The sequence below is a fragment of the Bolinopsis microptera genome, chromosome 5, assembly GCF_026151205.1.
Source record: "Bolinopsis microptera isolate Bmic1 chromosome 5, MBARI_Bmic_1.0, whole genome shotgun sequence".
Lineage (NCBI taxonomy): Eukaryota > Metazoa > Ctenophora > Tentaculata > Lobata > Bolinopsidae > Bolinopsis > Bolinopsis microptera.
The window spans coordinates 1,428,094-1,500,182 of NC_087076.1; the positions used below are offsets into that span (position 1 = coordinate 1,428,094).

General features: G+C 37.9%; 1 protein-coding gene and 1 long non-coding RNA gene across 2 annotated transcripts; both read left to right on the forward strand.

Annotated features, from left to right (window-relative positions):
- The first annotated feature begins 3,971 nt into the window (after positions 1 to 3,971).
- On the forward strand, positions 3,972 to 47,967 carry LOC134815783 (calcium-binding and coiled-coil domain-containing protein 1-A-like). The gene is made up of 17 exons (XM_063824372.1): positions 3,972 to 3,990; positions 36,894 to 37,036; positions 37,169 to 37,265; positions 37,375 to 37,643; positions 38,106 to 38,269; positions 39,347 to 39,532; positions 39,782 to 39,848; positions 40,140 to 40,315; positions 40,487 to 40,553; positions 40,952 to 41,098; positions 41,204 to 41,377; positions 41,486 to 41,578; positions 41,691 to 41,828; positions 42,395 to 42,562; positions 42,699 to 42,852; positions 42,974 to 43,073; positions 47,244 to 47,967. Exons 2-17 carry the CDS (start codon positions 36,902 to 36,904, stop codon positions 47,347 to 47,349), a joined length of 2,241 nt encoding a protein of 746 aa, XP_063680442.1. The 5' UTR covers positions 3,972 to 3,990; positions 36,894 to 36,901; the 3' UTR covers positions 47,350 to 47,967.
- Positions 47,968 to 64,843: 16,876 nt separating this feature from the next.
- On the forward strand, positions 64,844 to 68,498 carry LOC134815741 (uncharacterized). Its single transcript, XR_010160288.1, has 2 exons — positions 64,844 to 65,081; positions 68,097 to 68,498. It is a non-coding gene; the product is annotated as an uncharacterized LOC134815741 (long non-coding RNA).
- The last annotated feature ends 3,591 nt before the right edge of the window (positions 68,499 to 72,089 follow it).

The following is a 72,089-nucleotide window of genomic DNA, read 5'->3' on the forward strand; positions in this document are numbered from 1 at the left end:
AGATACACAAAATGCTTGATAACTTCGTCATTTCTAATCCGTTTTGCCTCATGTTTTCGGATCATATGCAACATTTGATAATCTACCGTCTCTGAAAAAATTAGGCGTTCAGCATGTTCAGAGAAAACAATATAGGTGTTTTAATATTGAATGGGCGTGGTCTAAAATATTCGAATTTTCAAATTTTGACGACGGAATCCTCGAACCAGTAAGTACAGTATGCCATCTGCAAAGCAACAGCTCTCAAATATAAAACACGGCGGAGGTATAAGACCCAACGTTTGCACACTGACTTTTGGCCCACCCTGTAGATTTAACGGTTAAATTATTTTTTAAAGGGGGGACCCTTAACCCATGTAGCTATGACACCTCACAGCAAGTAGACCAAAGTGGCTCTTGCTTGTGAACAGTGCATCAACTACCCGCCGAGGTGGTGGGTTGGGAGTCCCCCCTGCACTGGGATCATTTCGTCTGTAAAATTGTATACAGTACAAACACTATGGTAAACTATCTACAAAATTTACATAAACAAATCTAGGAGACCCTAGGATATCTGATCTTAAGTTCGTGCTAGTTATATATATGAAATATATTTTTGTCTGCTTTAATTGATACTATTAATAAAATTGTTGTTTTCTTGAGATTGTTGTTATCTTGATTACAAAATAGTCGACCACACTGCTTCCATTGTATTTGTGACAGATCATTTTTCCAGTGGTGTCCCCGAGGGTACGTCCATTACGGTGTGTGCAAAAGCTTCCAGACACGCGCATTCCTTGCCCCGTTAGTTACCTGTCCTTCCAAAACCAAACTAGCAGTCAAGGACAAAAAGTCATACACCAAATGGGCATTATATGTTATGAATTTTTTTACATCTTTTTATTCTGTAAAAATGTGCTAAAATTAAATTTCTTGTTTCATTGAAAATTTATTGTTTCATTGATTAAGAATTTTCAGTTGGTTATTAATAACCATGTCAAGAAAGCAGATTTCATGCATGGTAGGTGCATAACAAGAGAGGATATAGTCTGGGAGTTTTCCAGTTCTTGCATTTGCATCGCCACACATGATAACTTCTCCCTTATGACGTAGTCTAATACAGAGGGTGTCAAGAGCATATCCTCTAAAATCATCTAATTTGTTTAATTTTAACTAAAAGGGAGGGGGCACCAACAAGAGGGCGCTTTTTTGGCGGGGGGGGGGGGGGGCTCCAACAGGCAACGTTACGCCACTGTGATGCTCCAATTATAGTGTTATTCAATAAAACTAGTAAAGCACTAGTATAAAGAATGAACAACTTACAATGATGAAACAGTATTACATGGAATAACCTAAAGGGGATGTTGTTAGGTAACAAGATATATAAAATAGGCGGACACCCTGAAGCTGATGTCAAAGAATGTCCTTTCAAATAATAATAACAAATATCAAAGAGACAATTCGATTTCATTTTTACCATAACACAGTACATAATACGCTGGACAGTTATGAGCTGTATGTTTCACAAAATATGATGTGCGCAATAAAATTAATTAAAATTAAAATTTTGGCTCTTTTAATTAACAAATGTGACATGTAACTGTAAAATAACAATTAAATAGAAAAAATTAAAATTTCTCAACAACAAACAACGTGTGGCTGTGTGCGCAGCGTGGTGTACCTTCTGAACTATATTTGAAAATATATAATGCTCTTTTTGAATCACATCTCAGTTATGGTATAAGTGTTTGGGGTGTTGTCCTCAAAGAACGGTCCAATGATAGTCTTTTCATCACACAGAAGCACTGTATAAGGATCCTTTTTGGCGACCTTGACTCATATTTAAATAAATAATCAACATGTGCACGTACTAGACCATACGGTATAGTATGCAAAAACTAGACCGTAAACACTTTGAAAAGGAGCATACAAAACCCATTTTTAATAGATTAAAAATTCTTACAACTCAAAACTTGTACAAATATAACTGTATCTTAAAATTTTCTAAGATTATCAAGTACCACTGCCCATACTCCCTTTATGAGGCTATAAACATTTCAAATCGTGCAACAAGTCTAACGGTTATTCTTCTAAATAAATCAAATACCTTTTTGTTTAATGCAGCCAAGCTTTGGAACGCTGTTCATAAAAAATTTTAACTTCAAGCAATTGCTTAGAAACGTCCATTAACTTGATAAAATTGAGAACCAAAGCACTATTAATACAAGCACAGGCAGCTGACTTAAAAGATTCTTGGAATCCAAACAATTTTAAATTGCAGTAATTAAATCTAATTGCAGCGGCACACACTTACTATTACTATCATGATTGTACTATAGACAGAAAATCACTCAAATCTATTTTGGGCGCTTTTAACCATTTGTTGTAATGTTTTTAGATACTAAATAATATCTAAATTTATAAAAAAATTTATCGGAACGAATTAATTGATATTTAATAATTTATTCGGTAGTTTTTATCTGATATTGATATTGATATTGATTATATTGATATTGTTATTATTGAACGAAGCTAACTCTAGACATAGCTAATATTACTTCTTTTAACAAAGGGACTTGGAGTATAAACGACCAAGTTCGCATAAATTCCTATCCAACCAAGAACTCAGGAGGCAAAGGTGGGTGCGTAAACTTTTGGTCTGCACTCTCCGATCCTGTATCACTCTGGATTCTTCTCGACGTATCTTTGTAAAAGGTATATACCTTCTAGTCAATCTCTTGCTACTCCAAGTCCCCTAAGATATTTGATCTAAAGTTCGTGCTAGTTATATATATATGAAATATATTTTTGTCTGCTTTAAGGAAGCAGTTCTAACGAACTCTTCTCAAACACAAGGATATATCTTGTGAACTCGGCTAGTATATATGAAACATTTGTCATGGAGTTGTAGAGGGAGTTATGTGCCTCGCCGAGCTAAAGTAGTGGATGACCTTGCTGTACGGCAAGTTAAACAAGGATCTGAAACTACTAGGTTCCATACAGACTCAACTCTGCACCCGTGTCAATAAGTTCATTATATGCAAGCCTCTTGATTTAATTGATATTACTAAATAAAATTGTTGTTTTCTTGAAATTGTTGTTTTTTTGTATATACTATATGGTTGAAATTTTTTTTAAATAATTTTTTTAAACTAATGAAAGAAAAAAAATGTCTTACCACATCGCAATACCTCTCTTTTCTTTTCCTGGCGATGAGGTCTGCCACTCTATTTAGAAACCGCTTACATTCTTTGGACATGCCTCCAGTTGTGAGAAATACGGCTGGGGTGAAAGTGGCCTTCTCTACATTCAACACTCTCTCCAAGTACTCATCCTTCTTCTCCTTTTCGTTCTCTTCGTATACTTCTTGAAGAGTTTTGGTCCTGTTTGATAAGCAATTGGGGTGTGAAACCCTTATGTCAAGAAAGGTCTTATGGTTGAAATTGAAATTGAAACTAGAATTTATTTATGAATATAACATTATGTATTAATTGTTTTGTGGTAAAAAAAATGTTGTCTTCCTTTAAAATTTTGTCCTTCTTTATACTTGTTGTCAAACTTTTTGGAATGCTGGGTTTCGTTTTAATAATGCGTGGCTTTTGGAGCTGAGCAGCAGTTATCGACATTAAAAAGTGCTTAATTTGACGAAATTCATCGATTTTTGTCGTATTATTCCGTTATATATTAGGTTTCTGGAATGACATAGTTTTCATTTCTGAAAATTATACTTAAGAAAAACAACATTTTAAAGAAAACAAATATAAAAAATTGTATAAAATACTTGCAGATAGATTTTTAAAACTTTTGGGAAAAACTTGGTGGATATTGGAGACCATATAATAATGAAAATGATGCAAAAGGTATTGTTTTGATGTTTGAGTGTAACATAATGTTTAATTGATATATGATTGAATTCCATCAATTGAATTGGAAATATAAATATTTAAATTGCATGGAGTAGTCAAACAGTTGCTCTAATACTTACAGCGCTGCTATATAACAAATAATTTGAGTTCAGGGAAAGTATGTCGTAATTCCCTCAAAAGGGTGTCGTAAGTTTACACGTTGCTTTAACAGCTGATTGTTTTGACTTTTGCTTGCTGTTTGTTTTAACTTTTGCTGAGTATGGGTGACAACAACAAGAGTAACAAGAGAGCCTCATCTATCACCAATATGTCTCGGATTCCTTCCCCTGCGGACAAAAAGGCAAAGTCCCGAATCAAGAACAACACTCCAGGACCAGAGGCGAAGGGAAAGGATGTATCTTGTGAAACTATTGTTGTAGACAGTGATGTAACACCCCCAAAGTTTGACAGTTCACACAGGGACAAGTCGAAATGTCCATGTAGTAAGTCAATATCGTCATGGAAGATTGACTGTGTAAAGTGCAAGCAATATTGGCACATAGACTGTCTAACTATGAATGGACTCAACCAGAAAAATGTCAACAGCATGACCAATTGGCACTGCCCTTTTTGTTTGGTTTCACCAATCCCCACATTCGAAACTGCTGAAGATGTGTGTTATGTGTGTAGGAACACTCTGACACTTCAAAAATCTAACAGTCAGTGTGAGACAGCTATTGCCACAGAGAAGCTTAATACCATCACAGCTTTTGGTGAAAAGCTTGCAAAGGTTGACTTTGACAGTCTAAACGACAGCATTGCTGCCATCCAGAACCTTGACCTCCATATCAAGCACCTACTGGTAAGTGACAAGGGCACTGCTCCAGCATGGGTTGAAGTGATGGAAGGAGATCTAAAGCAGCTGAAAACTTCAGTTGACTCTACACTCGGAAAGGTTTCTGAGTCTGATAGTGGCCTAACAGAACAGATTAAAGTGTTGAACAAGCAACTGCAGGACTTTTCTACTCCTCAAGTAAGTGCTCAATCTTCCTCCAAGACCAACGATCTCATGGAAAAAATAGAGAAGAATCTCCAGGAGCTAAATTCCAAGCAGTCTCTGGAGACGAATCAGGAGCTAACAGCCATTAGACAGTCTTTGAACACTCTTGAGCGAAATTCTTTGGCTTCTTCTGACCATTTAAACGTCCAAATTACCAGTTCTTCACTTGCCCCTGGCCCAGACCTAATAGCTAATGAGCATCTCCAATCAAAAGAAGAACCAGTTGTAGGCGCTATAGAAGAGTTTATTACCACAGAAGAGCAGGAAACTCTCCTCCTTGCCTGCCAATCACTTGACGAGGATTTTGTTGTGGAGGGAGCTCGTGCTGTGTATTCTTTGGGAGAACCATACAAGTATAATGGCTCCAAGTCATCCAATGGCCAACTAGCTTCAACTAGCTTCTCCAATCTAGTGGACAAAATCAATGGTGCATTCTGTAGTGGTGAAAAACCGAAGATCAATAGCCTGCTGATCAATCGCTTCAAAGAGGATGGCTCCCTACCGAAACACTCGGATGATGAAACTACCATCCACCCTGAATCCGAAATTTTCACTGTTTCTATTGGAGGCCAGTGCAACATCAAATTCTTTGATAAGAAGACGGATCATATGGCTCATGACCATACATGTGTGCCAAGATCCATGTATCGCATGACTCGACGCAGCCAAGAGTTCTACAGCCACTGTATCGAGGATGGGGCAATAACTGGTGGGGTGAGATACAGCCTAACTTTTCGTTCAGTTAGCTTTAGAAACAGGAACTCTACATGTATCATCGGAGACTCGCATACTGGTGGTCTCAAATTCGGGCTGAACCCCAAAAAATCATTTGGGCAGTTACTCCAGTAGCAGGGAATGGTTGAGTGTGCACTTCGATGTATACGATTTCTGACAACACAGGTTTGTTTGTTAGATCATTCTTAACCAAAATCGTTTAGGTACGCAATTTGTGTCGCTAGACATAACCCTACAGGGCAGATTTTCTAAATTACCCTCAGTCGCGTATACGAGATTTTTGTATTTCAGCTCCTGAAGGTCATAGAGGTTTCAATTTTAGCTTAAAATTACCGCAATGGACATATTTATATACAAGTTATGAAGCAACATAAGGTCTCCAGTGCTTTGTTTTATAGATATTGACAAAAAACTGTTTTTTGGCTCAGCGAACTAAAAATGGGACTGAATTTTGGTAACTTGAACTAGGAAGATCGTAGAGACTTGAATTTTAGCTTAAAATGAGCGCAAACATCACATTTATATACAACTTATAAAGCAATATAAGCCCTTTAATGCTTATTTGTTAAGATATTGACAAAAATCGGTCATTTTGGCTACAATACACGCGTGAGGAAAAATACCAAATTGGGCAACAACTTTGGTCTTTTTTTGACCAGTTTTGTGCTCAAGTTATTAAAATGTGCTTTGATGTTGTAGATCGGGTGTTTTCTTCCAATATGGGTTTCGGTATAAATCCGGAAGCACCCGGTTCATGGGTGATAGGGGTTAAAAACCCTAAAATGTCAGGCGATGGGCGAGACAATTGTCTGAATTTGGTTATAAAAACACTTGCACTCTTTGCTAGGGTTTGCTTTTTTATAAGTTCTTGAAGGTACATCCGGCATGATGTAAAGTCTATATCAAAGCATTTTAATGTGGTCTTAACAAGTTGCAAGATATTCAAGTTCACTAATAAAACAGAGATTGTAGGATATTCTTCTTTTACATATTGAGTAATTTTGGCTACACATGTGAGGAAAGATACCAAATTGGTTTACCAAACGAAGATTGTAGGTTATCTATTATTCTTTACATGATTATTGACGCAACTTCATAGTCAAACTTGTATTATTTTAAATATTTAATATTTATCCACACTCTCCATAAGAATATTATTGGGAGTCATTTTGTGGTTAAAATTCGATTAAATCAGTATTTCCAAGCAAAACACTGCCCCAAATTTCTCCTCCGAATATGGTCCGCTAGTTCGAAATTTTAGCACTTATAAACGTTATTGTTAGTTAGAGATTACATTAGTGTAATACCACTGAGACCAGATGTATACTGTATAGTAATCTATTCATATAAAGCGAAGAATGTGCATCTGAATGAAGATCAAGAGAAAAGAATATGAAGAGATATCAGCAGCTGACAGAAGAGATTGCAAGCTCCAGACAGTAGCAGTTCGAGTTCGAGTTCGAGGCATTTACAACTGCAGCCTCCAAACCTTTATGAACCACCTGAACGTAAACACTAAAGAGAAAAAGGCCTGCATGAAGATCGCTGAAATTAGCTTGACGGCATCATACACCATCTATCTGTCCAGAAACACCATTATATGGACATATGATTGGGAGTTAGTTCAGAGGCTAGTAATTGCATAGTAGGAGCGTATAGTGTTTGTAGAATGTAATTATTTTTACAAACTACCGTTCAAAACTTATAGATCAAGTGATTGCCTACCCACAATTATAGTACAACGTCGTGGGGTCAGTTGATATTGTTGCTAAAAATCAGGAGCAAGCGTCTTGAAACAGGATACCATGAATCTGTATAAGTTTCAAGTAGTTTCATTCTACGTTTAATATTATTATTGGGTCGTTTACGTTAAAGTTATATTTGGCCATTTTATAGCCTCCCCTCAAAAAGCCCACAATTACTCAATATGTAAAAGAATAATATCCTACAATCTCTGTTTTATTAGTGAACTTGAATATCTTGCAACTTGTTAAGACCACATTAAAATGCTTTGATATAGACTTTACATCATGCCGGATGTACCTTATAGAAATCATATATCTAAAAGACAGGGTGAGAATCCTTGTCAGGTTTTACTGGTTCTTCCAGGGCTCATGTCTGTCCGCATTGCACTTTGTGGCGAGGCAGCATTAGTGTCTATAAAAGAATCTTGTGCCTAGCGAGGGGACTCGCAATGCCATGGTGGGCCTTGAATACGCCAGCTTCTCTGGTTACTATAGAGCCGACAGCGCTAGTGGGCCCCCTTATGTACCAGGACTCTACCGGCAACGATCGACTAACGCCCTAGATATAAGCAAAGATTGGCGCGCAGTCATAAACAAATAAACAGCGGGTGCGCGCACAGAACTGCTTCCCGCTAGCACCAATAACACTCACCTGACTCCCATGTGACACTAACCTCACGCCGCGGTGCGGTAATTCGATCATGACAAGCCAAACCGGATTAAGTTAGTTAGTTAATATAGCCGTTCTGCTTGCCAGTCTCTACATTAATTAGCCCGCTGGGTTTTGCTGTCCCCCTGTTTGCAAATTTGCCGCCCCCTCGGAGAGTGTAATGGGAGTATCGCTACAATGTGGGAGTGTAATGGGAGTATCGCTACAATGTGGGAGTGTAATGGGAGTATCGCTACAATATGGGAGTGTAATGGGAGTATCGCTACAATGTGGGAGTGTAATGGGAGTATCGCTACAATATGGGAGTGTAATGGGAGTATCGCTACATTGTGGGAGTGTAATGGGAGTATCGCTACATTGTGGGAGTGTTATGGGAGTAATGTATAGTATAAGTTACCACACCAAACGTGTGTAATGTGTGTAATGGCATAAATGGACCCTGGATCAGAACCTGTATTTCCTGTGTCGTACATTATGATCCCTGCTCCTGTTATTTCTGGACTGAGTGAGAGTCCACCTCACGTGACGTCACAAACCCTCACGTTTTAGCTCAGCCACCAAAAGGCAGATAGTATCAATACAGTTCCACCTAACACACTATCCAAACGTTAGCACACCCGCAACCGTCATTAGCAACCTACGTCTCACCAAGTCTCAAGAGCCAGCATTACTCAGCACGGGCGTCATCCTTTCATGGTATGGTGTTGAGCGGCCAGGGTAACCACCCAGAACTTCCCTAGGGACCAAGTTAGTAAATCTTCGGAGGTGCAACCCCGATTCGGCTGATACCTTAGCAGGTATTATCATCCAGTGGCCCTCAGGGAAGGGCTTAATGCAGATGGATGGACTCCAGTAGGACGCTCCCCAAGTGGAGGGTCGCCACCTCTATATGACGGTGGTCAGTGGGTGTCGCGACAAAAAAAAAAAAAAAAAAAAAAAATATATCTAAAAGAGAATGATGTAGAGGGGGATGATTAGTAGTTAGAAATCGGATCGATGTAGCAGAAAAAAAGCAAACCCTAGAAAGAGTGCAAGTGTTTTTATAACCAAATTCAGACAATTGTCTCGCCCATCGCCTGACATTTTAGGGTTTTTAACCCCTATCACCCATGAACCGGGTGCTTCCGGATTTATACCGAAACCCATATTGGAAGAAAACACCCGATCTACAACATCAAAGCACATTTTAATAACTTGAGCACAAAACTGGTCAAAAAAAGACCAAAGTTGTTGCCCAATTTGGTATTTTTCCTCACGCGTGTATTGTAGCCAAAATGACCGATTTTTGTCAATATCTTAACAAATAAGCATTAAAGGGCTTATATTGCTTTATAAGTTGTATATAAATGTGATGTTTGCGCTCATTTTAAGCTAAAATTCAAGTCTCTACGATCTTCCTAGTTCAAGTTACCAAAATTCAGTCCCATTTTTGGTACGCTGAGCCAAAAAACAGTTTTTTGTCAATATCTATAAAACAAAGCACTGGAGACCTTATGTTGCTTCATAACTTGTATATAAATATGTCCATTGCGGTAATTTTAAGCTAAAATTGAAGTCTCTATGACCTTCAGGAGCTGAAATACAAAAATCTCGTATACGCGACTGAGAGTAATTTAGAAAATTTGCCCTGTAGGGTTATGTCTAGCGACACAAATTGCGTACCTAAACGATTTTGGTTAAGAATGATCTAACAAACAAACCTGTGTTGTCAGAAATCGTATACATCGAAGTGCACACTCAACTATTCCCTGCTACTAGAGTAAGTGGCTCCCCGGAAAACAGTATTTTGCTCCGGTAGTGGGGGATATAAATCCTACAGTTTCATGTGGATACAGGAATGTTCTCTTGATGTGTGGTATAAATGATATCAGGAAACCTGAGATCAAAAATACCGCTGATATAAAGAACAATGTTTTTAAACCATTTGTTCAGAAAGTAGAAATGATCCAAGCGCTTAACCCCAAAGCAAATATATTTGTGTGTCCGCTGCTGCCAACCAAACTCGTTGAGCTAAATCGTAAAGTTGCACATTATAATGAATTAATTTTTAAGGAGCTGCTCCATTCCAACTTTGGTGTGACTTTGGTACCTGGTTTTGACATGTTCTGTGATGAGGCTGGGCTCCTAAGCCAGCAATTCTCTAGGAACATTGGACGAAACCAGAGACCGGACTATTTACACCTCAATTGGAGTGGTACAGCAAAACTGGGGGTTCTTATACGTAATACAATACTTTTAAGGATGAATGGAGGGACTGATAGAAGGAAGAAGAGATCGGATAAAGTTGACAATCGCTTATACTCCCAGACGATGGGTGGTTCCTCTCCTGCTGCTGCTGCGACTCAACATGGGGAAGGTTACGTACCGTACCCATGAATAAATTGACCAAAGAGGTATGCCCTGTCTGTACAAAATTCATTTCCATTGGCCAATTCATTGCTGAATGTTGTAGGTGTGACTGTGCTATGCACCATAAATGCTATACTAAATCCAGTACAAACAAAATATATGAAGATTTTTACTGTCCTAACTGTGTACACTGAGCAAGTACTCGTTACAATCCGTTTATATATGAAGATACTGACTCTGAAAATATTAGTACTGACATTGATGAAACACTTGTAAACATCAACCGATTACTCAATAACTGTAACCCATATAGTGTTAAAGAATTTAATAAAACATTTTGCAACCAAATGAACGAGTACTCATCATTATTATTTCAAAATATCGATGGTAATAAATCTAACTTTGATACTCTGGCAATAGAACTACAGAGATATATGAAATTTTCGATCATTGCTTTAGCAGAAACAAATGAAGGCCCCGAATTAAGTGACCTTTACCAACTGACTGGATACAATAGTTTCTACCAAAACACTTTGCAAGATAAAAGAAAAGGCACTGGAGTCGCTCTTTATGTATGTGATACCCTCAGTGCTACAGTAAATGGCAATTTGTCCCATATATCTGAAAACCTAGAAACTCTATTTGTTACGATAAGCAGCAAGAATACTCCGGTCACTGTTGGTGTAGTGTATCGCCCTCCAAGTGGTGATGTAAATGTTGCATTATTAGAACTCTCAGCAATTCTCGATAATTTGCCGAAATGCAGTTACCTGGCAGGTGATTTCAACATTGATCTACATAATAAGGATAATGCGATTGTAAAACGTTATGAGGAAGTCCTGTTCAGTAGAGGATTTTTTCCCCTAATATCTCTGCCAACTCATGAGAAGCCAGGTTGTAAAGTATCGTGTATTGACAATATTATAACTAACGATGTAGAGAGTATAATAGCCTCAGGCACACTTACTGATCGTATATCCCACCACTCACCAGTCTTTCAAATATTTGAAAAGAGTATGGGATCCACTAAGAGTAACCTAAAATATAAACAATATTACGACTACTGTAAGTCTAATGTTACCTCTTTTGTAAAGGACTTGGAACATGAATTAGAGAATAAAGTAATTGACAACTTCACGGTATTTCATGATGTTTTCAAAAGTAGTATCGATAAAACGTGTAAGTTGGCAACCCCTAAGTCTTCCAAAAGAACTACACAAAATAACCCATGGATCACACCTGGGCTTATAGCCAAAATCAAGCATCAGCACCAACTCTATGACAATTGGGCTAAAGTTAGAAAGAAAAAATGTAAACTCGGTGAAACTGATTATAAAGGTGGAACATGTCAATGCTTGAAATGTTGTGAAAAACGTTCTAGATACAAAACTTATAAGGATTATAGAAGGATGGTTAAAAAAGATCGCAAAGATGTTCAAACTAAGTATTTCATGGGAAAATTTGCAGACACAAACGGTAATAGTAAGAAGACATGGGAACTGATTAATCAAATACGGGGCAAACAGAAACGGCAAATAAAACCACTGTTTACTATAAACAATGAGAAGATAACCAATCGTAGAGTAATAGCCAATGAATTTAATAAGTATTTTGTTTCTCTAGCGTCTAATTTAAACGGGGCATATAATGAAATTGGAGAACTAACTATTAACAATCTTCCTAGTTTTTATGACTACCTGCCTAGAGCAAACACGTCCAGTATTTTCATTAATGACTGTACAGCTGACGAGGTTAGAATGATTATATCTGAACTGAAGAATGGGAAGTCATCCGACATCCCAATACATTTAGTTAAAGAATCGTCTAAAGTGATCTGTCCTATACTATCTTTATTATACAGTGAATGCATGAGGAATGGAGTATTCCCAGATGATTTAAAGACTGGGAGAATCAGTCCGATCTATAAGAAGGATAATGAGGAATTGCTGGAAAACTATAGGCCAGTATCAACTTTAGCTGTTTTTGGTAAGATATTTGAAAAAATTATTTACAACAGACTATATAGCTTCTTTCAGTCCCAGAAAATGATTTACGAGAACCAGTACGGATTTAGAAAAAATCACTCCACAAGCCATGCCCTCAACTCCTCAGTGAATTACATAGAATCCTGTCTTAGCAAAAAACTGCATGTACTTGGAATATTTATTGATCTATCTAAAGCGTTTGACACGATCTCACATGAAAAACTACTTAATAAACTAGACAACTATGGAATACGTGGAAACGCCAATAGACTCATCGCTAGTTATCTCTCTAATAGATATCAATATGTCTCTGTACTGGGCGAAGAGTCTGACAAGCTGCCTGTTCTCTTTGGAGTTCCCCAAGGCTCTTGTCTCGGACCCTTGCTATTTATAATATATGTTAACGACTTATTTAGAACAACTGATCTGGGCAAGTTCATACTATTTGCAGATGACACAAACATATTCGTAGTAGATGAATGTAGAAAAAAACTGTATGCAAGAGCAAACGAAATTCTCCGTTTGTTACACCAGTACATGAAATGCAATCTATTACATATAAATATAAAGAAATGCTGCTACATTCACTTCAATCCGTCACGTACAGCTACTGATAATGAGGCAGATAACGAATCAGAATATATACTAACTCTAAATAATACGGTAATAAAGCAAGTTAAAGAGACCAAGTTTTTAGGTGTGATTATTGACGAAAAGCTAAAATGGGATGTTCAAATAAGAGCCCTCAACTCGAAACTTAGGTGTGAGATCGGAAGACTCAGTAGAATACGACACGTTATCCCGAAAAAACACCATAAAGAATTGTACCACACGTTATTTGAGTCACACCTAAGATTTGGAATATCGGTATGGGGTGGGTCGAGTAATAATATGCTTCAACCTATCTTCATCACTCAGAAAAAATGTATCAGAATACTATTTGGTGACCTTGAAGCATATCTAGATAAATTTAGAACATGTGCCAGAACACGTTGTATAGATGAACAAATCCTAGGAAGAGAATTCTTTGAAAAAGAGCATACAAAGCCGTTGTTTAACAAGAACGGCCTTCTTACCGTCCACAACCTGTACAAATACACATGTCTATTAGAACTGTTCAAAATTGTCAGATTAGAATCTCCAATCTCACTCCTATCTTTACTCCACAGATCACCATCACAAAGACGTTCAGACCAGTTCATCACCCCGAACCCATCCTCCTCTTTCATTTATCAATCAACAAAAATGTGGAACGACTGTCGAAAAATTGACAGTTTGATAAGCTTTACTAAGTCAACGAACTTAGTTAAAGTAACACTGAAAAGTGAGCTACTCAAGATACAGTCCAGGTACGAAGAATTAGAATGGACAGAATTAAACTTTGATAAGAATGAGCTTGTATTTTAAAACAGAGTCCTTTGACTTTATTATTTTGAAATTGAAGAATCGTCTGGCCATAACTCATTTCGTTCGCATTACAGATTCACATTCACTTTCATTTTCACTATCACGCACAGTACAGGGTCATACCTCAATACCAAATTATTATAGGGCACAAGAACAAATTTGTTTACAATTATCAAAATTTGTTGAGCCCAGCAGCTTACTTCCTATCCTCTCTTCCCCCGTCGTCTGGAGCGTGTGATTTTTGTTGATATCCGAGCTCTTGTTTTTATCTTTTGGTTAACTTTCTGTGATTGGACTCGGTATTTTCGTCCCCGCCGAGTGGGACGATGCTTGCTCGCCAGTTAAGCTATACTTTAGATGACACTAATTTCTACAAACCACAAAATATTAAATATAAAATGTGTCCAGTATGGCGCAAATGCATAATTTGATAATTTCTCGACGCTGTCGTCGGGGTGAGAGTTATCTGAACCAACTGCATGCCCCTACGATTGCGTCACCACTGGTGAGCAAGCATTTGTTTGTTGTTTAGTTGTGTTGGAAGGGAACATTACTTGATTAATTCATCCATTAGGATTTTAATAACGATGAGCTAAGATATACCGTTCATCTTAGACTATTGGATCAATCTTATTATATGATTAGATTTTATAAACGAACCTGGCATACAAAAGATTGTAATGCGGAGGTTGGCTGGCTCTTCTATAATAAATACGACACTCCAACTTATAGAATGCTTGCTAGAGATAAAACAAAATATTATCAGACTATACATGCAGCATGAGTAACTGGTGGATAAGCCTTCGGTAAAAACGGATCCGGAAAAGTCAATGCGGCACTCGGGTCCTTGGTATTGTCGTCGGTATATTGTCCATTATTTACGTTCTGCTTTCATAGTTCAAACAATAGTGAGCTCTAAATATACAGCTTTAAACCGATTAAGTATGAATGAATGAAATACCTGACAATCCGCACTCCTATAATTCAAAAGCATGAGTAACTCGTAGTGATGTACGATTTCTAGAAAGTTTAAATTAAATTTGGCGCTCACAGGTCCTCGTGATCATGTGATCGCCGCATAATGTTCTGTAAATGCGCAGGGCACCTTCAAGCTTAAATTATTCACCATACTGAGGCAGTCAACCAACGCGCGGCTTTATTTTTATGATATGATATGTTTTGATTGTTATTAATAAATACCAACATTTAAATTTGTTTTACTAACCAGAGCTCTTTCGCTTGCAGTAGCGTGCGACCGCCGAAGGCGGCAAAGAGTATATTCTACTTGTGAATTGTGAAACAAGCGCGTCACGCAGTACGCGTATACATATGGATATGCTATGCTATGTGAAGTCAAACGGTTAAATTAAAATCATGTCATAGCTTGAGGCGCGCAATATCTCTCGCGAAAACACATTAAATTTAATTATTGATACGTACAAGGACGTTTACAAGGAAAGAAAAAATTTTTTAAGGAAAGAAAAATTTTATTTACCACAAAACAATCAATACATAATGTTATATTCATAAATAAATTCAAATTTCAATTTCAAACACATATACAGTACGCCGCGCACACAGCCACAATTTTCAATTGTTCAGAAATTTGTAGGTCAGCTGTAGGCGCCGCGCACAGGATCTATTTAATTGTTATCTTACAATTACATGTCGCATTTCTTAATTACTAGAGCCAAAATTTCAGAAGCAAAATAATTTAAAACATATTTCTGTCGTTCACGCAGTACAGGCCGTGAGCACTGTGATCTAATTAATAGATCGAATAATAATAATGGAGAAATTCCAAAAACCGCGCGCTCGTTATTTGTGATTAAATTGAGTGCGCGCCTCTGTGAGCAGCAGTACCGCTCAAGCATGAAGTACTAAGCGGTACGCAGTTCTGCGTGAGGCGTAGACATTTGTAGCACACGTTTCATTCAACTAATCAATTATGTGACATGTAATTATATTAAAGCAAAAAGAATATTAATTTTAGTAATAATTGACGTAAACATATGTGCTTAAATAACATTTATAATCTAGCGAGTTACCAATAATATAATACTATTTGTTTGTATTATTGATTATATATGTTTACACTAGCCTATATTATGATGGAGATATACATTATATAATTGCTCCAATATTCAACACTGCTAAACAACAAATACCTACTCGCCCATCGATGAAGCAGTCGCCAAAACAAAGCTCAAAGTTAATATACCTTCGTACTTCGTTTTGGAAACTGTAGAATGCCAGTAAATAATTAGTGTTTCAATCGTGTATTCGATGGGCAAGCACTCGGCACTCGAGGCCGAGACAAACGGCACCGGCCCCGCCCTGCAACCATGAAGTAATGTAAGCAGTAAGGCGAGGCGGTGGTGTGCGCCGTTTATACGGCCCACAGCACGAGACATTTTGAGCTCCAAGACTTAAGACTATGAAAGTCCCGAGTTAAACGTAGCGACTTACCATCGTCAGCCGTCAAAAATTTAGAATTTGTATGTTATAAACTCTACATCTGATATCAGTATAACATGTAATTTAGTTTGTTATTGGCTAAATTTTTAACTCGATTAAGCGATGCAGACGGATGAACTAGGCTCCTCCTCCGTCAAAAACACAATGAGAGGGGATGAGAGAAGGTTTACAAAAATAAATTTATATTACAGTGAAATAATGTCAGATCAGCGTTTAGTTGCTAAAAAGTCACAGTTCTAAATCCAAGTAGAAAATCCCTCACCATGAATATATTATGATTAAAATATTTAAACTAAAAAAGTCATGGTGTCGTTCTAAAGGTGAATGCATAACGTTCAAGCTAATAGCTAACACATAAATAAAAAGGCAGGGAAACCCTTACAGAAAAACTAAGTGAAATGTAAAAGAATGAAGATGCTTGAGATATGTCCGTGTGGTATAAGGGAGTCGACAATGTGATTGTGGTGGAGTGGAGTGCAAATGTAGAGTGCAAATGAAGTAAAGGGGCTGCGGAGGAATGGTGTTGTCTCGTACTGTGACACTAATGTTCGTGTTTCTTAATAGGAAATCGTGTTCTGCATAGCTGAGCGACGAATTTGGTAAATTTCACTATGTGCTCCGGTAGAATGCGGCTCTTCATGTCATGAAATAGCAACGACTTTGTGGGCTCCTTTATGTTAGTCCTACTGGACTGGTACCTGGGACATGTTCTAAGGAAGTGTTCTTCATGTTCTATTATCGGGTCAACACATGGAAGATTAAGGAAAAGCTCCATCATGGACTTTTCGCTTTTTCGGATCCTTTTTCGGATCCTAGCCACTAAGTTGCTTCCAGTTGTCGACGGTAGAGTGAGGTACGGCTCCGCTTCGAAAGCCACTTTAACTTTATTGTAGAAAGTAAGTTTTTTATTGCTCTTTGAGTGTGCTTCTTTGCAGGTCAATCCTAAATCGTCTTATGATGTGATTTTTGACCTGACTCTTAGCTTCTTTTTTGTGGTCAGCTATCCTCTAAATTTGACTCAACAAATATTCCAGCCTCTCTACAGATTGTTAAGGATCAAGAGCCACATGTTGTTAGTGGAACTGTGAAGAGTCTTGGGCTGTATTTGGACAGTTATCTTTCAATGAGTGATCAGATTACGTCAGTTTCTAAGATTCAGCTTGTTCATGCTCTAGTACTCTCTAGAATTGATTATTGCAATAGCGTATATTTTGAACTGAGCTCTTATGATTTAAGTCGTTTACAGAAGGTGCAAAATTCTGCTGTAAGATTTATTTTCGGGAGAGGAAGAAAGGCACACACTACTCCACTACTTAAGAAAGTTCATTTTCTACCAGTTAGATTAAGAATAGATTTTAAGATTGCCCTACTTGCCTACAAGTGTTTAAATAATATAGCTCCTCCTTACTTAAAAGAGTTGATATCTCCTAGGCAGCAAAGTTTTAAAAATGTACGTCTTGATAATGATTATTTTTACCTTAGTTTTCCGCCCTCTCCTAACTATGTAAACACAGAGAAAGCTTTTAGTCACTGTGCAGTTAAAGTATTTAATTCCTTGCCATACGACATAAGATCAGCTGAGTCAGTTACATTTTTCAAAAATTCAAACTTTTTGTTCAGAATATAACAACTATGAGAACTTTATCGTGCCGTAAGTTAACGACGGAAAGATTCTCCTTGGTCTGCCGGAGGCATAGAAAACTTTACTAGTATATGATGTTTTCAAGGGGCACTTGGCGGAAAAAGTCAACGAAATTATGGCACTCAACAACATGGTTCATGAACTAGTCCCTGCCAACAAGACAAACTTGTTCCAGCCTCTAGAAATTACGGTAAATCATATTGTTGCCAATGACATTGTCCGACGTTGTTATAGTTCATATTACTCAGGGGAGGTAATGAAACAGTGCTAGGAAAGCACTACGTGATGTTAAGGACTAAGGTTAACCTAAAATTATCTAAGATAAAACCACTTCACGCCCAATGGCTTGTAAAGGTTAACACTGAAATGCAGGACCACTGACCAGGGTAGTTTGATAAAAAAGGTTTCCATAAAGCTAGAAATCACTGATGCTTTAAGCATGGACTATTTCATGCACAAAAACCCATTTGATGAAGATGATATATGTGATATTAGACACTGATCATGTACACATATTTTAACATTTTTACTGTTTAAAGGGGGGGGGGGGGGGGGGGGGGGGGGTGTCACGTCCGTCTATGTCCGCTTGTCTCATAGAATCCAAAAAGGACAGGACATAGGCGGACATAGGCGGACATAGGCGGACATAAACGGACATAGGCGGACATAGGCGGACATAGGCGGACATAGACGGACATAGGCGGACATAGGCGGACATTAATGGACACCTAAATTGCTAAATAAAATGTTCAATTTTTGCTGTTATAGGGGGATCATGTTTTTTGTCCGTTCGGTACCCTATATTTTCAAAACGGACAAAAAATAGAGCGGACAAAAACGGACAAAAATGGACAAAAACGGACAAAAATGGAAATAACATTTAGATGCTTCCTCCTCCTACTCTTACTCCTCCTCCCCCTGGGTCTTCCTGATCTTCCTCAGTCCTCTTCCTCCTCCCCTCCTCAGTCCTCCTCCTACTCCTCCTCCTCGTCCTCAGTCCTCCTCATCAGTCCTCGACAGTCCTCCTCCTCCCCAGTCCTCCTCCTCCTCCTGAGTCCTCCTCCTGGGTCCTCCTCCTGGGTCCTCCTCCTCCTCTTCATCCTCCTCCGATCCTCTTCCTCCTCAGTCCTCAGTCCTCCTCAGTCCTCCTCCTCATCCTTCTCCTCAGTCCTCCATCCTCCTCCTCAGTCCTCCCTCAGTCCCCCTCCTCCTCCTCCTATTCAGTCCTCCTCCTCATCCTCCTCCTTCTCAGTCCTCCTCAGTCCTCCTCCTCCTCCTCCTCCTCCTCCTCCTCCTCCTCCTCCTCCTCTTCCCTCCCAGTCATCCTCCTCAGCCATCCTCCTCAGTCCTCCTCAGTCCTCCTCAGTCCTCCTCCTCAGTCCTCCTCCTCCTGGGTCCTCCTCCTCCTCTTCATCCTCCTCCTCTTCCTCCTCGGTCCTCAGTCCTCCTCCTCCTGGGTCCTCCTCCTCATCCTTCTCATCAGTCCTCCTCCTCCCCAGTCCTCTCCCAGTCCCCCTCCTTTTCCTCCTCCTATTCAGTCCTCCTCCTCCTCCTCCTCCTCAGTTCTCCTCAGTCCTCCTTCTCATTTCTCCTAAGTCCTCCTCCTGAGTCCTCCTCCTGAGTCCTCCTCCTGAGTCCTCCTCCTCTTCCTTCTGAGTCCTCTTCCTGAGTCCTCCTCCTCCTCCCTCTCAGTCATCCTCCTTAGTCATCCTCCTCAGCCATCCTCCCCAGCCATCCTCCTCAGCCATCCTCCTCAGTACTCCTCAGTCCTCCTCCTTCTCAGTCATCGTCAGTCCTCCTCCTCAGTCCTCCTCAGTCCTCCTCCTCCTCCTCCTCCTGGGTCCTCCTGGGTCTTCCTGATCCTCCCAAGTCCTCTTCCTCCTCCCCTCCTCAGTCCTCCTCCTACTCTTCCTCCTCGTCCTCAGTCCTCCTCATCAGTCCACAACAGTTCTCCTCCTCCCCAGTCCTCCTCCTCCTCCTGGGTCCTCCTCCTCCTGTCTGTGTCCGCCAATGTCCCAAAAAACACGTCCGTTGTCTCATAGAATCCAAAAAGGACAGGACATAGGCGGACATAGACGGACATAACACCCCCCCCCCCCCCCCCCCCCCCCCCCCCCCCCCCTTTAAACGACTACTTTTCTTACTTACTGTATAAAAATGGATTTAAAAATCATTTGCTGAAATAAAAAAACGGTCATTCGAGCGGAGAGGGGGGGTACCAATGGCATAAATGGCATAATGGAGAATTGGCCAAACAAAATTTCCATTTATGCCATGAAATTTCTATGCCATTTGATGAATTTTATGCCATTTGTCTCCATTCTATGCCATTCGAAATATGAAATTTTAAAACTTTGAACTGAGAATTTAATTTAACGAATTGTCTGCACCCCACTAGTACTGTCCACCTTTATCTCTATTTATTGTACTACAACATCTATTTTCACCCATTAAATTCCTCAAAATATCCCTAGCAATGGGCATTATTGATTATAATTACGTTCAATGTATATCAATATGATATGATGATTTGGTTGATTGTGGACAAGTGACCGGGCAGTATGGCATAGTACACGCTACACACCGTATAACAGAGAGGACAGTCGACTGAATGCTCCCAGTCAATCGGATATCCAAATTAACAGTGGAAAACTGTAACATTACCAACTCGATTAAAATATTATTTGTTAATGGTGTGTACAGAATACAGATGTATCGTGTCGGGACCGTGTTCATGTAGAATGTTTTGAAATTTAAACATTTTCACAAGATTGATAATGATCTGTGTTTCGAATGGGTAGCCTCTTAAAAGTAATATTCATTGATATCTCGACGAACCTGTATATTAGTATTACATAACAGTTCACCAAATGACCTGAAATACTTGCTTCCTATTATACAAAATTATGATGACATAATATATTGCTTAAATATCTTCATATTCACTGCTGCATGGCAACATAGCACTCCTTAATTATTTTTCTATAATAACGTTAATCTAGTATAATCATTGTAGGATTTTGAACATCTCACAATTTGGGCTGTAGGACTGTAGAGCGGGGGACTGTATGGCGTACTTGGTCAAAATTAGGACCCTAGAGCGGAGTCAAATCGCCAGGGTAGGAATCTAGAGCGGAACCCCCTTACCGGAACCATACTATAAGGACCCTAGAGTGGAGTCAAATCGCCAGGATAGGACTCTAGAGCGGAACTCCCTTACCGAAACCATACTATGAGGACTCTAGAGCGGTACCCACATGTAAATTTTGGAGCGGTTAGAAATTTGAGATCGGACTGTAGAGTGGACTTGGTCGGAAGATTGAAATCAGATTAGATACAACTCGTGATTGATTATTATAATTGTGAGATTAGAATAATTCATGGAGTTGTTGAAGCAGAAAATTGTCCTAGATTATTTATATTATACATCATATCATATTGTAATTTTTAGATACGTTAGACAATTGTTCGGTATAAACTTCTTCCATTTGACTGAAATATCCTGATGCTACTCTAAAATGCAAAAAGATTCTTTGATAAAGAGGTGTAATTATGAAAACTGGGCATGTGACCAACAAAAGATGATAGTCGATATAATATATACTAATTGTGTTCTATTTCAGAGAATGTACCACCAAACATGTTGTCTGTGGGGTTTGATACTTACTTGTAACAATGGTGTGTTTCCATTGCTTAGTGAATCAATTAAAGTTAACAAGTCGGTAGAGAGAAGAACGCAATGCCCCCCAGAGACAGTTAGAGTAACTAGTAATTACAAAGCCCACCGGCATTATACAGTGAGGATCAGGACTACTGCAATTGCAGTTAGACTGCCGTGTGGCAAAGAGTTCACGGGTTTAGCGAAAAAGAGACAAGGAACTGCGTTGCTCTTAGACTTGAAACAAGGGAAAGATCCAAAAGGGATACCGTAGATCATTGGGGAAAGATGTCCTATGGCAGAGGATGCAATAGCGAAGATTTTAAGTCATCTGACAACATCTATTTCGAGGACTCAGTAAAAAACTTGTTACCGAGTTTAGGTAAAGTTTGAAACATAAGTGGACCAGACAGGGTTGTCTCTACAGAGATTACATATCTGAGTTTGGAGAGTTGCTCGCGGATCTCAGGAGACACAAAATCACTCTTCCTGAAGCAGTCCTGGCCTACAGATTCCTTAACAGCGCTACCTTCCGTCAGAAAAAATACGATCTCGCTTTGGCAACGTAAAGGATCTTACTTATAAAGCTATGTGTGAACGACTCGGGAAAATCTTCTCCGTCAATCGAACCTTTCCACACCGCCTGCGTCAATATCAGTGAAGGTGAAACATGCGGAATGAACCTATACATAAACTCAACCCAAGGGTGGACGAGGAAACTACAGAAGGATGTCAGAGGACGTGGGAATCATCATCACCGTATAATCGACAAAAGAGTGCGTTATACTGGATGCTATGCTTGTGGCGATAAAAACCATATGCTAGATGGTGAACATGCAAGAACAGAGCTTCTTCAAGTTCAACGCTAAGATAATGCACCGTAATTCGCCAAGATTGGTGTTGAGATGTTACGGCCATGGAAGCAGGAGGGTGCCATTCTTACATTCATGGTGGTGTCTGATCTGAAGATGTTGTGAGATTTGAAGAGTGCCTGAGAGTGATAACGAAACCTTTGTTCTCTAGTATATGAGTCATTAGCATGTGCAGTTATTGGGATTCCGGATGTACAAAGACAGTTGTTGGGTAGGAACTGGGTGAATCACTTTACAGAGCAAACTCTGGAAGAAAAACAACTGCAAAATGATGGTTAGTGAACCTTGCTCGACGCCTTTAGATTTGGGGATGGCGACTCGAAGTCATTACCACAGAAAAGACTATTATCCCTGGGCGAATGCGAAAGCCAGATGTTCGGATAGAAGCACCATTGTTGAGAAAGAACTGCCGTTGCTTCTCAGTAAAGCCCGCATCGTTAAAGAGAGCTGGGCTGTGTTGGATTTCACAAATGATACAATGAGATTCATTGGAGATTGTGTTGATTTGTTTTGAAACTCAAATCAAAGCATATTGCGTTCCTCTTTGTAAAAAGACGCATGGACCATTGGGCCGCCAGAACGAAAGCCCCACATCTGGTGATGACACTCAGCGAAGAAGGTTTGTTTGGTACTGACGAAAAAAGGAGCTTAGGAGGAAAGTGGAAAAAATCCACCAAACAATTCTCACACCCCTCTAGTGTAAACTTGAAAACATTGCTGAAAAACTGCAGGATTAGAGACCAGAAACGAATACCATGAAAGCACTTGAGAGGTATCCAGCAGTTGTAAAATATGTCGATGTACCAGAAACCCAAGTCAAGACCAGTGGAAGGGTCTCAAGAGGAAAGGTGTTCAACGCATGTGATGCAATGGCCTTAAGCATGTTCCTGGCTCTCCTAATGTGTTTATCATGCATATGATTGATTTCGGTGTCAAGATATTCAGCAGCTAGAATAATTACAATAAGAAGAAAGAGGGACAATCTCCAAGGATTTGCTCTGGATGGATATCCATCTTTGGACATCCCAGAAATTTATGGTGATACTGGTGGAGAGTTCGCCAATGAGCGTTTACTGAGATGTTCAAGATTCAATGTGGATGTGCAAAATTCATCTGCGCCGCGAGAGCCTTGGAGCATGGGATTGTAGAGAAAGTCATCATAAGATGTGACAGAGATGATGGTAAAAACGAAGGAAGATTCAAAATGAAACTGGGAAGTTGCATTGTGTTGGGCAAAGTGCGAAAAACTTCCATGCGATGTTTTGGTGGAGTTTTCAGCCAAATCAGTTGACAATGAGGCCGTAACCCTTTTCCTTCCGATGTATCGAAGATAGACTGCCCGCTTTATAAGAAAACAACGGTGAGTTAAAACGTGGCTGATAATTATAATGCAATGCACAGTGCAAGGCAGCATTTTGAAAGTGTGAAAGTAGCAACAAGATACGTAGAGCTCTGGCAAACGCCAGTTCGGACAAGCAATGATGCGTATTATAGCAACGGTGTGAAAAGGTGATGTACAAGAGAAAGGATTGCACAATGGAGTGGGCCAGGTGTTATACTGGGGAAGGGACCTTACTCATTTTATATTTTAGCATGGAACTCAGTTATTATCAAAGTGCAGTGAATGTCATCTAACCAGGGATACAACAAACAGGATATCCCCTAACCTCAGAGTCAGTAGTTGGGCAACCCTAAACCGAGTAGTATAGTATTCAAGTTCACAAAATCCCATTAGGTGACGCAGAGAAATTTCTAGAGGATCAACCATCTTGCTCTATGGAAACAGCAGTTCTGTTACGGAACCAGAAACATTGCCTCAAAGTGAGACACCAGCAAACAATAGACCTCAAGCACAAATATCAGGACTTCCTAAAGCAAGAAGTCACGTGGAGTTTAAAATTGGCTGATTTGTAATATTTCCAATGGAATGAGGTTTTAACGATAAAATTTAAAAAATTGAATATAAAAGACTAAATCAAAATTGTATCCGAATAAAGCAAAAATGCGTGATGAGTACCTCAAAAAAAAATAAAAACAAAAATAATAGAGAAATACACTACCCGAAGTCAGGAGAAAAAGAATTGTCAGGATCTGAACTAGGGTCAATATCTACAGATGCAGTACAAACATGTTCCTTCCAGATGTGTTTAATAAGTTCTGTTTTAAACACACCTGGTCTGATAATCTCTCGAAGGGAAAGAGGAAGTCGGTTCCAAGTGAGATGAGCTCGATAAAAGTAAGATTTAGATATAGCTGAGCCAGGTGGAATTGAAGATATTACTGATAAATGATCAAGATGTGAGCTTCTCAGTCGGCTTGACCCGGAGAAGAAAGTAAGGTACTGAGGCAGAGTGGTGCATGGGTGGTATTGATGCACTAGGGAATGAAAGAACTTGAGATCATGGTAATCAAACCTGTACTTTAGGGGCAGAATATTTAACTGTTTACAATGGGCATTATAGATTTCCTCTACACTGTAGCTTATATATAATATAGTAATACCACAAGCAATGCTAAAAACAGTAAACAATAACATGATGGAATAAAAACCTAACATTATAGTATCGATTGATCATTCAAGTGGGCGTGATAATACGAAGTAGATAAACTGTTGATCGATGCCAAAATGCAAAAGCTCGACAACATCTGAGAGAAATACAATTCTAGGAGGAATGGAACAGATGTGAACAGCAAATAAGATTGCTCAGTTATATGGCACATATTTCAGCTCAGTTATGTTACGGCATGTAGCATTGGCAAAGATACAAGCAAGCGACATCTATCAAAATCGAGTATTGAACTAATGAGTAATGCCAATGAGAAATGGCTGCGAATTCACCAAAGTTTGCTAGAATCTATTCAGCGCGTTAATAGATATACCATGTGACATATGGGTCATCTCAGATGATGCAATTCTGACGTCGTAATTGGCTGAACAATATATCACGCAGCGCATCACGTGGCGCAGTTTTGGCCAATCGTAATCGCGTGTCTTGGAGTACAGCGCTCACTTTGAGCGTGATCAATTTCTGGCCTTGTAATTGGTTGCGCGCGTACGTCACGTGACATAGGTCGTAGCCAATGTCTGATTTACTCCATAAATGTGGAGTAAAACTCTACGTTTTTCTATGGTCTGGCCCGACGGCAAGTGCTACGAAGTAGCGCGCGCCGGGCCAGATCATTAACAATGGTCAACAACTAAGTGCAGACCAGTATATAGTGTATTGCCCTTAGAAAAATCCGGAGAGTATGTAAAATTACTTTAGCAGCGGAGAGTTGGGCAATGATCGAAGCAGTGGAAACATGTGAGTTGATCCAAGCTCAGCTGAGTGAGATCATGTTATCTGGAAAACTTGATGTCATTGTAATGACTGATTGCAAATCTCTACATGATGCTATCCAAACCTCGAAAAATGTTGATGACAAGGGATATATTGAGGATACCAATAGCTTGCCTGAGACAGCAAGTGAACAATAGTGAAATGACAGTTCGTTGGATTTCAACAAAGAAACAGCTTGCAGATTGTTTGACTAAAGCTGGAGCTCCAACTTCACTGCTACGGGAGGTATTGTCGTCAGGAGAATTTGACAATGAACTGTTTAGAATTGCATTCCAATAATAAACATTGTATTCAAAGTTTTTAATATTGTGTGTGAAGGATTTTAATAATCTTAATAATTTGAAACTTAAAGAAGTTAAAAGAGTGAATATACATCGTTTGTCCAGAAGTTGCTACTTACATTATGAACACCTACAGAATGCCTGCTAGACTGTTCATTGCAGGAGGAGATGAGCATCTTTTTAGTGAAGAAGGGACCACACAAGGTGATCCACCTGCCATGGGATTTTATGCCTGTGGTACAATACCATTGATTGATGCAGGAAACATTGAGAGAAAGGTGACTCAGATCTGGTATGCTGATGACTCTGCTGCTGGGGGAAAACTGGAGGAAATAAGGAAGTGGTGGGATAACCTCTGTATTAAAGGACCACTCTTTGGATACAACCCTAAATCTTCTAAAACATGGGTGATAGTCAAGCCTGAGCACGAAGAGAAGGCAAGAACCCTATTCCCAGATGTCAATGTGACAAGCATTGGTCGACGATATCTGGGCAGCTTCATCGGAACAGACCAAGGAAAAGAGGCTTTCATTGAGGAAAAAGTTCAAGAATGGTGTCGTGATCTTAAACAGTTAAGTGATATAGCATCAAGAGAACCTCAAATAGCATACAGTGCATACATGTATGGGCTTAGTAAAAGATGGAACTATGTGTGCAGAACTACCCCAGGAGTTGCAGATAGGCTCACTCCTCTAGAACAAGTAACACGTGATGAGTTTATCCCAGCTATCATTAACAGGCTGTTTAGCTGCACTGATGAACTAAGGAACATAATGGCTCTACCACCAAGATATGGAGGATTGGGTATACCAGTTATGATGGAAATGGCAGACCGAGAGTACAATTTCTCATGTAGAGCCACAAAACCCCTTAAAGAAGCTATTCTCAAGCAGATAGACAACTACACAGAGGACTGGAGACATAGTAAAGGAGTGAAAACTGAGATAACGACTGAACGAAATCTCTTTTATCGACAAAAACAAGCAGAAATACGCCAGGAGCTCGAGTCAACACCACTGGCAAAGTTGATGTTCCAACTAGCGGCTGAGAAAGGGGCAAGTGCTTGGTTAACAGCACTACCTTTAAAAGAGTATGGATATCTGATGAATAAACAACAGTTCTCAGATGCAATAGCTCTCAGATACAACCTGAACTTAAAGGACTGCCCTAAAACATGTACGTGTGGCCAGAAATACTCAGCAAACCATGCGCTCATCTGCAAACTTGGTGGATATGTGTCACTGCGGCACAACTCGCTGAGAGACACCTTTGCAGAACTAATGAGAACTGTGAAATGCAAGGATGTGCAGACTGAGCCAGTTCTTCTTCCAGTTGATGGTCTACAGTTACCAAAGGGAACAGTCCTAGGAGACCAAGCCAGGCTGGACATTTCTGCAAGATCGATTTGGAATGCTTCAGAGAGGGCATTTTTTGATGTAAGGGTATTTCATGCCCCAGCCCCCTCCAATGCAAGCAAACCGATACCAGCAATGTACCTGTCCCATGAAAATGAGAAAAAGCGATGTTACAATGCAAGGGTTCTTGAAGTGGAGAAAGGAAGCTTCACACCTTTAGTGTTCTCGACTTCTGGTGGAATGGGTGGTGAAGCTGAGAGACTGGTCAAGAAGCTGGCCAGTAAGATGGAGTACCACACTGGCCAGAGGTACTCAGACGCTGTAGGATACATAAGAAAGCGCCTTCGCTTTGAAATCCTCAGAACAACAGTGATTTCTCTCCGTGGAGACAGAGGTGCGAGAAAAAACATTGTTGATATAAACAGTCTAGATCTTAACTTGGAGCCACAAGGCCAAGGGTAAAAATTTTTTGATTGTTAAGGGAATTTTTTGAATTCTTAAAGGGTTGATTTTATATAGGGTCATTGCTATATTATGTGTATATTGTTTGAATATTTTATTTAAAAATTTTATACGTATGAACAATTGAAAAAAAAAATATATATATATTGGTATTTGTGATTTATATAATGTGTTCGTTTAAAACGATTTTCTATTACATGTTGTGCATGTATCCACAAAGAGGGAAGTTATTTTTAGAAAGATTATAGTCTTTCTTGTGACACCTTTATTTTATATTTAATATTTTAAATCTTTCAAAGCCTTTTTAAGAAAGAACGGGAGATTGTGAATTGCTATATATTTGGTTTATATATTTATGATAGTCGATATACTATATACTAATTGTGTTCTATTTCAGAATGTACCACAAACATGTTGTCTGTGGGGTTTGATAATTACTTGTAACAACTGGTGTGTTTCATTGCATAGTGATCCATTTAAAGTTAACAAGCATATGCAATATGATACGGGATACCTATTGTAGGTTTATAACCTACCAGGACACGCGCCGACGGTAATATTTGAAACAAATATAATTTTACGAGTATCACCCGTTAATGCACTTCACACTCAGTGGCGTAACTTAGGGCCCCGCAGACCCCGCTGTGCGGGGGGGGGGGGGGGCGCCGTATAAGGGGTGCGCAATTTTCCTGAATTTTAGGCCCTTTCACTGAAAAAACGCCTTGTTTGTGTATTTCCCTGCCCAATTTAGCGTTCGGTCGACGCGAAAAAATATTTGGGGTACCCTTTTTTGCTTCAGGGGGCGCAAAAAGCTGTAGGGGGGGGGGGGGGGGGGCGAGAAAAAAAGTACCCGACCTTTTTTTTTTAAATTTTTTTTTATTTTTAAGGGACACAAAAAATTTAAGGGGGGCGCTTTTCGTCACTGAGCGGGGGGTGCCAAAGGGCAAAGTTACGCCACTGTTCACACTGCAAGGAGATGCAGGGATGTTTCTGCTTCTCCTCGAAAGTGCAGTGTTCACAATCTTGCATTTCGAAGTTGAAGTTGTTCGCCACGTTCTGAAAGTAAACTAGTGGCATGGGTTTTGAAGTGTGAACTATCCTGACAGCGGCCTTGTTAGCCATCTGATGTGAGTTCCAGAAAAATGAAGTTCCTGTATTCATATTTGTGGAGGAACATCTCAAGTGGGAGTTTCCTTTGTCACTGAGTGTGGCCTAATTGGGAGGAACGGTTCTGGTCCTATGGGGATGTTATTGGATTCGTTCCTTGCGAGTTCGTCTGCTAGTTTATTATCTTGGCACTTGAAATAACAAAGGATGCAGAAGAATTCCTTTGAATAGAGATAAAACTATAAAAAGTTGATCATATTCCAATTACTATACTACACCACCCCTATGATTAGTGAGCTGGATTCTATGTTAGACCGGACGAAGTATATATTTCATGAGTTGGGTTCAATGTTAGACCGGATGAAAATATGGCTACATCTCAATTTGTTTCACTAAAAAATTTGTTTCACTTGGATAACACAGCAGAGGTGCTATTACAGTTAAATTCTGTTACCTGAACTCAACTAAACAGTTTTAATATTATAGCATATACTATAATATTATGAAAGATATTTTGTGTCAAAATAAGGTTGTTTAATCATTCTTACACACCAAAGGTTGGTGTGTTTTTTAATTAATTTATTATTGTTAAAAAGTTTAAATTGAGAATTTTATACAGTAGTCTATAGACCAATTAACTTATTTACTGATCACGTATACGTGGTTTTAAGAATTTTATGACATTGAACGAATTTATTTATTGCTAATTTAAGGATTGCTAGTATTTTATGTATTTGTTTTCACTTCTGCACGTTTTGGCATTTGCTCTTGTGACCAGAGTTTTAGAGTTATATATACAGGGTGGGCCAAAAGTCAGTACCCATACGTTGGCCTTAATAGCTCCGCCGTGTGTTATATTTGAGAGCTGTTGCTTTGCAGATGGCATACTGTACTTACTGGTTCGAGGATTCCGTCGTCAAAATTTGAAAATTTGAATATTTTAGACCACGCCCATTCAATATTAAAACACCTATATATTGTTTTCATGCTGAACGCCTAATTTTTTCAGAGACGGTAGATTATCAAATGTTGCATATGATCTGAAAACATGAGGCAAAACGGATTAGAAATGACGAAGTTATGAAGCATTTTCTGATCTCGTTAACAAAATTGACTGGGTGATTATGTGACACCGTGACACAACACCTTAATTGGGCACCCTTAACAATTCCCATAATGTTTAACGGGGTAGTTAACGGGGTCACCTTATCACGTGATTAGGTAAACCAATCACCTGATCACACGTAATGAATAAACTCGTTATGCTTCATATCTCGGTCATCTGAGAAGCTACAGTTCTAATTCTTTCAGGACAAACGTAATTCGAATGGCCAAACACAATTCAATAACATTAAGCTTGATCCGACTATCCAAACTATCAAATAAATGTGAAAATGAACCTCCATTTGAAAAAATGAACACGAATATTTTTCGAGTTGACAAATTCCTCGAACCAGTGGTGGTACTAAGTCATACCAGAAGGAAGTATTTAAATTGGGCACTCAGTGACTGAGCTATAAAGGCCAACGTATGGGTACTGACTTTTGGCCCACCCTGTATATTATAACCTTGTATTGTACTCCTTCATGTCCTGGAACATTTAAGTTCTACTCGATGTGAATACCTAGTGAGTTTAGTTGGTCTGAGATGTTCAGAAGGAACCTGGAGTTAAAACTGGTGCTGTAAAGCGCTTTAAATGCAGCCTGGGAATTTGTAGGTTTATAACCTACCAGGACGTGCCCTGAGTTGGACTCGTCGACGGTCCTGAAACAAATATTTTACGAGTATTACCCGTTAACCTGGAAATCTGAGAGGAATTAATGATTGATGGTGATCCTAAGTTATCATTTCCTCGATGAACCTGAGGGAGGATTGTCTGTCCAGTGTCCTGTATTGTTACCATGTAACGTTGAGCTAAAAAGTTGAATCCAAATTTTGCGTAATGCATTCTCCAAAGGTTAATGTATGTCCTATTTGCATCCCAAAGAGTTCCCATTGCATTGTTGTACTTGTTTATTCCTGGTCCAGTTAGCTTTGCATCTCAGAACTAAAGAGGTCTGCTATGCTTTAGTGAGTTGTGCTGTCCACCAGGGTACTGTAAATGTAAGGGTTCCCTGTATAATGGGACAGGCTGTGATTAAACTTTTCTGCAGGATGTCTGTGATAAAATGTTTTCGAGCGTTGAGATCTTCCGCTGTAGAAACTGATTAGAACCAGTAAAGTTGTCAGTCAAACTCTGCTGCTACTAGATGATTGTAGAGCGTCCAGTCACACTTCGATGAAGAGTGTGGCAAAGCTAACCCGGTACCCTAATTCTAGGTTAAATGTGATGGCCTCAAGATGAGCCCTTAAGCGTTAGCTGTCTAGCTGAAAAGACCTGAAAAGTGGTTACTGTCGAGGAACAAGTGCCAAGAATTCTTGCTATCAGTGCAGTGTGTCCTCGTAGTTAAAGTGAGAGAGTTGAAATCCCTGACCCTGTTTTATCACAATTCACAAGCCCAGTGACATAAAGTGAGGAATCTAAGAATCTAATTCCTAGCCATATTAATTTCCATAGCCACGCCGACTAATTTTTGTCAACAAAATTATTAAATCAACTTTAAAATAGTCGCTCTCGGTTGTTACACACTGTAACGCCGCGCACTGTACTTTAATTCTATATTTATCCGAGAAGATGTTCGAATCAAGCGCAAATGCCAGATTCCCAGCAGATTCCTAGTTCTTGCGCTTAACTTGCGCGTTACCAAATAATCCAAGATATTCCTGTCAGGATCCAAGATTTTCCTACTACCAGTATGGTAGTATGGACTGTTTGGTAGTATGGTAGTATGGTAGTTGCAGGAACGCGCGAAGATCTATATGTAAATATTACAAAAGCGTACATGGAATCGTAGCCTAGTCGGTTAAACCGTCGGTACTACATTAGCAGATCGCGAGTTCGAGACCCGGAAAGGAATTTTTTCACAATCTTTTGGCAATTATGAATAACTATACTAATGAATTAATAACTATACTAATGAATAACTAAACCTCTGTAATATAACTAGCAAAGTAAAATGAAATCGTTATCCGGCCGCGGAGCGGCCGAAAAATTTATGGTAGTCGTTTTAAAAATATATGGTAGCCGTTTTTTCTTTCCAGACTGGATTCCTAGTCCCTTTTTAAATTTATGTCACTGGGTTCACAAGTCTGTGTCTAGCTTGTGTCAGCCCTTGTGCATTAGCTGTCTTAACCCCAGTGGCATAAATTTAAAAAGTGGCTATGAATCCAGTCTGGAAAGAAAAAAACGGCTATTTATTTTTAAAACAGCTATAAACGGCCGGATGACGATTTCATTATGTTTTACCCTCAATTCCATACCACACTGTATCGTACTTTGTTAGTTATATTACCGAGGTATTATTAGTTGTTCATTAGTTATTCATAATTGATAAACAAATAAGAAAAATTACCCTCAACGAGTCTCGAACTTTGAGTTGGCAAGTCCCAACGGCAACTTGGTCGTTTAGCTCCGGACAGTCTATGCAACGTCTATGCAACGTCCATGCAACAACAAAAGAACCGTCTATGCAACGTCTATGCAACGTCCCTGCACAATGAACACTCTATGCACACTCCCTGCACGGTCAGTCTATGCAACGTCTATGCAACGTCTATGCAACGTCTATGCAACGTCCCTGCACAGTACCATATGAACACCGGCTACTAGCCGGCTACTAGCCGGCTAGTAGCCACTTTTGTAATAACAGCTCCTCAACTTCACATTACCAACCGGCTACTAACCGGCACTTGAAAAGTGGTCACTAGCCGGCTACTAGCCGGCTACTAGCCGGCTAGTGACCACAAAGTGGCTACTAACCGGCTACTAAGCGGTCACTAGCCGGCTATTAGCCGAGCTAGTAGCCGGTTTAGAACCGGCTACTAATAGGTCTGCTTTAGAGCCGGCTAGTGACCGGTTAGTAGCCGGTTAGTAGCTACTTGGTGGTTACTAGCCGGTTAGTAGCCGGTTAGTAGCCGGCTAGTGACCGCTTTTCAAGTGCCGGTTAGTAGCCGGTTGTTAATGTGAAGTTGAGGAGCTGTTATTACAAAAGTGGCTACTAGCCGGCTAGTAGCCGGCTAGTAGCCGGTGTTCATATGGTACTGTGCAGGGACGTTGCATAGACGTTGCATAGACTGACCGTGCAGGGAGTGTGCATAGAGTGTTCATTGTGCAGGGACGTTGCATAGACGTTGCATAGACGGTTCTTTTGTTGTTGCACGGACGTTGCATAGACGTTGCATAGACTGTCCGGAGCTAAACGACCAACTTCCCGTCCCAACTTTTTTACTCACTACTCAACAAGAGAGCACAACATCCGTTAGTGCCAATCATCAAATCATGAGAACAGTAGCGAATGGCTAGATACGTACAATAACCGATGTTTCAAAGCATCCATTTTTTTAAAGGACCTTTACTAGCTCTAACAGACACCAACAAGAACATCACGTCCCTACCTAGCTTATTTTCAATAAATATTTACAAATCGAACGCAAAACGCGTGCTTCTTGAGCAACAGTCAACACTAACTCAGAGGACAGCTGGCCAGCATTTCTGCTACACAACGTACCTGGTTTGAGGAAGTCCAATAGATGAGGGATGATTGAGTAATACAGCGACCAATAATCGCTAAATCATGACATCATATCATAACATAACATAACATAGGACGACAGCAAACACACAATAAACGAGCAGTAATAAACAACGTTCGCTTAATGGACTGACATATTTCAGCATATTTTTCACTGCCAAAGCGCTGATAACAGCAAGCCTTACCCCACTCCGCGTGGCTTTTTAATGCACAAAATCTTAAAGATAATTCTCGCGATAAAATTTTCATCGTCACGCTTGAAAATTTCTAGAAATTAGAATAGCCGTATATTATAACAAACTATAGCAAGCAGAATTAAGAAATAAAAAGTTCTGGGACTTAAGTGGTACAAATAAAATGAAAGGCATGCTAATCATGCTCACGTACTGTAATGTGTCGAGAGTTTTTTTAAAATTTTTACTATTTGACAAAATAATTGAACTTTTTAGTGTGAGTGTGATTTCAACTTTGAGTTTGAAAATATTTTGAAACGACTTTCGATATTATTGATTATTATATTTAATAAACTGTCTCAAAGCCCTTAGAGGTGGCTCTATACGGGTCTTTACAACAACAACAATCAGGCCACACCACGTGGAGGATTTCGTGACCCTAAAAATGAACTTAGTCTCACTTGTTCAATGAGGCATTTGACTTAAGATCGCATGATTATTGGCATTTATCACAAACATTGCTATGGATGGCTACTGCTGAAATAGTAAAATCTTGTTCTTATCATATAATAGGCTATTATATAATAGGCTATTATGTAAATGTTCGCTTATTATCATAATTATCGTTAGAATATTATTTAGGTACTCAAGATGCTCTCTATATGGAGAAGAGCACCTGCTCTTGCAAACCGATGTGGTCGCATGATGAGCAATGATGGTCATATTGTAGATGACAAGAAAAGTGCATTTGCAGGACGTGAAAAATCTCTGGAGGAACAGTACATCCGCAGAAAGGAAGCTGAAGAAATAGCAACATTCAGAGAGGAGCTAGCAAGACTCAAGCAGGAAGTTGAAGAATTAAAGAAGGACAAATAAGCTGTTCGCTATATTTTGAACAAAAAACTATGGGCTATATGTTAGTTTTCCCTGAGTAGGGATCGTTCAGGGATCTCTTTTACAGACTTTTTTACAAGGACATAATTGACAGATGATACTCACATTAGGCATTCATTATTGCATCTAAATTATTTCACTTGCATTAGGTTTAGAAATTTATTCTCTGGTTAACAGATTTCAAATGTTTAATTAATTTGAAGTATGACAGTAAGGTATATAAGAAGTTATTTAATTTTGCTTGGGCTATTATATTGACTATTGAGGTTTAATGATGATATGGAATTTGAATTCTATATAAATTTACACTATGTGGTTGGGGCATTTTGCATAGTAAATATGGTTACTACTCCTATATATCATATTATTTGATTGGTATTCGATTTCTGATTATTTCTCTAGGAATATGATTATTATATCTCAATTTGGCTTTAGGTAGGGTGCCCCGCTAAAAGAACTGGATTCTTCCAGGAAGCATCCCGTGCACAGACCTTGGTCTACATATATATATTAAATTATTAACCATTCATTCTGTATGTGCACGAAAATTTATTTCAATCAATTCACATATTTAGTAAAACAGCCCAGGGGAAGGGGTTTGGAAAAGCTGACCGTAATTTCTTCAAAATAGCTGTTTGAAAAGTATCTTACTCAATGAAACGAAAAGTTTTCAATGAAACGAAAAGTTTTATTTTACATTCCTTTAATCATAAATAAAATAAGAGCTTAAACCACGAATTAGTTAGCTAGAAGTAAACTTAAGGAAATATTTTTGGTGATTGTATATAATTATTTAAAAAACTTTATTTGGTTGTTAGTATTTTTATTATGGTAAGTGGTTGAATTTAGTGAGACAAGGTCAGTTTCTCTATTATCTTAGAAAAATTTCTACTTTACAGTAGGCAATGCTGAGTGGCAGGAATGAGGGACCAAAACGCTTGGGGCTAACAATGGCCCATTTACAAACCACTTCAGACATGGCAATGATGTCATTTTAAATGCTTAATTCGTCTGAAACTGACCCTACTGCACTTCTAACTGATGAAAGTAAAGTTGAAATCCAGCTTAGGTATTATTTGAACGTTCCCTCCATCCCTTATGCTAAAAAGAGTATTTAATTCAGATGTATATAAATCAGTAATGCATGCATCGTTGTTGATTTTCATATTTTCATATTTGAGTTTGAGTTTCTATTTTTGTATACCAAAAATTTCCAAACCATTCTTGAGTTATAATTAACACTAATTACTTGGTTGCATTTTTTGGGACATCCTGAACTGTTTTGTGTTTGTTTATTATCATGAGCGGAAAATAAATAGTTCATTTCATTTCATAATTATTATTAGAATATTATTATTGTACTCAAGATATTATTAAGGTACTCAAGATGCTCTCTATATGGAGGGGAGCACCCGCTCTTGCAAACCGATGTGCTCGCATGATGAGCGATGATGGTCATATAGTAGATGACAAGAAAAGTGCATTTGTAGGACGAAAAATGAAAAATGAATATTCTCTGGAGGAACAGTACATCCGCAGAAAGGAAGCTGAAGAAATAGCAGCATTCAGAGAGGAGCTAGCAAGACTCAAGCAGGAAGTTGAAGGATTAAAGAAGGACAAATAAACTGTTGACTATAATATTTTGAAAAAAATGTATGGGCTATGTGTTATTTTCCCCCAATTAAGTGGGTACCATCCACACATTAATTAAGCTAGCCCAGGGGAAAGGGGTTTGGATAAGCTCACAGTAATTTCTACAAAATGGTTGCGTGAAAAATGGTTTACGGATGGAGGTATTATTATTATTTGAACTTTCCCTTGTGAAAGAAATTTGATGATCACATTCTTAATAAGACTATTTAACTCAGATGTATATAAATCGTTGTTGATTTTAATGTTTTCATTTTGATTTTTCTACTTGTGTATATCAAAAATGTTCAAATGTTGAACTTTGATTATTTTGTTTCTTAACTGACTGTTTAGGTTGGGTGCTTCTCTGAATCCTTTAATAATTTTTAATCATCTAATAACATTATACTGGCAAGCATTCTGTACTGTTTATAATCTATATTAGCTTTTGTTTATACATTGGAAATTCGCCAATAACTTAAGTAAACATGCCATGCACATTGCACAGTCTATATACAAATTGATTTTTCTAAGATTTGCCATGGGAATACCATTTCAAATTATATATCGGTATTTAAACCCTGTCATATCTAATAGGAATTTATGGAGGATAAAGAATACCAATGCCTTGAGAAGAAGTTCCATTTGCTGCAGGAGAAGCATCTTCGTGAACTTTGCTCAGAAAATGATGTACCATACGGTAGTGCAGCAGTGATTTGCAAAGCTATCGTAGACAAGGTTAGTGGAATTTTTTGTTATTATAGAACTAAAACTAATTGTTCAATTAAAAAAATTAAAACTAAGCTGTTCAGCTTATTATTTTCGATTAATATTAAACTTTAAAAAGTTTTCAAAACAACTATTATTCAGATGGGAAGTATTGAAGAAACAGAGAAGATTTTACAGACATTCCAGAGCACAAACGAAATAGAGTTAATAACATCAGCTTATTTTGACGCTGAAGATCGTGAGTATTTTATTGCAATTTGCAAATATTTTAGGAAGTTATGACAATGTTTATTTTTCATTGTTCGCAACTCTTGTAAACTGCACTTAGTAACGAACCTTTGTTTCAGTGGAGAAGACAGGTCTGCCCATTCCAACAAATTTCTTGAACATTCCAGAATTCTATGTGCCAGGCCAAAGTATTGAGTGTAATATTCAGATTGAAGAGGAGTTTGCGACCAATGTGACTAGACGAGACTGGATCGGCTTGTTTGAAGTTGGGTGGAAGTATTTGCACAGTTACATTACTTTCGAGTGGGTTGCTGTTCCTGAGGTTGTGGAAGCAAAGAATGTCATGGTCGTTAAATTCAACTCTCGAACCCTACCTACAAAGCCAAAGGTGATTATTTTGCATGTATCATTTATTCTTTATATAATATAATGCCCATTTATTACCCAATTATTGGTCAAATGGGCATCGGCTTAATAAAAACAGCTAAAACTTGAGTTACGATAAAAATAAACATCGCTAATCACCATCGTGAAGAAAATGATGCCCCCTTTGCCCATTTATTTCTCGGAAAAAAATTATATTTATAACAAATAATACTTTGGCTTAGTTGTCGTGCCGGGCTAGCCCTCCGCTTAAACGGCTGTTTGCATCATTCTGTTTTTCTCTTGTCAAGCAATGTTATTAACTTCAGATCAAATCATGAACATTCCACCGATTAAGATATGACTTTCTGAAAACTACTCTTTCTAATTTTAATGTTAGAAACGTTATGAATTGTTCCTCCCATAACAAATATAACACACATACCTCACAATAATCACATACCAAATATAACCAATTGTTGTCCAGGATGAGGCTCACGTGTTCTGCTACGTGACCCGTACTGGAGATGTGTTGGGAGTCAGTCCTCCTTTTCACTTTAAGAACCCTGGAATCTCCTTCACCGACCCAGACACATTCCTGATCGAGGATGACATGCTGACGAGCATAAACCAGATTTCAATTGACATGCCGTAAGTTATTAAACATGCCGTAAGCTATTAAACATACCGTAAATATGCCGTAAGTTATTAAACGTGCCGTAAACATCCCGTAAGTTATTAAACTTGCCGTAAACATGCCGTAAGTTAGTAAACATAGCGTAAACATGCCGTAAGTTATTAAACATGCCGTAAGTTAGTAAATATGCCATAAGTTATTAAACTAGAGAGTATGACAGCAGTAAATAGTTATCAGGATCAGAGATTTGACCTTGAGCGTTACTAAAAACTTAGTTAAAGTGGTCACTTCAACTACATACATCCTAAACACTCTAACTTTTGTCGTTGAATTTTCAGTTAGTTTTGGAAGTGTATTTGAGTAACTTATAACTTCTTATCGTGGTGATTTTAGTTTTAAGATGATATTTGACACTCAGTGTCAAATATCATCAGAACTAAAAAGAAAAATGCAATATTCAGCTGTCAAATTTTGACAGCCAAATATAGCATTTTTCAAAATAACAAAATGAATTAACAAAATTTCAATAGGTCATTATGAGAACCAGACTAAATACGTTAATTATTGTCGCATTGAAATTATGGTTGACTGATGAGTGTCCTCGCACCATGATCCTGCCTTTTATTGATGTGACACAAAGACTGTTTCTTAGAGCAATATTATACTAAAAAACTAGTGTATAATCACGCAGATGCTCCTTGCATAGCAGCAAGCTATCGTTCCTGATTTTTTGTTATTGAAATTAGCTTGATTCTCAGTCTTTCTCAAATAGTGATCTCATCCAATGTCAACAGCCCATCAAACTTTTACATTCATGGTAGGTCTTTCCGGGCAGTATATCTTAAGTTAGGCTATCGCATTGCTTGTGGTAAGTACCTTGCCTCTGCTAATCTCAAAATGCCTTCAATATTCTACCAAATCATAGAGGCAGCCCAGTTTCTGTTAAAATCATTTCTCATGGAAAACCATGAAGATTATGCAAACTAAGACGCCCCAAGTCTGCAGCCCTCCCCCCTCCTATGCTTATCAAGGGTTGTATCCTCCCGACGCTCATTTGGTTAAAAAGACGAATAATCATATGAATTTCCCAGATCGATGAGTGCCCCAAGTTTACGCCCTGAAGAGTGTCTAAACTCTAAACTAGAAGATTCTCTAAACTCACCCGTCATCTGTCCTACTTTTCAAGACATTGACTCTGCTCAGGAGTCTCTGATTAAAGAAAAGGAGCAGCTCTCAATTCAGATACAAAGTCTGGAATCAACTCTTGAGGATTCTAGGTTTAAAAAAATTGTTATCTATAAATATTTTGAATGGAACCTTACTGAAGATTTGTTATTGTGAATTTAAAATTGAATTGTTTTGTTGAATGAAGAAGTAAAACGTTACCTTAACACTTAACAGAATCGAATAAGCGAAATTTGCTTTTCAGCGAATTGAATAAAAGCTATCAGTAGCTATACATTATATGTATTTGCTTATTTCAAGTGTGGCATCACATTGTTATTGAATAATTGTGTATTTTTCAGGAAAACACTCGATGAAAAAGATAGTACAATAGCAAGTCTCAAAGCCGAAGTAGAAGCTAAACTACAGGTTTTTAATAAGATTTTTCCAGAACAGTGATCCGAGCAAACTGCTAACTATTTACATATAAGATAAGTATTGTTAAAATACTAATGGTGGTGATAACATGCATACTCGCGTCACTTACAGATAACACTTGGTGCAATACACACAAGATACAATAAATTATTCATTTACCTTGACTATGTGTGTATTGTGTAGAATTCGTAAGAACTTCCTTTTTACTTTTTAGTTGCCGTAAATGAAAAATAAGTAGATATCACATTATATCAAAACAATAGTAATGGTAGTATTTTCTAGCAACAGGAGACAGTAGAGAACGAGAATTTCGAGAATTTGCGGGAATTGGAACGAAAACTAACGGCCGAGCAGATCAAAAGTCAGAATTTGAGGTCGTTGAACGCAAATCTGGAGGAAAAGATAGCAGAATATGCTGATCAAATCTCAAAGCATGAGCTGGTTATCCAGCAAAATAGGTACTGACCTCAACAGCTGTTGTTGATGACTTTTTTTTTCTTTAGTTTTTAGATTTCGGGTGGCGATTTACTTCGGTTTTCGCCGATTAAAAGCTGTAAAAGCTTTCTTTATCTCTTTCCATCTGAAAATGATGATTCCTTGCTTTCTGAATCTCTGTAATTTTATTTCAGGCAACAGCTGAGTGATTCAGAAAACGTGGTACTTAATCTTCAACAAGAAATCTTCCAAAAATCGGAGGTAGTTGTTATTCCCATCTTATACATGTAATGGGCCAGTCACTGAGTCACTATGTTTTGGTAGCTTTTAGTAACGCGCGCTCACATATATCACAGACTTCTTCGCGCAAGCTAAGCTAATATTTTGATCGATTCATCTAGTCTGTCATGCATGTACAGCTATCTGTTCATGTGACATTAGATCACCAAGCGGCTGATGATAAAACAGTGACGCGGCATAGAATGGGTATAGAACGGCAGCGTCGCTAATATGTGGTAATCCATTTTATCCCTTACATCATCCAAAGAAGAAAGGTATTCTAGGGTGTCACAACAAATTCATCTGCTAACTGCATTCTTTTTCGAGTGATCGCGATTCGCGTGTCTACCTATGATCCAAATCTATCTTTTATCCGCCAGAATCCCGATGATCAGCTTTTGGCGAGGTACCAAAATCTAAACACTGAGAAATGTGGCCTTGAGACGGCATTGGATGAAATGAGTAAACAAAAATCACAGATCGAAACATTGAAGAACAACTGCGAAGAAGAAATTAATAAACTTAAGGTACAAATGATAAAATTGATGGGTTATTGAATGATTCAATGTATCATTGCGATTGTTGAAATTGCTATCAATTTGATGGATGGGAAATGAATAAATAATATGCAGGTTCTCGTTAAAAGTAAGGATGACGTCATAAATAAGCTGGTGCTCAACAAGAGGGAGACTGATGGAAATGTTGTAGTTCTGCAGTCCGAGGCAAACAAACAGAAAGATGAAGCGAAACGTCTGTTAAACGAGCTGAACGCTTGTATTAAACAGCTCAAGGAAAGTGAAGCTGAGGTTAGAGAGTACAAAACTCGCACATTCTTTAACTTTCCTCGTAGTTGCATATATTCAAGAAAATTACCAAATACCACTCCTTCTTTAGTTTAATAAACCTATCTTCAGTTGTATTCCAGTCAAAAGAAACAAAGGCAGCTTGAATCTGATATCACGGAGCTGTCTATTGTCAGAAACGAGACTAAAACTCTTCACGAAAAGGTTTATAACTCGTCATACGTAAACTTTATGGAATTTGTCATTGTGAAATGACTAAATAAATTACAAGTAACGGAAGTCGACCAACTATGTTATCTTTACATTTGCATCACAGGTGGTTCGATTAGAAGAGAAGAACAAGGAATTAGAATCAGTGAGAATCAGTCTGAATGACAGCGAGATTGCTACGGGAACTGTGCTGAGTTTGAGGGCTAGAATAGCTCATCTTGAACATCTGAGTAGTCAGTACGAGGTAAGACAGGTATCTGCTGGGATGAATTATTCTATTATACCCTCATTCTATTATCATACCCTCATTCTATCCGGTAACAATTGGTATTGGGGGAATCTCCCTTCATTGCATGCTAACTTCCTTAAACCCAACATTAATGAATTAAAATGTAATGCTTTGTAAAAAGTGGTCCGCGGACAGTGGTCGGGCTATCTCGATACTGCCAAAGATGGCACTCATTATAAGCCTTTTGAAAATTGTAGTGTCGTCTAAAGGTCAACAAGGGTTAATTAACAAGATTTGAAAGCATCTAGCAAAGAGATGTTAAGTGGATCACCACTAATGATATTGAGTAGTTGGTGTGTGTTTTTAGATTTACTTGGTATTAGTGAATCTGGGGTATTAAACCTGTAATAGTTCTTTATTTTACATTATTGCTGTATTGTATATATATAATATACTGTACTTGAAAGTTTCGAATCAAATCATAATGCATGATTCAAAAGGAGAGAAACAAGACAAGAACAACTTTAAATGTGACCAAATTTGTTTTTCTGAGAGCCAAATCAAATATTTCCCATCCGCAGTCTCAGTTGATAGATGCACAAATATCCATGACCGAGAGTGTCGGTAATGTAGTTTCCGCCGAGATTGCAGAAGATATACATCGTCTCAAAGCAGAGTTGGAGACTAGAGACAAACAAATGGAAGAAGTGCGAAGACGAGCTGAGGAAATTGAAATAAATTTCAGAGAGGTACACAGATTAAAAATTGACATTTTCCGTTCTTTTACGTTCCGCTTTCAATTTTGATTGTGTCAAAATGTCAATTAAATTGGTTCCCAGTTGTATCGCCAAGTTATCGCGCTGAAAACATAATAAAAAATGGCAGGGAATAAAAGATCTTCGAGGACAGCTAGTGAAGAAAACTTTGGAGCTGGAGCAAAAGAATGAGTTGTTAGCTGATAAAGGAGAGATCATTGACGGAATGAGGGCAGAGTGCCAGGAGAGGCGGGAGAACGAACGGTACACCAAACACAGGATCGGTTAGTTTATGTCACGTGGTACAACCATTTGGTAATCATTGTTCCTATCCCGGCTTGAGGTTATCGTATCTTGTTGTTTTGACCCCAGTGACATGGTATTTTGTAAAACATGATTGTTCAGCTCAGCTAGACAAGAAGCTTGCGGAGGAAGCAGAGAGCTACCACCAGATTATAGCAGATCTTCAGAGTCAGTTATCTGGTTACACAAACGCTCACATTCAGTAAGTTTCTTTATAATTTACACAAACGCTCACATTCAGTAAGTTTCTTTATAATTTACACAAACGCTCACATTCAGTAAGTTTCTTTATAATTTACACAAACGCTCACATTCAGTAAGTTTCTTTATAATTTACACAAACGCTCACATTCAGTAAGTTTCTTTATAATTTACACAAACGCTCACATTCAGTAAGTTTCTTTATAATTTACACAAACGCTCACATTCAGTAAGTTTCTTTATAATTTACACAAACGCTCACATTCAGTAAGTTTCTTTATAATTTACACAAACGCTCACATTCAGTAAGTTTCTTTATAATTTACACAAACGCTCACATTCAGTAAGTTTCTTTATAATTTACACAAACGCTCACATTCAGTAAGTTTCTTTATAATTTACACAAACGCTCACATTCAGTAAGTTTCTTTATAATTTACACAAACGCTCACATTCAGTAAGTTTCTTTATAATTTACACAAACGCTCACATTCAGTAAGTTTCTTTATAATTTACACAAACGCTCACATTCAGCCCCAAGGCATCTGGTTGGTGATGGTTCCCAGGGCTTTTTCAGTTGGAGTCGGCTGTTAAGTTTGTCCTGTAAATTCTTGACTTAAGAAAGGAAATAAAATATATAACATCACATCCAACACTTGGATTCATCCCAACAGTATTATTTCCCCTGATATAACACCGTGTAATAAGTCAAGATGTCTCACCTGTAAACCATTCAGGTCAAGTAATATTTTCACCAGTTACGTTACTAATAATTCTTTCATGTTAACTCACTCTGAATCCTTTTCTTGTAAATCTTCTTCTATTATCTATCTCCTCACTTGTTCTTGTGGTATTCAATATGTTGGGCTCACAGAACAGCGCCTTAATGAACGCATGAATGGACACCGTGCTTCGGTTAAAGCCGGCAAATCCTCCTTTGTCCATGACCACTTTAATACTCCCGGTCATAATTTTCATGACGCCTCCATTCAAATTATTGATTTTATTGACCCTTCCTCTACTGAAGACCCTCGTCTGGCCTTAGCTGACAGGGAACTTCTTTGGATTAATCTCCTGAGCACTGCTCACCCTCTAGGTCTCAATGACAACATAAAAGGTTCTGGTAATATTTCTAAAAGCAACTTTAACGATATTTATTTTAAAAGTAAAATAAAAAGATATAAAAGAGGACATGGCAGAAAAAAGAAAAACAAAAGCCATGAAGATAGAATATACAAAAGGACTCTCACTTTAAGAGAGATTGACAATAAATATGAAAGTTTAAAAAGAAAAATGTCTGAAAGCAAATACAGATTCTATAAAGATATAAGTAGCCTTCAAAAAGGCGAGCTCAAGCAACTTAGCTCTCATTCCCTCTGCAAATCTGGAGCCATTTTCCTTGTTATACAATCTTTTGCTGGCCAAGACAGCACTTCTTCTCCTAATATCACCTCTGTTAATAGCGAGTTTATCACTTTTCACTATTGTTCTAAAATATTTGATAAACTCCGAATAGAATCAGTCATTCGTGACTCTAGGATCTTGACTCTTCTCCCTCCAAACCTTACGCCTTTCCTTCCCTTAAAAGTTTACTATAAGTACGATATTCCTGTCGGGCGTAAGCTTTTTAATTATAATAGATTCCTTAAATCACTTGATAATACTACTATTTCCTCCATCCTGGAAGGTGATTGCTCCTGTTCCAGTAACCCTTATTGCTATCAGCCTCGAGGCCACATTATCACCGGTGACCTTGCTTTCATTGAGCACGAGGATTTAAGAGGCATCATGAGTTACGGTACCAAATTTAGGGAACCTGTGTCTGTTCCTCCTGAGCAAATCTTGGAGAGCCTCAACGAGTGTTCAGCCAACTTCGCCACCCGTATGGCTAGGAAACATGGACTTTCATGTTTGGAATTCCAGGATTGGAAAGATGAGGTCTCCCGGATCTTCACCAATCGCCTTAACTTCCTCTCCTCCTCCCCTAATAACTTCACTCCCTACAATTCCATTCTACAAAGGGATGATGTTAAATCTTATCTCGACAGTCTTTCTTCTTCTTTTATTATTTGCTCCGTAGATAAAGCTTCAAATAATTATGTTTTTGTCTGCAAGAAGTTTTATCTTTTAACCCTTCTCAACGAACTTGGCTACGATCTCACTTCTCTAGAGTGTCGTGGCAATTCTACTTATCATCCGGTTAACTCTGTAGAGGATGATATTATTCAGGAACATGTGAACTTCATTAAAGATAACTTTAATATTCGTGTTTCTGAGGACAACCTTTGTCTACCGAGAATCTTTTGGATTCCTAAACTTCACAAGAATCCTTATAAGTCTAGATTTATAGCTGGGGCCAGTAAATGTACCACTAAGCAGATATCAGTTGTAGTCAACAAAGCTTTAAAAGTTTTAAAAGAATACTTTTCCAAATACTGCAACTCTATCTACAACAATACTGGAATTAACTGCGACTGGAGCATTAACAGCTCTAAACAGTTCCTGGAAAGGCTGCCTAGACTAGAGATTTTTAATATGCAGGTATACGACTTTACCACTCTGTATACCAATCTAGACCTTCAGGTTGTACAGTCACTGCTTTTCGAGCTAATAGATCTCCTCTTTAGTAATACGAATAAATTTATTTGTGTTTCTCTGTATAAGAACAACAATTTTTTCTCTAAAAAGGAATATAACGGATACTTATGTTTTTCTGCTGATAAACTCAAAACAGCTATTACATTTATTCTGTTTAACACTTTTGTTTGTTTTGGGGATCAGATTTTAAGACAAACGAAAGGCATTCCCATGGGAGGGAATTCTAGTAGCCAGTTCGCTGATCTTTCGCTAGGGAAGTGTGAATTCAACTACATGACACGCCTAATCAAAGAAAAGAAGTTCGGTCTCGCTAAGCTCCTCTCAAGAAACTGCAGATATGTCGACGACCTCAACACCATGAACTATTTGCATTTCTCTAACCTAATCAGGTCCATTTATCCACCTGACCTGCTTATGGAGAGGAGTGGTGACGACAATAAGTCCGTAAACTATCTCGACATCAACATCTCGATGAATAACTCCGGACACGTCGCCACCAAGCTTTACAACAAACTTGATGACTTCAACTTTCCTGTGGTCATGTACACCTTTCCTAACAGTAATATTTCCTCTTCTGTTGGTTATAATGTTTTTTACGGTCAGGTCCTTCGTTACTCTTCCATTATCTCTGACCTTGATTCTTTTCTGTGTTCTACCAACACCCTTTATAGGACACTTCTTTCAAGATGTTATAATGACAGACTCCTGAAGAGTAAATTCAGAAAGCTTCTGAAAGACCGACCTAGTATTCTGTACAAATACAGTATACTTGATGTCAGCGACATCCTTGACATCACATTTAACGTGAACAGGTGATCACTGACGAGTGATTGCTAGGGGGTCTTGGCACATTAAACCGGTACAGGTATTAAACCCCCGAAACCGGTGTGCCAAGTCATCTGCTGATGATGTTCACATAACATTATTTCCTCTCTCCTTTATTCCTTCCGTCTTTTCTTAAACTTACAGTTCAGTTACTTTATTTCACCAGGTCTACCTAAGGATCAATTATTCTTTGGTGGGGTTTCACTTCTGGTATTGGCTTCATTCCCGTTCCTTTTCCTTATTCTTTATACTTATTTTTTATATAGTTTAATGAGATTCAGTAAGTTTCTTTATAATTTACACAAACGCTCACATTCAGTAAGTTTCTTTATAATTTACACAAACGCTCACATTCAGTAAGTTTCTTTATAATTTACACAAACGCTCACATTCAGTAAGTTTCTTTATAATTTACACAAACGCTCACATTCAGTAAGTTTCTTTATAATTTACACAAACGCTCACATTCAGTAAGTTTCTTTATAGTTTACACAAACGCTCACATTCAGTAAGTTTCTTTATAAGTTACACAAACGCTCACATTCAGTAAGTTTCTTTATAATTTACACAAACGCTCACATTCAGTAAGTTTCTTTATAATTTACACAAACGCTCACATTCAGTAAGTTTCTTTATAATTTACACAAACGCTCACATTCAGTAAGTTTCTTTATAATTTCCAATCTGCTTGCTTTTAGTATCTTCCATATATTATTCCACGTTATTTTAAACCTACGAAAATTTCCAGGTTCGACAGACACGGTCTGGTTAAGTGTCCGTTTTGTCCTGCTGCGTACGAGAGATCAATGCAGCAGCAAATGGAGCAGCATATCATTGCCAAGCACCCTTTCTAAATCAACACGGAAAACCGCGCAGCTCCAATTCCAGATTCACCGAGCAACATAGCATCATATTGTAGCAGTAAAACTCTTATTCCTAAAACACGGCAAATGTTTATTATAATTGCGTTGTTCCACACGAAATGTGATTTTGAGGCGGTTAAAGTTCATTTTCTGAAGTTGAAGGTGGGAAAGATTCAAAAGCGATGTCTTAATTTTGTGTGGTTCATTTTTAATTGTGTTGTTCCTTTTGTGCCGCAACGTTTGTAAACTCTCCAAACTGACAAGCTGATAAGCGTTAAATTTAGTTTACGGTTTTTTGAAGATGAGAAAATGATTGCACAAGTTTTTAGTTTTTGTTTTTAATAAGTTATAATCAATTGTTTTTGTTTTCCTTAAGAAACTGCATGCTGTCACTTTCACATTGCTACAATTATCATAGTGCTTTTATTAAGTTTTATCAATAAAGCGAAATGCGATGGCGCTTAAAATGTAGATACTGTGATATCGTTGAATAACTTTAATGTCCTAAAGAAATTTCTTCTTGAAGTTTGAGATTAAGTGACAATTGACTCTTTGCGACATTAATTACGAGTTAATTGTCGCATCGAAAAATGAACATTTTTAATCTTGTTTTAAAGACACAAGCAGAAGTAACCTCACATAGAATCTGTTTTGTGATCAATGAGGATTAGGTTTAAATACCCAACACAATTTGTAACTTTTGCGGGTGTCCCAAAATTCAATTCCAAATCAGATTGTTTTTAGCGAAAATGTTTTGATTTTTGTCATATAAATGGGTTTAATTTGTCTACAGTACTCAGTTCCTCACGAGGAAGTTTAAAAGATCCCTCGTGTCCATGTCCGTGAGTTTCATGAAATTGAAATCCGCCCTAGTATCCACTGTCCACGCTTTTAGTTTTACTTTTAGTTTTAGGAAAGTATTACTATTAAGGCCACAGGGGGGGGGGGGGGGGGGGGGTCCGAGGTCAATTTTGAGATTTTGAGATGTGTTGTAGAGCTCGATCTAAATTTTCAAATGCTTTTGTCCTTACCGAAAACAAAGTTTCCTATTTGAAGATATCGCGCGTTGAATTTTGAGGTTTACCTGTAATTCTATTGTAAATGAAAACTTTAAATGAAATTGTTTTCAAAATCTATCTTCTTTTTCAGTTTATGACTTAGAACCTTGTAACTTGGCAACAATGTTCTTCAAAGTATTTTGAGTTTTTGTTATGTAACGATTTATGATATCTTGCTCCAAAGCTGAGATATGAGGTTAACCATGAGTGCGGGTTACAAAATTTAAAATGGTTAACCTCATAAAAAGAGTTTGGAGCAAAATTACAACAATCGTTTCCAAAAAGAATTATCAAATTTTTGTCAGGAACATAAGTTCCAAATTTGAGGTGAAAGGGATAAAAGCTCTAGGAGGAGATAGGTTTTTGAGGTGGTAAATAAATTGTTCAGGAGAGTCAAAAGACTGATTCTGAGAAAATATGTTAACCTCAATTTTCCAACAAATAAAGGACATATAATAGTTCTGTTCACATTGGATATCCAATTGATACCCATTGATAAGTTTAACTTGTGATGAGAGCAACAAAATGTTAAGAACTGGTTATTTGTGAGGTTAACTGATTAAAAAGGCAATAGTTAACCTCAATTTTACAACAAACTAGGCGCTCTGTGGGGCTCAGTGTGGTGTGCAAGCGCCAGATGGTACGTGGTCTGCCAACTGGCAAAAAACGTTTTTTCGGCCTCGGACCCCCCCTGTGGCCTTAACTAAGAACCTCCGATTGAAGATGCGGTGGAATCACAGGCTGAGCTTCACCTAGTAAGGAAAGTAGCAGTACCACTACCACCACCCCTGTCCCCTTCACCGTCATGTCCATTTTTATAACCCCGTTATAGAGGAGGGATATTGTATTTATCAAATTAGGGAAATCTCCCCGTTTTTTTTGCTATACAAATAATCTCGGGCTATAATTCTAATAACCAAGTTTGATGGAGTACATTCTAAGAATGTTACAGTAACATTCTTACATTTCTTGTACATTGTGCTATATCCAATGCGGATTGTGGTACAACTACCGGGATAAAATATAACGTACTCTAGAATCCAAATCTATAAAGTGCAGTACGCAGTGAGTAACTGGGGCGCCATGGGTAGTTAGCAGTAGCAAATGAGCGAATTCAGAATTTAAAATGAAGAATGTGACCCCTATCATCTCAGGCCCTTTTGACAGAGTATTGTGAAAGTGAGGTTGCACATGCTAAGCAGGAAATCGTTGCGAATCTAGCTAACTTCGCCTACAACCCAGTAAACCATGAACACCTGCAGAAACTAAATGTTGTAGACCCTTTCTTGGACCTGACGGATGATGAAGACCTTATTTTACGTAGGTAAATAATTCATCTGGTTTTGTGTGGCACGTTTAATAATTACACTGTCTTAATTACGTGTGATTAATGTTAATTTTTATTAGCTTAACGCTAGAACATAAATAAAAGAAACGACAAAAATAAAACGGATAGATTTTTATTGAAGGGGATTTTAAACTGTAAACTGTAAACTGTAGCGAAGAATATTCTGCAGGATGGGTGTGATGGGACTGGTTAACCTCGCAGTTAACACACAACACAGAGACCACATCTCTGAGAAGCTGGACCTTATCTTACCGCTACTGCAGTCACGTGATACCGAGACTCTTATCTCCACTCTTACTCTTCTCTACTATTTACAGTTAGTCTAAAACATATATTTTAGTTTACTGTCTTTTGAACCACCGATGAAAATAATCAGAGAACGAGAGTATCCACTGTCCACGCTTTTAGTTTTAGGAAAGTATTACTATTAACAATAACTGAGGACCTCAGGCTTTTTATGTTCATAAACCGATTGAAGATGCGGTGGAATGACAGGCTGAGCTTCACCTAGTAAGGAAAGTAGCAGTACCACTACCACCACCCCTGTCCCCTTCACCGTCATGTCCATTTTTATAACCGCGTTATAGAGGAGGAATATTGTATTTATTAAATTAGGGACATCTCCCCGTTTTTTTTTGCTAGACAAATGATTTTGGACACGTTCCATTAAAAATAAGCAAGCTCTGTCACTACTTTATTACATTTAAATTGCAGCCACGGCGGTGAAATTTCGTGATCGTAAGATTACGAACACTGTCGCGGTCTCCTATAGCCTCTGGAGGATTGTAAGTTTAGTTGAGGCTATTAACTTTCAAAGGCTCCGACCGAGAAATTGTTTAATACAAGATGGAACATGACATTGACAGCTGATCAGAGAAGATTTTTGTATTTAATTTTCTCAAATATTGGGTTTAATTTTTGTAAAATAACAAAAAAGGAAATGAAAAAAATCGGTATTCGGTAAAAATTGTCATATTTTCGTTCCCAAATCATTTAGGTCACCGGAATTATGTTGAACATAAATATGTCTCGTTAGGTAGCTGGTTACTCCTTCATGAATTAATCCGTTTCTATGTATCGTGAACACCCTGTACATTCTGAAGCTATGTACGTATAACTATAACTAACATTATAAGCTATTTTATCCAGGTAGATGCGAATCGATAAAACGGGGTACGACGGAGACTTGAAGTCGTCTATTCTCGATCAGCGTGCCTTAAGGAATATCTAATACAAAGCCGAACCGTATGGAGAACGGCACTATACACAAGAGAACAGCACCTTGTCTTTATGTTTAGCTTGTACTACTACTAGCTATTAGTATTGTATAAGTTGCTGGGGTGGAATCGAAATCCCAAAACACAGGCTGAATAAAATTGGTGCAATTGCAGGCTTAGTCTAATACATTAAAGAGACTAGTAGTCATTTAATGAGGCCGGGAGAGGGAATCAATTCGAGCATCACTGAAATAAGTCAGTTTAGAGACAATTACGCTCGGAGTATTACCTCTGGGACATCATTCATATGATATTACATTCTCAATCAAGCCTTCTCGGCTTCTTATCTCAGTGGTTCTCGTGTAACTGTATAATCCGGATTGGAATATTATTTATGAGTCGCATAGTCGAAATGTTTTCTTTATGCTCCCTCTGAATGAAGCAAATATTTCTTTCGCGTCGACCGAACGTTATTAAGTTGATTGACGATGTCAATCCTTTGTGCTTCGATATCGTTGCTCTACTTCTGACTTCGTTGCTCTGCTTCTTGCATTAACCAATTTGATCTTGCATTCTTCGATCTTGCATTCTACGATTTTGCATTCTAAAGCACAATCTTGCGTGCTAAATCACTTTACCTTTGATCTTCGAGATTTTTATAAAATATAGCCCCGACAGTTGCGAAACGAACTTAAATCGATGTATTTTCGGACGCTGATTCCGAATCACCCCCTGAGGCCCTTACATAAAATGCTCCCCTGGCGGGATATCACGCGTGATATTAGATATGACCGTATAAAGAAGGTGGTATAATTTCTCGCATCTCGTTAGGGTTACTGTTAGGGTTTCTGCAGCATATATGCTTTTGTTATGCATTAAATTAAACCATCTCTAGTAACACCTCCAACCAGTAACTTTTGCTGGGAAGAGCAAGTTAACTTATCACAGTGCTGGCAAGCACGACCGTTGCATTTATTGTGGGTATACTATGTACCCCATTTACTATTATACCCCCTTTACTATTATACCCCCTTTACTATTATACCTTCTTTGGTACACGTTACAAGCCTCTTTCGTGCACGCGAAGCGTTGCACTTCGGGCCGGAGGCGGCGGCCGAAGGCCGCCGCCTCCGGCAGGAGTTTTTCAGACATTAAGACTCATCGGAAGTCGTTCAGCAGATTTATTTTAGTTCAAAACATTCTAATTTGATGTCAAAGATGACAGGAATAAAAAATAGTTATGTTGAGATTTTTAAGAAATTTGCATAAAATACTCGCCAGCACTGTTATACGAAATTCGGTAAAAAAACCCAAAATCGCCATATTCAGGTGCTTTAAAAAACCATGTTAAAATTGAGTTCGAGATCTGAAATTTTTCAGGGCGTCTAGACGTTGACCAAATCGACTGCAAAAAAAGTTTCAGGTTTCAGGAACATCGGGAAGTGGGTTTTCTAGAACCCCCTGTTTTACGACAGATTGTCGTGATACATACATACATACATATACATATACATATATTCAGGGATAGACGCTTTGCCAGTCAATTGTAGCCTGTATTTAATTGTCCATAGATTGAAAAGTATAAAAGATACAGCCATTTCCGACCACAGGTCTTGAAAATAATTGTTTACACTTTAGTTTACATTGTATAAACAAATTATTTGACGTCATGAACACCCTTTGATGACGTCATCAAGTTAACCGTTTTTAAAACTTGATTTTTGACAAAGTAATAACTTTTAAAAATGATTTTACACCATTAAAAAGTAATTGTATTCAAAATCTGAGGAAATTTTTATCTTAGATAATTGTTCAAGCATTCTGAAAAGCTACCGGAAAGTTTTTCTAGCTTGCTCCTTCATAAAGATATTCGTCATTGAAGTTTGTGCTTTTTTGAAGAATTATTTTATAAAAACGTCAATTTTGCGATTTAGTATTCTCTGGTGTTGGGCCATGCCTTGAGTTGTGGAGCTCAGTTCTGCTTCCTATAGGTATAAATTGTGCATTAGGCTAGTTTTAAAGTTGAAAATCGAAAAGTTGCACACGTGGGGACACGCCCAAATTGATAGAAAATCGATAAATCACTGAAAATTGCTGTTTTCGTCATTTTCTGTCAACTTTAGAGTGCCGTTGTGATTACAATTCTTCTTGAAATACTTTGAAACTTTGCATGCTTATCAAACTATATATAAAACAATTACATGCAAAAATTTACGGCGATTCAATATTGGATGCGCACGCAACGTCCGCTCAAAGTTTGCACGCGCGAAAGGTGAGAATTTTGCTCATTCGTGATTTCCAACAAATTCTGCTTTGCCACGACAGTTTAATATCATTACCTTACTCGGGAATATTATAGCGGGTTAATTTATGACTGGGAAAATTAATAACCGGGAAAAATATGGCGGACTTTCCCAAAACCCGCCAAATTATCCGGTCATGTATTTACCGGTGGCCGACCTTTTAAGTTTTTTTTCAGAGGTCAACAAATTTTCAACCGAAATTTCTGTTTTTGATACATGTTAAAGAAGTTATTTCAATTTACAGTTACTGATATTACTCAGAAATAGAAAAAAAGACACGTCTAGTATTTAAAGGAAAATAAATCTATAGCAATAATAAGTCAAATCTTCATTAAAGCGTATTCTCATTCTCATTATCGCTAATATCCCCTCCATTATCATTATTGATATCCCCCTCCTGCTGACCATCAAATTCGAAGTTGTATTGTTGTCTTAACAAGACTTTCATTTTGTCCGCTAATGGGGCTACTGCTCTGAAGGTCAGCCGGAGCTTAATTTCCTGCCCACCGCTTGGTATTGGGGAACGTCTTGGCTTTGCATCTTCAACTGCTCCAGTAATCAATCCACCGTGGACCATGAAATAGTGGCACAGTTTACACACTTCATGGGCAAGAAAAGTGAGAATCACGGTCCACCCTGAAATCTGATTTCTATAACCAAATTGTGATTTTTATAACGAAATTATGGTAGCAACCGCCAATAAAGTTACAGCCCTCCATCCACTGCTTCAAAAGTCTTCTCTAGCACATATGAGACTTCAGGTAAAATATGATGATCACCACCCCCTTGGAACCCCATAATCTGAGTCGGCGGGTTTTTTTATGACTGGTAAAATTTTTGACCGGGAAAAATATGGCGGAATCTTCCAAAACCCACCACTTTATCCCGGTTATATTAATCCCGAGTAAGGTATATATGAATTTAATGCCAACTTGAATGAGTATTAAGTGGCATATTCAGGCAGTGATCGACCGATATGCTTACCTAAACACAAGGAAATGTTTTTAAAGGAAAAATTCGAAATCGTTGAAACTTCCTCCTTATTAATGAAGATATCAGTTTATATTTCGACTTTATAAAGTACCCTGACATTATAATCAAAATAGATGATATTTGACCAAAACCCATAATCATGGGTAGAGTGGACCGCTGCCAGTGTCTCTCTTTCCTAAACAAAAGGAAATGATATTAATTTGATTGACCGTTCTCAAATGCAAAATGATACCGAGAATGAAATCGGTCGCTCGCTTTTCCCATTCATTTACAATTGTAATAGACTAAGAAAAACTACCCAAAGGCAGCTGTACTCGGCAATAAAGATTTAATAAACTTCAGCAGTAGTAACTACCACCCTTACCCCGAAATACTAGGTATCGACCCGAACGCAACCCAAAGACATTTTTACAGCATCTCATGATTGATGGAATCAATCGAAACTTATTACAATTCGAAAGCCGTGAATGAATGGGAAAAGCGAGCGACCGATTTCATTCTCGGTATCATTTTGCATTTGAGAACGGTCAATCAAATTAATAACATTTCCTTTTGTTTAGGAAAGAGAGACACTGGCAGCGGTCCACTCTACCCATGATTATGGGTTTTGGTCAAATTATGTAAACCGGGATATAGTATATTTTACTGCAAAATCAGACAATTTTTTTCGTAAAAAAGTCGTACAATTCGGGAAAAGCTCATCACTCATGCCCCCTTAACGGGTGATACTCGTAAAATATTTGTTTCAAATATTACTATTACTATTGGGACGAGTCCAACTCGGCGCGCGTTCTTTGACATACGTTGCATGCCACTTTTCGCGCGCGTTCTCACGTTCTGGTACTGGTAGGTTATACTTATAAACCTACAAATGCCCCCTCTTAATTGTACTAATGCCGATGGCACCCCCTTCGCTCGCATAACTGATAACAGGATCCATGTGCGAGGCTTTTAAAATTAATTGTGTACGTTACAATTACATTGTTTATGTTATGTGTTACACGACTAAATTTTATTGTCCTTCTGTCATCATTCATAATCATACATGAGCTAATATAATATTGAATTAAAAATTTTGCAGAGCTTTTAGTTTTAGAACTTGGCCAAATTGGTTATGGTAAAAACAAATTCAACATTTAAGTTTTAGTGCAAACCGTACGAAGAAATTTAGACGAGAAACACTAACAGTAACATCCGTTAACTTAAAGATAATTTGAACGATTAGTTCAGGTTTAATTTTATCACAATGCTGGCAAGCATTACCGTCGCCCTTATATTCACAATACTATTTACCCCCTATACTATTATATCCCCTTTATTGTTTTCCAGGCATTAAGACTCATCGAAAGTAGTTCAGCAGGTATATTTAAGTTCAAAACATTCTAATTCAATGTTTAAGATGACAGGAATAAGAAATAGTTATGTGGAGGTTTTTAAGAAATTTGCGCAAAATACGCGCCAGCATGTTATACGAAATTAGGTAAAAAACCCAAAATCGCCATATTCAGGTGCCTTAAAAATCATGTTAAAATTGAGTTAGAGATCTGAAACTTTGCAGGGCGTCTAGACCTTGTCCAAATCGACTGTAAACAAAATTTCATGTTTCAGGAGTATCGGGAAGTGGGTTTTCTGGAACCCCTGTTTTACAACAGATTGTCGTGAACAGGCTTGTCCGCCGCCGAACGCCGCCGCCGCCGGGTGATTTTGTCACGCCGAACGCCGCCGATACACCCCGGCGTACATCGGCGTACGGCGTGCATTTTCTGACTTCAAACTAATTCTGTCTTCATTTGAAGATATCAGTGTTACTTATAGCGATTAGCGGCTATAAGAGTCTCGGTATCACGTGACTACATTTTACACTTTACAGTTTAAAATCCCCTTCAATAAAAATTCTATCCTTTTTATTTTTTGTCGTTTCTTTTATTTATGTTCTAACGTTAAGCTAATAAAAATTAACATTAATCACACGTAATTAAGACAGTGTAATTATTAAACGTGCCACACAAAACCAGATAACAAAATTTACCTATGTAAAATAAGGTCTTCATCATCCGTCAGGTCCAAGAAAAGGTCTACAACATTTAGTTTCTGCGGGTGTTCATGGTTTACTGGGTTGTAGGCGAAGTTAGCTAGACTCGCAACGATTTCCTGCTTAGCATGTGCAACCTCACTTTCACAATACTCTGTCAAAAGGGCCTGAGATAATAGGGTCACATTCTTTATTTTTATTTCTGAATTCGCTCATTTGCTACTGCTAACTACCCATGGCGCCCCAGTTACTTACTGCGTACTGCACTTTATAGATTTGGATTCTAGAGTACGTTATATTTTATCCCGGTAGTTGTACCACAATCCGCATTGGATATAGCACAATGTACAAGAAATGTAAGAATGTTACTGTAACATTCTTAGAATGTACTCCATCAAACTTGGTTATTAGAATTATAGCCCGAGATTATTTGTATAGCAAAAAAAACGGGGAGATTTCCATAATTTAATAAATCCTCCTCTATAACGCGGTTATAAAAATGGACTTGACGGTGAATGGCACAGGGGTGGTGGATAGTGGTACTGCTACTTTCCTTACTGGGTGAAGCTCATCCTGTCATTCCGCCGCATCTTCAATCGGTTTATGAACAGAAAAAGCCGGAGGTCCTCAGTTAATATAGTAATACTTTTCGAAAACTAAAATCCGCCCAGTGAATACTAGGGCGGATTTCAATTTCATGATACTCACGAATATGGACACGAGGGATGATGATTAATCTACACTCGACTATCACGTGACTTAGTTAAACAAGTTCTCTAGATCAAGATGGCCTTGAGTGACTGTAAGTGTACAGATTACACCTACAGATCCCTAAACGTTTACTCTGACCTGCCCCTAACGTAATTTCTAATCCCAGGCCTAATATGCTATAGCTAAAGCCCTAACAATAGCGAGAAATTAGACTAACTTCCAAATCAGATTGTTTTTAGCGAAATGTGTTGACTTTTGTCATGAATGGGTAATGGGTTTAATTTGTCTACAGTACATTATTCAGCGTTTTTAAATACACCACAAGTTTAAAAGATAAGATAAAACAGTACGTGTTTAATTCGCTCATTTGGTACTCCTAACTACCCATGGCGCCCCAGTTACTCACTGCGTACTGCACTTTATAGATTTGGATTCTAGAGTACGTTATATTTTATCCCGGTAGTTGTACCACAATCCGCAATGCACAAGAAATGTAAGAATGTTACTGTAACATTTTTACAATGTACTCCATCAAACTTGGCCATTAAAATTATATTACAGCCTTATAGCCCGAGATCGTTAATTTTTCCCAAATTACCCTATATTCAAACGACGATTTGGTGCCCCCCTAAGATGGCGCCTCGGTACTTTTATAAAGGCAAAGGCGCAGGTTATATCTCCACAGAAAGCACACTCCCCAACTTGCGTTTATTGCAGTGACTTCTTTCAAACTTCATGAATCGAGATCAAATCTTTTGCAATGTGTTCAAAATCATGATATATGCACTTATCACAGTGCTTGCAAGCACGAACGCCGCCATTGTATTTTTACTCGCTATATATATATACCTTATCGGACCTTATTTGGACGGACATAACTTGGACGCTGGAGGCCCTAGCCTTCACCTTAATGTCCGTTCAAATAAAGTCCGTTCAATTAATGTCCGTCCAAGTTAAAGTCCGTTGAAGTTTTTCAAAAATTTTTCCATTTCGAACTTTTTGTTCAGAATATGACAACTTTTTAATTTCAGTCAATTTCAATAGCTATCATTAAAATAAACTATATCGTTGAATCAAGAAAAACAAGGTATTATAAAATTTTAACAATCTGAATTGTAAATATCACATTATTGCATGATCACTATCTTGAAGTTGATCTTCGGCTTCTTCTACCTTCACATTTTGTCTTACAACTGGTTGTCTGTCCAACTCGTAGTCGTACCGGGCAATGAACGATCCCAACTGCTCTACTAGAGAGATACTTGAATGTCTAAAGTTCAGCTTAAGCTTTATCAGTATCTCTAGCTCCCCACTTGGTATAGGTGACCTTCGGTGGCTTATGTCAGCTACGATACCTTCTACCATACCACCCAACTCGATAAAGTAGAAGACAAACCGGGATATCTCCCTGCACGAAAACCCATTTGATGAAGATGATATGTGATATTAGATAATGATCATGTACACATATTTTAACAATTTTACTGATTAAAGACTGCTTTTTTTGCTTACTGTATGAAAAATGGATTTAAAAATCATTTGCTAAAATTTAAAAAACGTAAAAAAAAAGATGAAAAAAATTCGGATTTTTGATGGTTTTGATTGCCTTCTAGCGTTCATATTAATGTCCGTTCATAATTGTGTCCGTTCAAGTAATGTCCGTCCAAATAAGGTCCGATAAGGTAATACTATTTACCCCCTATGGCCTATACTATTATACCTCACATAGCCATGTGTATACGCGTACTGCGGCGGTCGCGCAAGTGATAGAGCTCTGGTTAGAGCAACTATTATAGTTATACCCCCTAACCCCTTTACTGTTTTTCCAGGCATTAAGACTCATCGGAGGTCGTTTAGCAGGCATATTTTAAGTTTTAATTTAATGTCAAATATGACAGGAATAAGAAATAGTTTATACTTATGTATCAGGAAGTGGGTTTTCTGGAACCATTTTTTTACAAGAGATTGTCGTGAAGTATATTTGACCAAAACCTTAAACCATAACCATGGGTAGAGTGGAGTTTGGACCGCTGTCAGTGACAGTGTCTCTCTTTCCCAAACAAAAGGAAATGATATTAATTTGAATAAACGTCCGCAAATGCAAAATGATACCGAAAATTGATCAATGAAATCGGTCGCTCGCTTTTCCCATTCATTCACGGCTTACGATTAATTTCACGTGCAAACTTGGAGCGGACGTTGTATTGAGTGCACATACAATCACAATATTGAATCACCGTAAATTTTTGCTTATTGGTATTTTATATATTTTTTGATAAGCATGCTAAGTTTCAAAAGATTTTAAAAAGAACTTGGATCACAACAGGACTCCAAAGTTGACAGAAAATGGTGAAAATAGCAATTTTCAATGTTTTAGCAATTTTATATCAATTTGGGCCAAGGACAAAAGAAAATCGCGATTATTTAGGCCCAAATTAATTTAATCGCGAGGGGGGGGGGGGGGGGGGGGGGGGGGGGGGGGGTTGGGGTTTCAGTCGTTGATTACGTAATCAAAATTTTCTTTTTTACCCTCTAGAATAATAACAATAATTTGACAATATTTTAATATCCGGCTATCTTACTATATATAAAGCGAGACGATATATAATTATATGGATGCAGGGTTCCGTGCCATTTTACTGACACCACGGCATCAACTTTAACGTGACTTTCCGCAAAAACCGTAAAAGATATACAGCTGAAAAATTTTTTACTGGGTCAAATGCTTTAATGGCCTCCAAATCAGTATGAAAAAATAAAAAATAGGCCAAGAAATAGGAGTTTTAGAGCCCAAAATTTGGATCCCCAAGTGGGGTCAAAAACACAATTTAAATAGGTAATAATGATTTCAGTTTCTAACTCTTGACACCATTCGTTATTAAGACAATAATAATAGACAATTTAAATTATTTACTATTTATATCGTATTGCTGTGTAAATTTGATTCTAATGCTAATTCTAATATTTGAAAATGCTGTCTTTAAATTCGACACAGTAAATTTAAAAAGCGAAAACGTGGTGTCAATAAAAGTAAAGAATTATTGCCGTCCGGAGGACGGGTACCCTACTAGTAATACTAACTAACGGGTGATACTCGTAAAATATCTGTTCCGTATATTACCGTCGCGCGTTCTGGTAGGTTGTAAACCTACAAGTATAATAATATATAATAGTAAATAGTTTAGAAGGTGCTTGGCCGGATATCATAACAATGATTTCGGCTCATCATGATTAGGGTAGAATCTACCGTAGATAGCATGATCAGGGTAGCATGAAACGTAGAGAAAAGTGTTTTCTAGGAAAAAAAGTCAAAGGGGGGGGGGGGGGGGGGGGGGGGGGGGGGGGGGGGTTGGGTCTTGATTACGGTTGATTACGGAAGGGGGGAGGGGGTAAAAATTGCTAAAATATTGATTACGTAATATGTGAACGACCCCTTAGGTCACCAGAATTACGTTGAACATAAATATGTCTCGTTCGATAGCTGGTTACTCCTTCATGAATTAATCCGTTCCGATTTATCGTAAACACCCTGTACATTCTGAAGCTATGTACGTATAACTAACATTATAAGCTATTTTATCCAGGTAGATGCGAATCGATAAAACGGGGTACGACGGAGACTTGAAGTCATCTATTCTCGATCAGCGTGCCTTAAGGAATATCTAATACAAAGCCGAACCGTATGGAGAACGGCACTATACACAAGAGAACAGCACCTTGTCTTTATGTTTAGCTTGTACTACTACTAGCTATTAGTATTGTATAAGTTGCTGGGGTGGAATCGAAATCCCAAAACACAGGCTGAATAAAATTGGTGCAATTGCAGGCTTAGTCTAATACATTAAAGAGACTAGTAGTCATTTAATGAGGCCGGGAGAGGGAATCAATTCGAGCATCACTGAAATAAGTCAGTTTAGAGACAACGCTCGGAGTATTACTATTACCTCGATCTGGGACATCATTCATATGATGTTACATTCTCAATCAAGCCTTCTCGGCTTCTTATCTCGGTGGTTCTCGTGTAACTGTAAAATCCGGATTGGAATATTATTTATGAGTCGCATAGTTGAAATGTTTTCTTTATGCTCCCTCTGAATGAAGCAAATATTTCTTTCGCGTCGACCGAACGTTATTAAGTTGATTGACGATGTCAACCCTTTGTGCTTCGATATCGTTGCTCTACTTTTGACTTCGTTGCTCTGCTTCTTGCATTAACTAATTCGATCTTGCATTCTTCGATCTTGCATTCTATGATTTTGCTTTCTAAAGCACAATCCTGCGTGCTGAATCAATTTACCTTCCATCTTCGAGATTTTTATCAAATATAGCCCCCGATCGACAGTTGCGAAACCAGAAACGAACTTAAAATGTTAAATCGATGTATTTTCGGACGCTGATTCCGAATCACCCCCTGAGGCTTTAACATAAAATGCTCCCCTGGCGGGATATCACGCGTGATATCAGATATGACCGTATAAAGAAGGTGGTATAATTTCTCGCATCTCGTTAGGGGTTACTGTTAGGGTTTCAGCAGCATATATGATATATGCTTTTGTTTATGTTATACATTATGGATTGGGTTGGGATCAGATTAGAGGGCTACGGTTTCGATTAGGCCAGGATCGTTCAGACTTCAGGGCCAACTAGAGAACCTTGGATGAAGATTTAACTCAGTGTAGAGTTATCTAAAAAAATAAATTTAAAACGACGTACAACGTAGATTTTGAGTTATCTTAAAATCTCCAGAAAAGTGTCATTTTGGGCCGATCAAAAGTTTGCAACTTTGACTTTGCAGATTTCTGTCGTCTGATTTAGATTGGCTGAATTGTGCATCACGTGCTAGCTGCATTTGGAAAGTGGAATGCGCCACGCCATACGCGTGCAAATCTTAAACTTTATGTCGCGCTCGAGATCAAGCCGTCTGTTTAAATTAAACCACGTTTAGTAACACTGCCAACCAGTAACTTTTGCTAGGAAGAGCAAGTTAACTTATTGTAGGTTTATAACCTACCAGGACGCGCGCCGAGTTGGACTCGTCGACGGTCCAATATATGGAACAGATATTTTACGAGTATCACCCGTTAAGTTAACTTATTATGTAAACCGGTATATAGTATATTTTACTGCAAAATCAGACAATTTTTTTCGTAAAAAAGATGTACAATTCGGGAAAAGCTCATCACTCCACACTCATGCCCCCTTAATGGGTGATACTCGTAAAATATTTGTTTCGAATATTAGGACGAGTCCAACTCGGCGCGCGTTCTGGTACGTACTGTTAGGTTATAAACCTACAAATGCCCAATCTTATCTGTACTAAATCTAATGCCGATGGCACCCCTTTCGCTCGCATAACTGATAACATGATCTGCGCGAGGCTTTTAAAATTAATTGTGTACGTTACATTCTTTATGTTATGTGTTACACGACTAAATTTTATTGTCCTTCTGTCATCATTCATAATTATACATTAGCTAATATTCAATTACAAATTTTGCAGAGCTTTGAGAACTTGACCAAATTGGTTATGGTAAAAATAAATTCAAAATTTAAGTTTTAGTGAACCGTACGAAGAAATTTAAACGAGTAACATCCGTTAACTTTAACTTTAAGATACTTTGAACAATTAGTTCAGGTTTAATTTTATTACTCAATCTCATTTTGTAGAAATCTTATTTGTTGTTGGATTGCATTGCTTTCGGGCCGATACCTAGTACTGGTAGTAGTACTAGTAGCGTACTTCGCGATAAAGGCAGTAGTTAGTGACAGTGTGACTTAATGAGCTGACATCAGACATGAGGTTTTATTCGCTCCTATTAAATCGCTCGCCCAAATTTTAAGAAAATTCTTGTGAAAAGGCCCTTTAGGCATGAAAGTGATCTAGATCGGTGTATTTTTGGACGCTGATTCCGAATCACCCCCCATGACGTAGGGTTAAAATGCTTCCCTGGAGAGTTATGCGCAAAAAACCGTTTTGGTCACGTGACAGGCTAGTAAAACGTGAATTCGATTATTTAGGGCTCGGGTTAGGGTTAGGGTTGTGGTTAAGATTATGGATAGCTTCGGGGTTATGGTTAGGGTTAGGGTTGGGATTAGGGTTTATGTAAAACCGTTTTGTACGGCTGCAAAACCAAAAAAACCAAAGTCACGTGAAATTTTTGGGCGAGCGATTTAGTAAGAGCCATTTGGCACTGATGATTGGTATTGTTTTTTATACATATCATGAAACGGATCGTTTGCCCACCAATTTGATTTGTTTCAATTGTTCGAATTATATATATAATTATATATATATATACATTAATAATAATATATATAAGGATGCGATAAACCTCTTATTAACCTTATGTTTGCCTCACGTAATTTAAAATTAACGTTGTTGGCCCGCCGCACACGAGTGTGCGGCTGTTAGCTGTACATGTATCGTGGCTTTCGCCCCGATACACTAAATTAAATAGCAATGAGGGTCACGACGTGATACAATTAATTTTTTTTTTTTTTTTATTGAAATCTTTCAATTATTATCATCAGAATTTATTACAATATCAATGTTGTATAGAATTTCTAAAAATGGACTAGAGAAACCAAAAAATGCCTTGACAAGTGTACAGCGATGATAACAATCAGGGGACACCAATACACCCAAATAACCAAACTAAAGGCCTCGAGAGACCTGATAAAAAGTCGAGCAATTACATTGGGCCCCAAGTGCAGATAAAATAAAACCGGCTCTTACTAAATCGCTCGCCCAAAAATTTCACGTGACTTTGGTTTTTTTGGTTTTGCAGCCGTACAAAACGGTTTTACATAAACCGTAATCCCAACCCTAACCCTAACCATAACCCCGAAGCTATCCATAATCTTAGCCACAACCCAATTCATAAATAGAATAATGAATTGTAGCGCTATTTTTATCGATCATGAAACATTTACAAAATTATCAAAATTTACAAAATTTCCAAAAAATCTTTCAAAAAAAACACAGTTTATTGTGTCCGCCCAGACCAGAATCAACAATTAACTCTCAAATTGAAATACGGATCCTAATTCTACCAGCATCACGGAACTCAGTAAAGAATTTTCCTCTACCACTACACTCGAAGGCCAACGCAGTTTACAACTTTAAAAGCCAAAGATATCTTACTACCTTACTTCATAGACAATTTTAAAATTTGGACGGACACAATAAACTGTGTTTTTTTGGAAGATTTTTTGGAAATTTTGAACATGTCATAGCGCTACAATTCATTATTCTATTTGGCACTGATGATTGGTATTGTTTTTTATACATATCATGAAACGGATCGTTTGCCCGCCAATTTGATTTGTATCAATTGTTCGAATCGTAATGCTCCTGCTTAACTGCAGTCGAGCACTCTCTTTGGGAAACCAAACAACAACTATTTATTAATTATATATATATATATATATATATATATATATTTCGTTGCTGTACTCCTACACATTAAAAGTCGGTATATATATATTAGTACCGAGTAATTCCTTTTATTTCCAAAATTAGTTGCCATGAAATAATTTGGAGAAATGGTTATTAATATTGGTCATAATTCGTAAAAAGTCAAGTTACTAGTAGGTTCAATATTCAATATTTAATTTTGATTTATGCAGTTCACCTGTTCACAGTAATATGATCATAATATCGACGAACAAAGAATTTTCCTTTCATGTTTCATACTATTACTAGCTGTGTACAGCTGTACGCAGTCCGACTCTCAGACTGTTAATTTAATTGTATAACTTTTTATATATCTTTATCATTACAGTTACACAAAGGTATCATAACAATATTATTTCCAAGCCATACAATGTTCCAGTTCATTCTGCTTGGAGCTGTCCTGATAAGTGCAAGTTTTGCCGAATCGCCCACGACCAGTACAAGTTCCTCCTCCAGCTCGCCCCCAGCGAAAGAAAAAGTTGAAATAACCTTTTGTCGACACGAAAATAAGAAGATCGAAATCGGAGCAAAGGTCTACAAGGGATGCGAGGAATGCACATGCACGACCAAGCCCTATATCAGCTTCATGGGACCCGCGGATCAAGGTAAACATTATGTAGTTAATTTTATGTTAATGAATTATATATATATATTTTACCAAAACCCATAATCATGGGTAGAGTGGACCGCTGCCAGTGTCTCTCTTTCCCAAACAAAAGGAAATGATATTAATTTAATTGACCGTTCTCAAATGCAAAATGATACCGAGAATGAAATCGGTCGCTCGCTTTTCCCATTCATTCACGGCTTACGAATTGTAATAAGTTTCGATTGATTACATCAATCAGATGCTGTAAAAATCTCTTTGGGTTGCGTTCGGGTCGATACCTAGTATTTCGGGGTAAGGGTGGTAGTTATTACTTATTGAATTAGCTGAAGTTTATTGAATCTTTATTGCCGAGTACAGCTGCCTTTGGGTAGTTCTTCTTAATCTGTTACAATTGTAAATGAATGGGAAAAGCGAGCGACCGATTTCATTCTCGGTATCATTTTGCATTTGAGAACGGTCAATTAAATTAATATCATTTCCTTTTGTTTGGGAAAGAGAGACACTGGCAGCGGTCCACTCTACCCATGATTATGGGTTTTGGTAAAATATCATCTCTTTTTGATTATAATGTCAGGGTACTTTATAAAGTCGAAATATAAACTGATATCTTCATTAATAAGGAGGAAGTTTCAACGATTTCGAAATTTGTCCTTTAAAAACATTTCCTTGTGTTTAGGTAAGCATATCGGTCGATCACTGACTGAATATGCCACTTAATACTCATTCAAGTTGGCATTAAATTCATATATAATGACATTAAACTGTCGTGGCAAAGCAGAATTTGTTGGAAATTACGAATGAGCAAAATTCTTACCTTTCGCACGTGCAAACTTTGAGCGGACGTTGCGTGCGCATCCAATATTGAATCGCCCTAAATTTTTGCATGTAATTGTTTTATATATAGTTTAATAAGCATGCAAAGTTTCAAAGTATTTCAAGAAGAACTGTAATCACAACGGCACTCTAAAGTTGACAGAAAATGACGAAAACAGCAATTTTCAGTGATTTTAGCAATTTTCTATCAATTTGGGCGTGTCCCCACGTGTGCAACTTTTCGATTTTAAACTTTAAAACTAGCCTAATGCACAATTTATACCTATAAGAAGCAGAACTGAGCTCCACAACCCAAGGCATGGCCCAACACCAGAGAATACTAAATCGCAAAATTGACGTTTTTATAAAATAATTCTTCAAAAAAGCACAAACTTCAATGACGAATATCTTTATGAAGGAGCAAGCTAGAAAAACTTTCCGGTAGATTTTCAGAATGCTTGAACAATTATCTAAGGTGAAAATTTCCTCAGATTTTGAATACAATACTTTTTAATGGTGTAAAATCATTTTTTAAAGTTATTACTTTGTCAAAAATCAAGTTTTAAAAACGGTTAACTTGATGACGTCATCAAGGGGTGTTCATGACGTCAAATAATTTGTTTATACAATGTAAACTAAAGTGTAAACAATTATTTTCAAGACCTGTGGTCGGAAATGGCTGTATCTTTTATACTTTTGAATCTATGGACAATTAAATACAGGCTACAATTGACTGGCAAAGCGTCTATCCCTGAATATATATGTATGTATATCTGTATGTATCACGACAATCTATCGTAAAACAGGGGTTCTAGAAAACCCATTTCCCGATAATCCTGAAACCTGAAACTTTTTTTGCAGTCGATTTGGTCAATGTCTAGACGCCCTGAAAAATTTCAGATCTCTAACTCAATTTTAGCATGGTTTTTAAGGCACCTGAATATGGCGATTTTGGGTTTTTTACCGAATTTCGTATAACAGTGCTGGCGAGTATTTTATGCAAATTTCTTAAAAATCTCAACATAACTATTTTTTATTCCTGTCATCTTTGACATCAAATTAGAATGTTTTGAACTAAAAATAAATCTGCTGAACGACTTCCGATGAGTCTTAATGCCTGAAAAACTCCTGCCGGAGGCGGCGGCCTTCGGCCGCCGCCTCCGGCCGGAGTGCACGCTTCGCGTGCACGAAAGAGGCTTGTAATGTGTACCAAAGGGGGTATAATAGTAAAGGGGGTATAATAGTAAAGGGGGTATAATAGTAAATTGGGTACATAGTATACCCACAATAAATGCAACGGTCGTGCTTGCCAGCACTGTGATAATGCTCCTGCTTGGCTGCAGTCGAGCGCTCTCTTTGGGAGGCCGGGCAACAACTATTTATTATATATATATATATATATATATATATATGTAATGAATGGTTGTTGTTTGGTTTCCCGGGGGGAGTGCTCGACTGCAGTTGAGCGGGAGCATTGTGATTCGAGCAATTGGGACGGGTCGGGTTGGCGGGCGGGCGATCCGTTTCATGATATGTATGGGGACGATACCATTACCGGTCATCGGTGCCAAATGGAGTGGTGAATTGTGGCGCTGTAACATGTTGCTCCTTTGTAAGATGGTTTTTGTCGGTCATGGGGCATTTTCGGGGTTATCAAAATTTACAAAATTTCCAAAAAAACGTTTGATAACCAGAATCAACAATTAACTCTCAAATACGGATCCTAATTCTACCAGCATCACGGAACTCAGTAAAGAATTTTCCTCTACCACTACACGAAGGCCAACGCAGTTTACAACTTTAAAAGCCAAAGATATCTTACTACCTTACGCTCATAGACAATTTTAAAATTTGGACGGACACAATAAACTGTTTTTTTGGAAATTTTGTAAATTTTGATAATTTTGAAAATGTTTCATGATCGATAAAAATTATCTTATAAAGGAGCAACATGTCATAGCGCTACAATTCATTATTCTATTTGGCACTGATGATTGGTATTGTTTTTATACATATCATGAAACGGATCGTTTGCCCGCCAATTTGATTTGTTTCAATTGTTCGAATTATATATATATATGTATATAATTATATATATTAGCTCTGGGCGGGCCACCCTCTGTATAATTTGTCGGTCTTAGTTTCAACATATTCATTATCTTTTTTTTTAAATTTGACAAGTTCTAATTTTCCTCAGGACAAGTGGTATGCAGCGAGGGTACTTTCTGTTGTCTGTTCATTGACAACGAAGGTAAAACTCAGCGAGCTTACACCGGTGACAAATACAGTGATGGTTGTAACACATGTACATGTAAAAAGGACATGAGTGTTGAAGATTGCACTCAGCAATGGTGTAAGAACATGTGTCCGTATTATACTGTGGATAATATCGTGAATCATACCAAACTGGAAAAGTTATTGCGATTGACGACGCAGTCGGCAAAAAGAAATGTCCCAGAAAGTGCAAATGCACGCGATCAGGAAGAATTAAGTGCACAGGACGCTGCATTAACGAGAGTCCCATGGGCATTTTTGGTTAGGTTAATAATTTTAAGGCGGGCGAATTAGTAATAGCCCTGTGTTAAAGTTTAAACAAAAATGGAAATACAGATCCTAATTCTACCAGCATCATCACGAACTCAGTAAAGAATTTTCCTCTACCACTAACACTCGAAGGCCATCGCAGTTTACAACTTTAAAAAGCCAAAGAGAATCTTACTAACCTTACTTCATAAGACAATTTTTAAAATTTGGACGACACAATAAACTGTGTTTTTTTTTGGAAGATTTTGGAAATTTTGAAATGTTTCATAATTATGAAACTTTTTTTTTTTTTTTGTTTTTAATCGATAAAATTATTTTATAAAGGAGCAACATGTCATAGCGCTATAACTATCATTATTCTATTTGGCACTGAGGTGGTATTTTTTTTATACAATCATAAACGGAAATCGTTTGCCCGCCAATTTGAGTTGTATCAATTGTTTCGAATCATAATGCTCCTGCTTAACTGCAGTCGAGCACTCTCTTTGGAAACCAAACAGCAACTATTTCATTACTATATATATATATAGTATTCGTTGTCTGTACTCCTACACAGTAAAAGTCGGTATATATATAATAGTACCCGAGTAATTCCTTCTATTCCAAAATTAGTTGCCATGAAATCATTTGGAGAAATGGTTATTAATATTGGTCCTTAATTCGTAAAAAGTCAAGTTTACAGTAGGATCAATATTCAATATTTATTGAATAAATTGTATAACTTTTTAATATCTTATCATTACAGTTTACCAAAGGTATTCATAATAACAATATATTTCCAAGCATACAAGTGTTCCCAGTTCATTCTCTTGGAGCTGTCCTGATAAGTGCAAGTTGTGCCCGAATCGCCCACGACCAGTACAATTCCCTCTTCCAGCTCGCCCCTACGAGAGAAAAAGTTGAAATATCCTTTTTCGACACGTAAACTAAGACGACAAATCGGAGCAAAGTCTACAAGGATGCGAGGAATGCACATGCACGACCAGCCCTATACAGCGTCATGGACACCGGATCAAGGTACATATATGTAGTTAATGTTATGTTAATGAATTATAGAATAATATATATGTATATAATTATATATATTAGCTCTGGCGGGCCACCCTCTGTATAATTTGTCCGGTCTTAGTTTCAACATATTCATTATCGCCTTTTTTTTTAAAATTTGACAAGTTCTAATTTCCTCAGGACAAGTGTATGCAGCGAGGGTACTTTCGTTGTCTGTTCATTGACAACGAAGGTAAAACTCAGCGAGCTTACACCGTGTGACAATACTGTGAGGGTTTGTAACACATGTACGTAAAAAGGACATGATTGTTAAGATTGCACTCAGCAATGGGTAGACATGTGTCCGTAGTATACTGTGGAGAATATCGTAAATTATACCAAACTGGGAAAGGGATGCGATTGACGACGCAGTCGGCAAAAAGAAATGTCCCAGAAAGGTGCAAATGCACGCGATCAAAGAATTAATGCACAGGAACGCGCCTTAACGAGAGTCCATGGCCATATTTGGTTATTAATAATTTTAAGGCCGGGGCGAAATTATAATCGCCCTGTGTTAAGTTTTAAACCAAGTTTTGAGTAGTTATAATAAAACAAAACAATCCTCTTATAATATAAAGCATGAATTAATTTTCCTTAAATGGTAAAAAGAATGAAACAATTTAAAAAATGTCATACGAATAAGTTAATACAGTCACTAATATGTTAACATCTTATTTCAGCATGGAATATGAAATGTATGTAAAAAGTATTATTGATTGACACAACCAATGATGGCAGTTTTAAATTGACTTTATACACTCAAAAGAAACAGATAGACTCTATACGCGGTATAGAGTTACACAATTTACAAATACGTTTTGGAAATTTCAGTGCCAGTTTGACAGGCATAGTCAGTCTTTGAAATTTGACTAAATGATTACTAATCGTGTTCACATATTAACCCTAATCATTATTTTTAGCAATTTTTACTTCCCTCCCCCCTCCCGTAATCAACCGGAATCAAGACCCAACCCCACCCCTCGTGTATGTGTGTGGGGGTGTGTTGTGTGTGGTGTGTGTGTGTGTGTGCTTGAACGGCTCGAAGCATCCAAAACCATTTAAAATCCAAAATTATAACTAACAGGTATTAATATTCCTGGACAAAACTTCATAGGGAAATTATTTTGGAAAACATTTGAAACGGACTTGACCCTTGACGACCCGTAAACACAGACCTACCTTCTAACGCTTGCGTCCCAATTACTTTTCCGTTCAAATTAAAGTTCCGGAGGTAGCAACAAAATCTAAGCTTCAAAATGATAGTCGAAGGAGTTGCTTTTCATTGGATTATTACCAAATCTACGACGTGATATCGACTTCTGGTTTGTATCCTCAAATAAACATTTCAGAGGGCGTCCACATTCCACGTTTAGTTTCATCGGTCAACACAATCGTCAGATATTTGGTAATACGAATAGTTTTGAACTTACACGCATAGGAAATGTCTATCTTAGCTTTGGCCTACCCCTTCGGTCCTTCCAGCGAACTCAAATAGTTTATTGGTTCGCAATTACTGAACACAGTATTAATTTTGTCTGAAGATGCAAACCTTCCAGCTGCGGCTTTTGCTGCATGTGCCTCCTAAAATCAGTTTATTTTGAAAACCCTGAACATACTGCCTATTATACTACAGATAGTGGATCATGATACAGAATGTTTTGGAACTGTAAGTTGTTGAATTTCTCAGGAGAAGGATAGCAGGTTACTTGTTTCGCTACACTCACTCTCCGAGTGAAGTTGTTGATGCCGGTTTTTTTCGCAAGTCATTGTTGGCACCCCTTCGTTACGGAATACATGATTTATATGTAAATGACAGATATCAGCAAAAAGGCAATAGTAAATACTACATTGCAACTATTGTCTATCATTCAAATTTGTCGGTGTCCATCTCTCGTTCTCTGTTATTTGCATCGGGTGTTCAAAAGACAGTATTCTAAAATATAGGTTTAGACTAACTGCAAATAGTAGAGAAGAGTAAAGTGGTGATAAGAGTCGCGGTATCACGTGACTGCCAGTACGTAAGATTAGGGCCAGCGTCTCAGAGATGTGGTCTCTGTTGTTGTGGCGTTAACTGCGAGTTTAACCAGTCCATCACACCCATACTGGAATATACGTCGCTACAGTTGTAACAGTTTACAGTGTAAAATCTCTTCCAATAAAAAATCTAGCCGTTTTATTTTTGTCGTTCGTTTATTTAGTTCTAGCGTTATATTAAATATTAAATCAAAGTTCTATCAAGGGCTAGGTCAAAAACAACGCCCAAGTCTAATCTTTCCCGATAACAAAAACAAAAAATTATTTAACTTCATTGCAATTTCCGCCAATATCGCGTTCATAACTCAAATTACGGAGATAATGCAGGTCAAAGATATAAAGTCAAAATTAAGATTTCTTTACATAAATCATGCACAATCAGGCGAGAATAGATTTGCTTTGGGGTAGGCGCCTAGCCAGACGTGTTAGCTATTATAAATTAACATTAATCACACGTAATTAAGACAGTGTAAGATAATTATAACGTGCCACACAAAACCAGATGAATTATGTAACCTAGTATAATAAGGTCTTCATCATCCGGTCAGTCCAAAGAAAAGTGTCT

Excerpts from the sequence above, each read along its gene's own strand:
- LOC134815783 (XM_063824372.1), top strand. The coding sequence starts at position 36,902 with ATGGAGGATAAAGAATACCAATGCCTTGAGAAGAAGTTCCATTTGCTG. Across the intron at positions 37,644-38,105 it reads CCCTACCTACAAAGCCAAAG|GATGAGGCTCACGTGTTCTG; the intron begins GTGATTATTTTG and ends ATTGTTGTCCAG. Across the intron at positions 42,563-42,698 it reads TTGAAATAAATTTCAGAGAG|GGAATAAAAGATCTTCGAGG; the intron begins GTACACAGATTA and ends AAAAAATGGCAG.